The sequence below is a fragment of the Microchirus variegatus genome (assembly GCF_963457635.1).
Source record: "Microchirus variegatus genome assembly, chromosome: 14".
NCBI classification, from domain to species: Eukaryota; Metazoa; Chordata; class Actinopteri; order Pleuronectiformes; family Soleidae; genus Microchirus; species Microchirus variegatus.
The window spans coordinates 11,558,697-11,609,726 of record NC_139815.1 but is presented as its reverse complement, the minus strand read 5'-3'; the positions used below and the strand labels follow the sequence as shown (position 1 = coordinate 11,609,726).

The 51,030-nt window shown below is 41.3% G+C and overlaps 5 protein-coding genes across 7 annotated transcripts; 3 read left to right on the top strand and 2 right to left on the bottom strand.

The window, feature by feature from the left end:
- Positions 1 to 6,137: 6,137 nt before the first annotated feature.
- LOC310936409 (regulator of G-protein signaling 9-binding protein) lies at positions 6,138 to 6,878 on the bottom strand (the record flags this gene model as incomplete). The annotated part of the gene is made up of 1 exon (XM_083900471.1): positions 6,138 to 6,878. The coding sequence occupies one exon, from the start codon at positions 6,876 to 6,878 to the stop codon at positions 6,138 to 6,140; it is 741 nt and encodes a 246-aa protein (XP_083756597.1).
- Positions 6,879 to 22,763: 15,885 nt separating this feature from the next.
- On the top strand, positions 22,764 to 33,558 carry zdhhc7 (zDHHC palmitoyltransferase 7). Its single transcript, XM_083900370.1, has 7 exons — positions 22,764 to 22,864; positions 28,841 to 29,191; positions 30,731 to 30,855; positions 31,363 to 31,459; positions 31,806 to 31,887; positions 32,452 to 32,582; positions 33,217 to 33,558. Exons 2-7 carry the CDS (start codon positions 28,847 to 28,849, stop codon positions 33,397 to 33,399), a joined length of 963 nt encoding a protein of 320 aa, XP_083756496.1. The 5' UTR covers positions 22,764 to 22,864; positions 28,841 to 28,846; the 3' UTR covers positions 33,400 to 33,558.
- Positions 33,559 to 37,851: 4,293 nt separating this feature from the next.
- terfa (telomeric repeat binding factor a) lies at positions 37,852 to 44,383 on the top strand (the record flags this gene model as incomplete). Its single annotated transcript, XM_083900544.1, has 13 exons — positions 37,852 to 38,014; positions 38,861 to 38,953; positions 39,402 to 39,532; positions 39,627 to 39,713; positions 40,275 to 40,415; positions 40,633 to 40,757; positions 41,202 to 41,825; positions 42,916 to 43,020; positions 43,316 to 43,432; positions 43,515 to 43,649; positions 43,803 to 43,885; positions 43,966 to 44,003; positions 44,225 to 44,383. 13 exons carry the CDS (start codon positions 37,852 to 37,854, stop codon positions 44,381 to 44,383), a joined length of 2,001 nt encoding a protein of 666 aa, XP_083756670.1.
- Positions 44,384 to 44,450: 67 nt separating this feature from the next.
- nip7 (NIP7 nucleolar pre-rRNA processing protein) lies at positions 44,451 to 46,486 on the bottom strand. 3 transcript variants are annotated; one of them, XM_083900921.1, is made up of 5 exons: positions 46,349 to 46,486; positions 46,148 to 46,234; positions 45,912 to 46,050; positions 45,232 to 45,381; positions 44,451 to 44,992 (listed from the first exon to the last, which is right to left on the bottom strand). In XM_083900921.1, exons 1-5 carry the CDS (start codon positions 46,402 to 46,404, stop codon positions 44,939 to 44,941), a joined length of 486 nt encoding a protein of 161 aa, XP_083757047.1. In that variant the 5' UTR covers positions 46,405 to 46,486; the 3' UTR covers positions 44,451 to 44,938. The 3 variants fall into 3 exon arrangements, with proteins under 3 accessions (XP_083757047.1, XP_083757045.1, XP_083757046.1); XM_083900919.1 differs by having other exon boundaries at positions 44,451 to 45,002; positions 45,241 to 45,381; XM_083900920.1 differs by having other exon boundaries at positions 44,451 to 45,002; positions 45,241 to 45,375.
- Positions 46,487 to 48,008: 1,522 nt separating this feature from the next.
- LOC310936775 (CDC42 small effector protein 2-like) lies at positions 48,009 to 50,181 on the top strand. The gene is made up of 4 exons (XM_083900917.1): positions 48,009 to 48,083; positions 48,751 to 48,852; positions 48,949 to 49,027; positions 50,097 to 50,181. Exons 1-3 carry the CDS (start codon positions 48,030 to 48,032, stop codon positions 49,021 to 49,023), a joined length of 231 nt encoding a protein of 76 aa, XP_083757043.1. The 5' UTR covers positions 48,009 to 48,029; the 3' UTR covers positions 49,024 to 49,027; positions 50,097 to 50,181.
- Positions 50,182 to 51,030: the final 849 nt, after the last annotated feature.

Genomic DNA, 51,030 nt, shown 5'->3' with positions numbered 1-51,030 from the left:
AGCTTGTGTTAAGAATGTGAACCCTCAGCTCTGATCTGTAATCAATCAGATTTCTGGCTGCAATCTGATATAGAAAATTATGTAGCAGCAGAATAATTTCAGAAAACCTCAATTATTGGTTGCATTTTGAATTTTACCAGGATGTTACTACTAAGAATAATGACAGTGGAGAGATGGGCACATTGTCTGGATATTTGTGCTTTTGTGCCTTAATGTGTAATAATGTTTTTACGGTTTATTTATCTTTGATTTGGTTTGATATGGGTTCTAAAATGATTTCCAATGGTATTATCTGTTGGGTTTTATTTATATAAAGGGTCTCGCATCTAAGAATTAAATGACTGTGATTTGTAGTAATGTGCATTTTGTTAAAGCTGTTCACAATGGTACCCATTTTTTCCCACCGTCCTTCTTTGTGAAATGTTAAGAATCACGTTTTCCATGCTGATAAATATGAACTATTTTTCTTCTTTCTTGTTGTTTTTGCACAACACTATGAAGAAAATGGTCTTATTTTTAATTCAGCTTGTAATCATTCTATTACAAGTTTGTTACTAAACATATCGTGGGGGAGATGAGCGCGACAACACCTTCAGCTGTAGCAGCTGATGTGTTAAATGTGGACCATTTCACGGCACATGTTCCTCTGCGGGGGCTTCAACCCCTTCTCCTTCAGGTGTCGTCGCTGCTTACAGCTGTGACTGTGGCGAATTAATACCTCCAGTTGTATCCTGTATTCCTTTTACAGAGTTTATTTAATACATTTATTATTAAAATGCAATAATTTTTCTGATCCCGTCTCAGACTGCTTTTTGCTGTTTTGTGCTACAGCTTATTATGGAGATTTGATTATCAAGTGAAACGACCGAGGATGGAGATTGTGGAGTCAGTGATGAATGAAGTTGAAAAGTTTTATTGGAAACGTCTAAGATCTGAGCAGAACTGAGACATTGTCAAACGTGAACATGGAGATATTAATCAGGCATCCTCTGTCATTCTGCCTGTGAATCCCAGAGTTGTGGTATATATAAGGTTTTGGAGAGAGGTGGGAGAGGGAGGAGACGTCAGGTCAAGATGTCTGGCGCCTTCCTGTCTGCTGATACCTGAGTTGACCTTGGGGAGGACTGCGTAGTTGTGTTATTGTGGTAAATTATGGTTGCCAGGGTTACACAGAGGCCTTGGTGTATTTGCCAGTTTCAGCTGATCAATACTGAGTTGTTAGGTTTGTGCTTGGGAATATAAGTTGCTAATTTAAAGGAAGCCGAATTATGCGTTTTTTTTCTCTTACAGTGGTGAATTATACTTTTAATTTTTTTGTCCTTCTGCTGCTCCACAGCAGATCATAAGCACATTTATTTTGGCAGAGATTTTTACGCTGATTGCCCTTCCTGACGCAATCAGCCCATATATACAAGCTTGGGACTAGCACTATACGAGTACAGGCCCCTCATGTACTTGGGATCATTGGGGATTGGGTACCTTGCTCAGGGGTACCCCAGCCCGTAAAATCAGGGACAAAAACAGGCAATCCTTTCTTATTATTATTATATTTCTAGAGCGCTTTTCTAGACACCCAACGCGCTTTAAAAATTACCCATTATTAATTAACTCATTCTCACTGGTGGTGGTAAGCTACGTGTAGCCACAGCTGCTATTACACACTATTAGCATCAGTTAAGCATGAATATATATTGAATTCATCATTTATAACGCATGAATACTCATCAGTATGTAGTTTAGAAACACAGTTATAAATCTCCCTTGTAAGTCGATCAAAGAGCTCGTCTGTTGGAGGTGGATGCTGATTGGCTGCTTGAGTACAGCAGCTATTTGGACATTTGAGTAAAACATTTATAATTGTGTTTATAAACTACATACTCATGAATTTTCTTGTAATTTCCATGTATAAATGATGAATTCAATATTTATTCATGCTTAAAGGTGCATTATGTAATAAATCTAAAGCAACTGGCCATAAAATCCTTCTAATATGTCACAGAGACTCAGGAATAATGTTCATATAACAAACTGAACTCACCAACAACAACAGTACAGACAAAATATTTGCATTAAAAAAACATTTTGCAGACTGCAAATCATGTTTATGTTTTGAAATCATGTTTTGGCAGGTGGCCACCTACCGCTGTCTACCAATCATTGCAGTCATTAGAGTCTCAGCTGCCGAGCAACCACGGGTTGCCAGTGATGTCAGAAAACGAAACCTAAAAGACCCCTGTAATTTGAATTTGAATGTAGCTACCGTTTTTGGCCACATTCTTACATATGGCACCTTTAACTAATGCTGATAGTGTGTGTAATTATTATAAAGGGTTACCGCCAAGTTCTCTGTCCGGACACATTTTCTGGTACATCCTCACAACTTCAAAGGGCTTTTCAAAGGGTAGATTTGAACTTTGGTCAGTGATGGGTTAATGGTTAGGGTTATTTATGCAGTTGTGGTGGTTACGGGTGAAGGAATCATATCACGTCTGTGATTGCCCTCACAGAGAATGTTCCACAAAAATGTGAGTGTGTCAGAGAGAGAGAGAGAGATAGCGGCGCCAGAAGGGAGGTGAGTTGAAATATCACTGCTTAATCTGTGCTGTTTACGATGGAGAGTCTGTTGGGAGTTTCTATGGAAACCCACAGCCTGCAAATCACACTCGTCTTCATCCAGATGAGGTGGTGATGCAGCGATCTGCCTCTGCCAAGTGCGTAGGGTGCCCTCCCTCACAGTGGTCCACTTATTTGTTTCCAGGCGACAAGAGTGGGGTTCATTAAAGTTTAAGTCGATTCCGTCAAAAGAACTGATGAGAAAGGCTCACTCACCTGTAAAGGGTTACCCTTTTAGACCCAATCAAGCACACACACTCTAAACTTTGATGCTGTGGCTATTTTGAGAAGCAGCTTGCGTAACAGAGATTGTAAACGAAAATCTTTTCACCGTGACTGAAATGTTGCATGAGCGAATGTGAGGGGTGGATTTGAAAGTGTAGAGACTCTATTTCAGGCTCCCCCATGTTTAATTAATCCATTTTATATATTTTCGGATCTGTGGATGACAATGCAGGTCTGTTGTAAATGCAAGTGGTTCATGACTCAGAGTTGTTAGTGCCTGTGTGATTTGACAACAAGGATAAACAGGATGTCTGAGATTTTTTTTGCCAAAGAATCCTCTTTGTTCAGGGACCTTGGAGCTTGAGTTGGCTCTTAACGACTTTCTATTAATGTTTTTGCCATTGTTTTCGAAACATAAGCGATGTATCTTCTGATAAAAAGATAAAAATGCAATTAAAAACAAGAACCAACCAATCTGCCAGGTGATTGCTATCATAACCTACGACTTGTTTTCTTTTTCTTAGAAAAAATGTAATTGTGCTGCAGAGAATCTATTACTCCCACAAGGAGTGAGGCCTTTGCTTAGAGCAGAAGGACAGCTATAATTAAATTTGATCCCATGAGATGCACTTCCACAGCCAGTAACTAAGGCTGAATGGTTTGTAAATACCAGGGGTGTATTTACCTCATACAATTACAAGAGAACCTTTTGTTGCAAAAAAAAAGAAAGAAATGGGGAGGAGCTCTTTAGTGTCGGCTCAAGTAATCGACGCAACTTAAGTGCAATTACGACCGACTTTACGTTAATGTATATAATTGAGAACAATTTTCAAGAACTGAATCAATGATGTCTGCCACAGCTGTATCGACCATAGCAGACATGGATTTATTCATGAGCTCAGTCTGTTTTATATATAGAGAGAGGAAAGATAAAACAATACATGTTGGTGTAGTGGTTAGCACTCTTGCCTTTGCAGCAAGAAGACCCGGGTTCCTGGGCTCAAGCCCCATTTAGAACAACTTCAGAACAAGGGCCTTTCTGCGAGGAGTTTGCATGTTCTCCCCGTGTGTGTGTGGGTTTTCTCCGGGTTCTCCGGCCTCCTCCCATAGTCCAAAAACATGATTAGCTGAATTGGTCACTCTCAATTGTGTGAGAGTGTGAGTGAATGGTTGTTTGTCTTTATATGAGGCCCTGCGATGGACTGGCAGACTGTCCAGGGTGTACCCCGCCTATCACCCAATGTCAGCTGAGATAGGCACAGCGACCCTCCGGTGCAGGATAAAGCGGTAGATGATGGATGGATGGATGGATGGATGTTTTGAAGATTCACACTCACTTTGAGTCCCGACATAAACGTAAATGAAAATAAAAATATACGCCAAATCCAAGATGGCCAACTTCCTGTTGAGTTGAGGTCATGGTGTCAAGAGGATTTTTTGTTCGTCTCGGGCCGGACAATGTTCCCACCAAATTTGGTGAAATTCGGCGCAACTAAATTTCGGCCCGCTCCATAGGCGCCTGACCTGTGGGGGGGCGCTACTGAGCATTTTGCATTGGTTTTTCGCAAGTCCATTATTTTATACAATTTTTCGCCAGTTCTGATGTGTGTGGCAATTTCCGTCCGTTTTGCGGGTCAAATTTGAGACCAAAGTGGCAAAAGAAAAATAATAATTGTTAGAATTACAATAGGATCCTCGGTCCCTAATTAGGTGAAATCATAAAACAACCTGTATTGAGTGGATCCTGCGATGTTCTGTATAAGTTCTTCTAGTCCGAAGCCTAAATCTATCTATGCAGAGGCTTTTGGTTTTGGCAGCTTTCAGTTCACCTATTTCAGGATTACCTTCAAAGACTCTTACAACTAAAACCATTAAGGAGTTAAAGTATTTCAGTTTCCTTTCCATTTTTAAAACACTACTTTAACCACGTGGTGGTCACATTTAATCTAGTATTGGCCTCACGATAATTAAAACAGCTAGAAACCAAGAGGAGCTTTGACTGCAGAATGATTTTCCTCAAAGTACAAGCATGGTTTCAAGTGTGTTTCAAAGTTTTATTATCATAAATATACCTGACTGTATATGTACATTATCTGACACATACAAACCCTCTGTTCTCATGTTGCAATATATACATTCTGACTGCAAGAAAAACCCTGTAAAGGAACATCAAGATGCTTAGAGTGAACATGTGCATTTTTGAAGAAAAAGACTGTCTTATGTCTCTCATGCAGCACGTTGAGATTTGATGTGATGGGATGTCTGTGTCTAGCCTGAACCACAATCTGCCTGTGCAGGGGTTGTCATGTATTAAAACTGTGGACAATGCTCAAGCCCGTGTGATGTGAAGAGCAAAGGTGAACTGTGACATCAAATCTAAAGTTACATCTCTTGGACTCCTGTTCTTCTGCTCCTTTGATCACAATCACCCTCAGCTGGGATAAAAAAATCATACATTTAGTGCATCAATCAGCACAACATCGAGGGGGAATACTTAACAGGAGGCTGCATTTGTGCTTGAGCTTCGCAACACTAATCCACTTGGATTACGCTTTGTTTATATCATCCTGATGGCCAGACACTGTCACGTAATGTTGTGTCTTCCACCCCCATCCCCGAAAAAAAAAAGTCTGCTCCCTTTTGGCCCCACAGAATACGTTGTTGTGCATTCTCTCAGAACAGTTTTCATGTGTTAAGGGTGCAACACTGTCCAAGAAATTGCATTTTGAGTTGTAATTTCTGCAAGACGGCAGTCAGTCTGTCAGTCTTTAGCAGTCTGAAACATCTGCATGAACCCAGGTCATCGAGCCTGTTCCCTTCTGTCTACCCCACAGCCCTAATCCCACACCCCACACCCCCTAATCTGGCCCAGTAACCTCACTTCACATCACACAGGTTTAGTATGACATACTTTTTGCACACTGCATACCCAAGATGCTGCAGGACATGTTAATAAAAATAAGATGTGCCTTTTTTTCAATGAATAATAATAAGAGGGTGCCCCTTTTTTTAACTTGAGCCCCTGCCCTGTGAAATATCTGTGCACGCCACTGTCTAAGAGTGAAACACTAAGTTGTTGTTCTACCCTTAATCTAATGCAACTCCTCGATTGCTTTGTTACATTCACAAATCCGAGAAAGATGAATTCAATAACGTGTCCATAAAAAGCTCCTTTCTCTCTCTCTCTCTCTCTCTCTCTCGTGTGGAGCTGCAGGCATCTCTTACCCACGGTGATGCTCCCCAGTACCGTGGGCAGCGTCCTCGCAGGGATGTCTGTCTTCACTTGGTCACAGTGTGGTTCAGGACATGTTGATGACCAGATATCCTAGAACCACAGCGACAGTAACGATGATAAAGAATCCGAGCACGGCGCAGATGGACGCAAAGCCGGTGTCCCTGCTGCCTCCACCGTCTTCTTCCTTGGGCTCCTCCTCGCAGATGGAGATGACACCCACGGAGGAGTTGCCCACACTCATGTTGGACTTGAGCTCGGCGCCCGCCTCCTGCTTCGCCTCCACGGCCCACGGCGCCACCTGCACCTTCATCTCCATCTCCTCCATCATCTGGCTCACCTGGCAGATCTCGGACTGCAGGTCGCGGAGGTCGGCCGTGTCGATGTTGCTGTCCACCTCGTACTTCATGTTCTGCACGCTCATGGCCCGGGCCGCCACTGCGGTGGTGCCGCCGGTCATACCCGTCTGGATGAGGTGCCTCGTCGGCACCTTGAGGGGGAAATCCTGCCCTATCTCCAGGGACCTTTTCATGTCCACCTCCAGCAGCTCCATGCTGCTAGAGAAAAGCACCCACAGGCGCTCGTACTCGACCCGGTCATCTTTGCTGATAGTCTTGTCTTTAAGCAGAGAGGTCAGCTTAGTCCTGTTGGCCACGGCCAGCTCCTGGGCCTTTTTGCGGGTCCTCTTTAGCTCCTCCCGTAGGTTCTGCGAGTCCGAGGTGCTTCCTAGGGCGATGACTAAATGCCTATAGCAGGCGGTCACTTTGTTCAAGGCGTCCAGCATTGTTTTACACTCCTCTTTCCCCATTGCTGATTAAAAAAAAATATCTTAACAGAAATAAGAACTAAATCGGCTTGAAGAGAAATATCGAGCTTGTTAGTGGGTAAACGGTGCTTCAGACGTTGTCCTTAGTTTAGTTTCCACAGCTCTACATTCCCAGCAATACGAACACCCTCGGCGCACCAGTCAGAGCAAATTCCTCTCTATCCATGCTCTTCCCTGTGTGCAGGCGCACACCCGAGAGCGGCTTAGAAATTAATGCGTTCGTAAATGGCTTTAGGCTACCTTTGCGCCTCTCCACTCCACACAGATCAAACAGCGCCAGCGCACATCTCTCCTGCAGGACGCACGCGAAAGGACGAGAGAACGCGCTAGAGAGAGAGAGATTCAGCTACAGGTGTCAAAACATCCGCCGAACTGGTGTTTGTGCGGAGCAAGCAATTCCCTCTCTCGTGAGCAGCTCAAAAATAAGTCCCGAAATGTTGGATGAAAACGTTCAGAGTTGGAAAAAAAAATAATGGGTGAGATTTGAAGCTCCAGAGCCTCCACGAGGAGCCCCGTGTTTTGGTTTGGATCTGCGTGAGGAGCTGTCCACTTCAGCACCCAACGGACGATGCGGCGTTAAAGCGCCTTCTGTGATCACATGCGCGCAAAAACACAGAGGCATTCAGCGGCAGGCGGAGGAGAGCAGACAGAAGGGGAAAACACAACAGCTTCACTTTCATTGGTTTGATCGCAGAGTTAACGCTTCCTGTCATTGGCTGATCTGCGCTTAATGCGGGCAGGGCTGTGATGCCTATCACGAAACCATAACCTCCTATAACTGCAACTACAATCTGACATTTGTCAGCACGAAATGGGTGTTTTTACATTTGAAGCCAAGATATTATGAACTAAAGGCTGGTGTGATTTTGAGATTCAGGTCAGCAGAATCAAGTTTGGAGTTTAAAATGCAGCAGCAACTGTTAATGCTCACCTCATGATCACATTTGACTTAAATAAAATAAATAATAAACAGTATTGCATTCAAATGTATATTTGAACAGTGGCAGTGAATTTGACTTCTGCCTTTAACCCATCCTTATTGCACACCAGTAATAAACACACAAACCAGGCACATGTGCAGTGGGCAGCACATCTGCACCAAGGGAGAAATGGGGGATCTCAGCCCTTGACCTGTCCCAGTATTCGAACTGGCAATCTTCTGGTAACAGGCCCAATTTCTGCTCCACCGTGTTTTAGCAATATACAAAAAATATATAAATACAAAACTTTAAATACAAATAAATAAAGAAAATACCAACTCTTAAGAAGAGATTTAAATGATGATATTGAGTTTACAGCTGATCGACCTAAACAGCAAAAGATTGGTCACCTTTAGTAATATGGCAGACATGACATCACCTGAGAATCTGAACTCCCAATTTGAAGCCTGAGATATTTGATGCCATAGTGAGGTTTTGCAACTGGAAATTTACATACTCCTCCTGCAACCAGGCTCCTATTGGATGATACCACCTGTCAATCACGCTGGTGTCCACTCAGATATCCCATGCCTTTAACATCTATGTTTGTCTCATTGGGAACTTTGTTGTCCACTTTTAATATACGTATGTATAATGTAAAGTAAGGCCCTTCTGGAGGATCTCTGGCAGATAAAGAAATATGAATATAGTCAAGATCTTCACCATTCAAAGCTTGAAAAAACAAGCATTCAAAATCATAAAATAATTTCTAAAACTGACAACTGTCCAGTGAAGGGCAGCGAGAATCGGTGGTAATGATGTCATTTCATTTGTCAGTACCTGTTAAAATGTGTCGTGAAATGTGTCGGGCAAGTGCATGAGTGGCAACTCTCACATTGATTTCATCTGTGTTTTGCATATATATGCATGTCAATTAGATAAACACCTGCCTGCGCACAGGATGTCACTTTCTGCAAACACTCACGGGCACACACACACACACACACACACACACACACACACACATAGAGCACTGGTAGGATAATGTGTTGTTTACTCAGTTGACTCCTGCTGTGTTAAGGTGACAGTAAAGCTGTGCGGTGTTTGCCTGCGTGGTTTGCTCTTTTTGCATTATTGAAGCAAAGAGGCCTAATGATCTGCAGGATAAAGCTAATGTACTGAATGGTCTGGTCTCCCAAGGAACTGAGGCACAAAGCTGACCACGTTGTGTTTCATCTGCTCTAACATCAGGATTTATTTATACACACTTGAGCTATAATTCCACAGTGTTTTAACCCTAATGCCTCTGCTCTTCCATCTACCATAAACTTCATATGTGATGTCAGCGTTCAAGCAAATATTGGGGCTGAGTCAGATGCCTTGTTAAGATCTGGCTTCCGTTTTGATGTTTCCACGGCAACTGCTCACCTCTTGGCAAGCAGTCTTCAGTTATTTCTTCACAAGGTATTCAGTTACTGATGTGTAATGAATCATCACCAAGTCAGGCTCATTATTTCTCATGTTGTATTTAATCCTGTACAGCGTCACCGATATTTGTTAACAGACAAATTTGTGAAAGGAAATTGGTTTAATTGCAAAAAAAAATGTGACTGATTAGATGAAGCCTGGTTGTCTTTTGAAAGTAAGTCTTTTTTATTTGAGCAAACATGACAATAAAGTGGAAACCAAAGGAAAGGAAAAAATAACTTCAAGTGGGAGTTGACATTTGATGCTGTTAAATGATCTGCATACCGTAATCTGGATTAGCAGGTTCCTAAAGGTCCTGGGATTAGGAGTGTAGTGCCCACTAATGTGGCTTTAAACGGAGGTCTCAGCCATTTCCATCGTGTGGACTCAATGGTTTTAAGCAGGAAATGGATCACACTAAAACTCACATGCATCTGATGTGACATAATGGTCAAAGGGGCAGGCAGACTTTCATGTTTTCATTAGGAAACGCTTATCACCCCCATCAGTTCTCTTTAGATAACCCCAGTTAAAGCAGAACTATGCAGTATTTTCTCCCCCTAATTTAACAGTTTCAGAGTCAGTGTGATGTTGCAGGGAGATTGTGAGCTGAAAACCAGCCTTGCAAGATCAGGGCCGCTGTTTCGAAGTCCTCAGTATCGGACGGTTTCGCAAAGTCTTGGATCTAGTGAGAAACATGATTGCTTTACGGTACTGTACACATTTACATGCCCTAACCAGGTACCGCCTATTATACCAAGGCAGTGAAAGCATTATTTTAGCCATTCATCATGGCAGAGCCAGAGAGAAAGGAGCAGAGAAAACCATTGTTGGAGGTAGTTGTTACGGAGATTTTTGATGATCAGCTGAGATGACCAATGATAGAACCTCTGGAGTCAGTGATGAATTAAGTTGAAAAGGTTTTATTGTCGACAGCTCAGATCCGAGGAGAACTGAGACAATGGTCAGGTCTGATACATATAGTTAGTAAGCCTTGTAAATGGTAAATACAATTTCTCTGTCTCAGAGCTACAACTGCCCATCACCCTATACTTGTCCAACACAGAATACCAGGTCCCTTTGCGTATTGTGTATTGTGTATTGTGTATTGTATATCGTGCATTGTGTCTAGTCTGAAATGACACCTTCCTACAACATCCGCAGGGAGTCGGCTCCCCCGATACCTACAGTAGACAAAGAGGTGTGAAAACACTGCCTGGAAAGGAAGACTCTTTGACTAGGATCACTCCTGTGAAGATTGACCTTTTTCCTTACAACGAACATAAAAAAAAAATTGTCGGCCGGCAGAAGTTCTCTATTTCATTCTTTACCAGCAGCAGATAATTTCCACAACAGCCTGGAGATGGTGTGCCCAGTCCAGATGCCTGGCGCTTTGGTATCTGAGGGAACCTTTAAAGGCGCCTAGTTTGTGTCTTATGTTATGGATTTTAATATTGAATAGAATATGTTAGTAATTAAATTTAAAGTCGACTGAGGATTAGAATTTTCTCTCACAGTAGTGAGTAAGGGGTAATGACTGTCTGACCGAGCGAGAGGCCTTTTTCCCAATGGCGAAAATTGAAAAATACAGATGCATCCAAAATGGACACCAACTGGCATAGACATGGCTGCATGGCTTGTGTTTATTGGCTCTGTTGAAAACAAATGCACATGGCCATGAGAGGCGAAAGGAGGGGGGAGTGTCAGCCGTGAGTTTTTACAACAGTGCGGATAAAGCGTTGACAAGCGATGGATGGATGTTGATGGTGTCAAAATCTGTATGAAACTGTAGGGGGAGCTCCACAGAGAAAAAGGGAAAAATCCACCAGACTTGCAACATTCTGCTTTAAGAGCTCCTTCAATGACTGCACTTTACGCTTACATTGCCTCTTCCCTTCTAGATAAGGCCCACACTGTTTGGTTCTGGGTTTGGTGCTGATACCAAATGCCTGCACAGAAATTGATCTTGTTTTATAACATTCACTAAAAAGGACTGGGAAAAAAAACTCACAAAAGCTGACTTGATGTCTTGTTACAGGTATAGAGAAATAATAAATAAATGAAAAGCCAAATATTACTTGACTGGGCCCCAGATTTAGATTTAAAAGTTATTTTTTTTTAGCTTGTTTAAAGTGGTTTTTGGAGGGGTGGTACAGGGAGAACAGAGGGAGCGACGGTGTTTGCAGGAGTATGAGAAAGATTCAGTCATTTAGAAAGAGAAGCAGAGCACTGGGGAAAGAGGGGGGGGGGGGGGGGGAGAACCAGAGAAAGAGGAAGTCTGTCTTTGTTGAATTATTGATGGACCTCATCCACTGTGTGGTCTCTTACACAGCACAGCATGCAGCAGTGGGGTGAGTCATGCCGCAACTTCATGAAGGTCCAAACTAAAGAGGAGCGCGCCATTCAACCTTAACTTGCACATACACACATACATACACACACGTTCTCATCAAAATGTCTTTGTGGGAACTTGTCAGTGACATAATGCATTTCTGGTATGGCCCCCCTTTATCCTTATCGTAACACAAACCTAATGCTATACCACCTACCACCTCCCTCACCGGGTGCTGCATCACATTTTCCACAATCAATACAAAGTTTATGTAAGGGCTTTTAAGGTAAGCTAAGCTCGCCTTTTAATAGAGAGTTGAGAGAGGAGCATTAGTGTACAGTAGTGTGTGTGTATATATCTGCACCTTTTGCCATCTTACAGATGCAGTTAAAAAAAAAATCCACATTTGTCCCTTTTTGCAGGCACACAGCTACATGCAAATCAAACTACACCAAATCAAAAACACTTTTGTGAGTTGCTGGTACACAGTTTTATTAGTGTCTGTCTAGTTAACTGGCAGGATTAATAGACTAAATAAAACATAATGTAAGCATAGTACTGAGTTTAACTGTGGTCGATTAGCCATGTGTTAACAAGGTCCCTGAACTAATTGTGTTTTTGTACCTTGAAACACATGAATCGAGGAGGTCAATGTGCTGTACTACTCCTGTACTACAATGTGTGTCCAGCCGACTTCCACAAATGTTTTTGTCTGATTCGTTCCAGCGTCGAGCTTGGTCTTGAAGGTCAACCGCACAGTAGGATACGATCAGGGTAACACATCTGTTGCTACAATACCACTTCACAATGGTCGTGCATTTATCTTTCTACACCCTGGCATCAAAAGATCCTTTTTCTCTCTTGGCACAAGGGGTTTCTAATCTTCAAGCTGACACCCAGCTAAGCCAGGGCCTTCTAGGTCTTCATCTGAGCTACCTTCACAGCGGATCACCTACAGTACCTCCATCTTGCCATATCCCTTGTGTCCTCTTCTGTATAAAGATGCTTATTTTATTACTGATAGACATTCCTAAGGTATTTTATTTATGATTATTATATTTGCCTTTATGATTTGAATGAAACAAAACAATATCCATCCACCCATCTTCTACCGCTTATCCAAGGTCAATATAATAGAATCACTAAGGTTCGTCACATTAGGTTTTTTGTGACAATTTTAAGGATTGATGTTGCCTTTATTATGTCACAACAATATTAAACTGATTTGTTTCATATCAGGCGGTTACATCATGTAACGAGGAACATGTTATGTATGACAATTTGGTAACACTTTGGATTATGGAACACATAATCAGCATTAACTAGGTGCTTACTAACATGCATATAAGTAGCATACTAGCCCTTTATTAGTAAATATTAAGCACTTATTAACACCTTATGTAGGAAAAATCTTAATTCATGTAATAGAGTTAGAATAAGGTGTTAATACATGCTTAATGATTACTAATAAACAGCTAGTATGCTACTTACATATATTAGTAAGCACCTGGTGAATTTTTTATTTATTTTTTTTAAATGGCATGAATCTTATATTTAGTCCCAAAAGGCAAAATACTCTTAAATGTACCGAATTGTGTCACATAAAAATGTTGTTATGGAAACCCTAAATCACATGACCAGTCACCTGGATGCTCAGGTAGTGTCACTTAGGGACTTCATGAGTTAAAATCAAGGTGTATAAATAACCTCTCTGAACATTTAAAGATCTCGTCACACCTGTGTGGGTTCTTATGAGTGGACCTGCATTTACTCAGCCAAGAGTCAGAGAGAGAATGGACTACAAACTGAAATCCGAATGGCATTTAAAGCCTCTTTGGTGTGTTGCAGTATATAGTACACTTAAACTGAGATGAGCCAAAATGATCGGTGGCATCTGTTAGGTCACGGCTTACCTCTTACTGTCACATCAAGATAAACTCCAGAGAGCCAACAAGTGTAGTGAATAGGCTATATTTAGGTGGAAATGTAACATACATAGATATATATACTTTAGCCGCCATAATCTGGATGTAATCTAATTTTGGTAAAGGTCATCGTTCACCAGTTAGGAGTTTTGTTAGGTGCACTCTGTTACCAAACATACACAGGAGGAGGGGAGAGGTCCTGGTCCTTGTCTGTTTCCCTCTTGCAGGTTTAGCACAGCCAACAGATTGTCCTTCTGAGAAAATCCGCTGTAAAAGGCTTCTAGGTTGGATTTGCATATGCGAGGCGTAGGATAAGCCTGTGCAAGGTTAGAGGCCATTCCATCATGGCTTGGGTCTCTGTCACTCTTCATACCGCTGACGGCGAGAGTCCCAAAGGTCAAAACGGTAAAATGTCAGCTCCGATTTTCTGTCACGTTTGTGGTTGAGGGACAGTTTGGGATTTTTTTTTCTCTTTCTTTTGTTTACAGAGCAGACAGATGGTTGTGTACAACCACCACAGCGTGGTTAGTGTGTGCGAGTGTGCATTAACAGAATTAGACCTTAAAGAGCATGGGGTCATGTGATGGTTGGACTCAATGGCTACATTCATAATTACATTTCTATTTCTATCCTTTTTCTAATAACAAAGATAAAAAAAATAGTCATATCTATAGGGATGTCTAGATATCATGTGTTAACCTTATGATGCCAAACGTATCATATGTGATACATGAGTTTTTGAGCCCTCCACATGAGCAGTGTGACAATTGTTTCCCTGAAAAACCTGATTATAAAACCAGAGTATAAATGTACGGGAAACCCGACAGAGATGCAAGCACTGTGTAGGCCACTTTGCCCATGTGTACTGTGAGAAATGCAGGGTGCATCTTTGTCATAACAACTGTTTTCAAGTCAACCATCACTCAAAGTAAAAAGGTTGTGAACCGCAAATTGAGTAAAAATAACTGAAATGTTATGTCTTCCAGACGTCCACCCTGCCCGTTCCATTGCTGCATTGTTTTTGTTGGATTTGTTTGTGTATTTTTTGTAGAAGAAAAAAAGAATCTTTGAGCATTGTGACACACTGTATCAAATATGAATCAAATTAAAACTCCTGTATGGAAATTGGTATTTTAATTTTTTGTTTGTTTGTTTGTTCAGAAGGACCAATAAAGGTTTCAGGTCCAGATTTTTCTGACAATTCTTTAATGGTTTGGGCTTTATATGGTTAAGTATTCAGTGGTATAATCTTCAAGATTGACAAAATCACATTCCATGTGTAATTATCCCATATAATTCCAACCATTGCATCCTTATGACCTATGCTATCACACAAATCAATCAGAGTAGTTCAGGCCGGGTTCTGTTACGTTTCCTTTATGGGAAATTACTAGAGATTTAAAGGGAGGACTCGAATGCAGAACAGGACAACAGAAGGTAAGTAAAATGAGTTTATTAGCCTGAGTGTACAGGAAGCTAACACCGGACGTAGGGAAGTAAGTACGAGTGAATACACGGACTGCAGCTGGGCGACGAAGGAGTGGCAAACAGTTCACGCAGGTGTCCCCAGAGGAACGGACTCACTCGGCATGGTGAAGTTGGTGCAGAGTTTCCAAGCGAAGTTGGAGAACGTCAGACAGAGGCAGCGCCTAGGCAGGAGAGACAAGGCGAACGCTGGAGCGCAGCAGGTGCAGACTCTCAGGAGAAGTTGGAGAATGTCAGGAGGAAGCAGCGCCTTTGACAGGAGAAGACGAGGTGAATGAGGGAGAGTAGCGGCAGCTCCGCTGGAGATGATGAAACCAGACGAGTCAGGCGGAAGTGATCCCTGGGGAAGGCAGAATCCACTGGAGCCTCCGTGTCTCTCGAGTGGCAGGAGACGTGGTAAACTGAAGACGCGTATCGTGAGTATTCTACAGGAGTCAAAGAGTTTCTAGTAGTGAGGTAAGTTAGGACTTTACCGGCTGAGGTGAAACAACAGACTGACGCTGGTGAGTGGGACGACTCCGCCTTAAGAGTCCTCCTGATCGCTGATCAGGAGCAGGTGAGGGTGGAGCCGCCAGGTGGAGTCAATCACCAGCGTCCTCTGGAGATTGGCATGGATCGATGGCACGGACCGATGGCACCGCCACCTCCACCTCCTTCTCCTGGAAGTTGAATAACAGAGGTTAATAACCCAGGGAGGCCATGAAAGGGGATACTCCGGTGGAAGCATATGTGAGGGAGTTGTGGGCGTACTCAATCCAAGGGAGGAATGAGCTCCAGGCAGAAGGGAGGCGGGCGGTGACGCAACGCAGAGCGACCTCCATACTCTGGTTGGATCTTTCTGTCTGGCCGTTGGACTGAGGGTGGTACCCCGAGGAGAGACTGGCTGTGGCCCCCAGAGCCGAGTAGAACGCTTTCCAAACTTGGGAAGAAAACTGGCGGTCCTCGGTCGGAGACGATGTCTGCCGGAAAGCCGTGGAGGCGGAAGACCTGTTGGACGAGCAGCTCACCAGTCTCCGTGGCGGAGGGCAGTTTGGAGAGGGGGACGTAATGGACCGCCTTGGAGAACCTGTTGACAACCGTGAGAACCGTGGTGTTGCCATCAGAAGGAGGGAGGCTAGTGACGAAGTCGACTGCGATGTGGGACCAAGGCAGATGGGGTATGGAGAGGGGGTTCAGGAGTCCCGCCGGTCGGCGGTTAGACGATTTCCCGCGGGTGCAGATGGGACAAGCAGAGACGAAGGTCGCAGAGTCCTGAAGCATGGTGGGCCACCAAAACCGCTGCCTGAGGAACTTGAGGGTGCGAGTGGCTCCCAGGTGACAGGCGACCTTCGAGGAGTGACCCCACTGTAGCACCTCAGAGTACATGGCCTCGGGAACAAACAGGCGATTATTCACCTTGACTCGGGGGGTCAGGTGAATAGAGCCGAGAGAGGGCGTCGGGCTTGACGTTCCGCGTGCCAGGGTGGAAAGTCAGGGAGAAGTTGAATTGCCCGAGGAACAGGGCCCACCGAGCCGGCCTGGAGTTGAGTCTCTTCGCATCTTGTAGGTACGCCAGGTTCTTATGATCCGTCCAGACTATGAAGGGTTGGGCGGTTCCCTCCAACCAGTGACGCCCCCTCGGATTCCTCGGACCAAAGGAAAGTCTGTTTGGGAGAGGGAAGTTTCGTCAGTGGTTCAGCAATTCGACTGTAATTTTTGATGAAGCGGCGATAGAAGTTATCGAAACCAAGGAAGCATTGGGGTTGCTTCTGGGTCGTCGGCGTTGGCCACTCCTTCACTGCTGAAATCTTGGAAGGATCGGGGGAGAGGCTGCCTTGCTCCACGATGAAGCCCAGGAATGGGACCGACTGGGCGTGGAAGGCACACTTCTCTGCCATAACGAACAGTCTATTCTCCAGTAAACGCTGGAGCACCAGGCGGACATGCTGGACATGTTCCGGGAAGGCGGAATCCACTGGAGCCTCCGTTGATCGCTGATCAGGAGCAGGTGAGGGTGGAGCCACCAGGTGGAGTCAATCACCAGCGTCCTCTGGAAGTAGGTCAACCCCGCCTCCTGCAGAGAAAGAGAAAACACGGAGCAGAAGGAAAACTACAGAAGATCTTGTGGAAATGTGAATGATGAATGAATCATGACAGGTTCAACACAACTGAGCTTTAGAGGGAAAATACCCCCCAAGAAATTGTATAGTTGGATTCTTCCATCCATCCATCCATCTTCTACCATGTTATCCTCCAGATGAGGGTCTCAGGGGTACACCCTGGACAGATCATCAGTCCATACTGTAATTTACTATACCACTTGCATGGCAGTTTAGCTTCTTTTTTAACAAGGTAGCTAATAGGAGTAGCCACTAGCCAGGCTATGTTTGAAGATGCAGAGCTTACTAATTGAGAAGCAAAGCCCTCATAGCCAAGCTATAAATCACTGTTGTTTCATTGTAAGTCTAAATCAATTAAATGAGATGTTATTAAGTCCAACACCTGGGTTTTATAACCTTGTTATCTATGTTCCCTTTGGACAGAGCTCCAACTTTTTCTGCACAAAGTCCATAAAACTGCTGTTTGTTTGTGCTTTCCTGCACAAATTGGCCGAACACCATAATGCTAATACCTTCTTGGCTGCACCTACCTTTGTTCTTCAGCTTATCTTCTTTAAATCTATCTTTCTAATCATAGCTTCATTGTGTAATGTGTCTTTATAACATTAGGCAAATGAGGCTACACCTTCTTGCCAGTAATATTACTGCACCATTTGCATGTTGTATTTATATATTCATAGCAAATATCAAATAATGCTACATCACACCAGGATAAGGACGTGTTTTGCTCAGGTTTTAATGAGTGAGGCAATACTAAAACAGTTTTAAACACCCATAAAATCTTATAAAACACATTATTTAGATCTACTTGGGAAATTGCCAACAAGTGGGATGGCCCAGCTGTGGCTTTGTTCCCAGGCCGGTGGGAAATAATACAGCCTCAATCCACAGACAGATTTCTGTATTTTTCTCTCTCCTTTTATTCCACTTAACACAAATACAAACCAACCACAGTTGCGTCACACAGTGTCTCTGAAACACTCTCTTTTCCTCTTTGCTTCATTTCACTGCAAACCTCAGCACGTCCACAAAGTGTGATTGGGGAATGCTTGAAAAATAATAATACGCTTGAGAATCCAAGGCCCCCAGCGGGAGATTTATTTTTTATTTTTTTACATGAGCACTTAGCATTCATTATTTAATTGGACGCAAGTGTCCTGATTACATCAAGCTATCAAATTAAATAACTCGGCTTGTCTCAGATGGTATTTGCAGTCTCTAATGCTTTTTCGTGTTTGGGGGTTGAGGCTACATCAGGTATGGATGGGCTGAAGAAAGATGCAGACAGACAGTTTACATGTTGTTGCTCCTTTGGCAGTCAGATGCTCATCCAGCCATAATGGAGAGAAAGAGAGTGTGTGAGTTCTGGAAATGGCTTCAGTCCCCCTGATTCAGCCTTTAAGCTGCTTTAGAGGATTGCAGGGTGTGTTTTTTTTCCCTCTCTCTCTCTCCCTGGCTTTCAAACAGACAGCTGATACTGTCTCTGAACTAGAGCAGGAGAGGCCAGAGTCCCTGAGCTTTCACTGCGCAGCTGCAGACACAGGGCAGGGAAGGGCCAAGCTGCTTTGTCTTGACTCTGTAATCCTCTCTTGAGAAACACGTGATAGTCAAAAGTGCTGCCAGGTCCTGCTGCTCTCTGCTGGAGACAAGGTGCTACAGGAAGGAACCTTCAACTCAAGTGACCACTAAAAATTCAGGTCCACTTAAAGGTGCATTATGTAATAAATCTAAAGCAACTGGCCATAAAATCCTCCTAATATGTCACAGAGACTCAGGAATAATGTTCATATAACAAACTGAACTCACCAACAACAACAGTATGGCCAAAATATTTGCATTAAAAAAAAAATATTTTGCAGACTGCAAATCATGTTTATGTTTTGAAATCATGTTTTGGCATGTGGCGCCACCTACCGCCGTCTACCAATCATTGCAGTCAGTAGAGTCTCAGCTGCCGAGCAACCACAAGTTGCCAGTTACATCAGAAAACGAAACCTAAAAGACCTCGGTAGTAACCGTTTTTGGCCACATTCTTACATTTGGCACCTTTACATATTTGGGCTTAGGGCATTGTCCAAATTCATGTTTGCTTTAGTTTAACAGTGATGCATGGTGGACTTCCAGACATAAAACAGTGTATGCTGTTTAAAAGGTGTATTTATGTAACCGCAAGTGCACTATAAATTGTAGTTATTATTTGCATACACAGGAAGAAACAGTTTAGATTTAAATTATTGGAAGCTAACATACACACAGGGCCGGCAGATTGCTGTAGTTTATTTAGAATTTTTCTCCCCATTTTTACCAAAGCCTTTTCACAGTTTTTACGTATTTGTCAGATGTGATTATTTAACTTTATATTTTATTTATAAACCATTTTTATTACCTTGTTCCGGGTGCCTTTGTTGATTTACGTTATTATTTAAAGGTACAATGTGTGGTATTTATGGGTTTATATAACCCAAAATCCACTTTTTTATACATATTATGTGCTCCTGCATTGTCTAGTCGCTGTATAATAGTTTTTGTTTCATTTTCGTAGTGTTTCAAAAAGTCATGTAAAATAACATGACCGCGGACCGCGGTTGCATAGCCACTGTTAGCAGCAAGACGCCATGTTTCTACCGGAGCCTGTAAGGACAAACCCGAGAGAACAAAACAAGCGTCTCTTTACTTGTAGCGGAAGTCCCGCCTCCACTCTCTCCGCTTTGTCTTCTACGGCCGCGGTAGCTCGCCCTCTCCCTCGCCTCACGAACCTCATCTGCTGACAAATGACGAGGACGACATTTGACCGGCTGCGGATACCGTAGCGCTCAGGGAAGGGAGGGGGTGAGCAGAGCAGCAGGTCTTTGTTGTAAATTTCAGCCTCTCCTCAAGATGGCACTATAAACTACTTATTTCCCCTTTCAGTATGTGTTTGATATTTATTTGTTTATTTTATTTAATGCTGGGTTTTTTGCAAATAAAAGTCAAATCCTTGTATTACAGGAGTGTATTTTGAATCCCCCCCAAAGATAGTGCACATATTTAGATTTTCAGTCCCTAATATCTTAAAATTTTATTTATAAATCTTTTGGCTTTATGTATTGATTCTCTGTGTCGCCAGCATGGGGAGTTGCTGATTTTGCCAAATATTAATTGAAAGTTTTTTCTGTAAATCTGCAAATCTGATGTCTGCTTCCATGCAACAAAAAGTTCTCACATTTAGTTTTACGAGTGTATTTGTATTTGTGCCCGAGTAGAATAAGTAGAATACCTTAAGTATAGTAGGTGTGTGAATGATCAATAATCATTATTATTGGCAGTAACAGAGGGCCCCCAAATCAAATTTTGCTAAGGGCCCCATGGAGGCTTGGGCCGGCCCTGCATACATACATCATACATCCAGACATAGCTATATGCATTTTGTAGGCCCAATACAATATAGAGCTATACATTAACTATTAATGCTGGACCTTTCTGACCAGTGGAAATCATTCTGCTAATAATTCTATTATATTACATTCTCGCATTTCTTTGTGAGTGTAAGTGGGGGATTGTCCAAGAGGTGGCAGTGTTTCACAAAACATTATTTTTCCCGAACAGTCACGAACACTACCGGAGAAACCCGAAACCAACCCCGGAAGCGCCCTCGTTAGTGGCCGCTGTCCATTAGAGCGATGTGTTGCCGTTGCTGCTGCGGTAACGGAGCTGAGGTTTTTTGCCGAAACTTGACATCATAATGTTGAACAAAGAAGACCGCAACACAATAAATAAAGAACACTAAGGTATGTAGTTCGTCTGTCACGGGCTTATCTTTTTTTATTTACTCTCCATTCGTCGCTCGCGTGCAGTGCTAGCATGTGAGCAGACCTGTTAGCTTCCGTAAAGGGCTAGTGAGAAAGCGAGATTTATCATCGTCCAGATCGACTGAAAGTGTTGCGTTGGGCTGACAGGCTGCTCTGTGTCTGTGCGTGCGTACGTGTGCGTGTGTGCGTGTCCGTTTGTTTGTGTGTGTGTGTATGTGTGTGTGTGTGTGTGTGTGTGTGTGTGTGTGTGTGTCCAGCGTCAGTCACGACCTTAACAGTTATCATTGCAGCGGGGAGGAAGACCCAGGTCTGGTTCTCACCCACTTGCTGTGGGTCGGTGAGGTCAGGGAACGAGCCTCACATGGAGACAGATGGCAATTTAGGAACGAGAGGGCGTTCGTGATTCATGGGGTCATTGTTAGTGAAAGCTCTAATCTTAATTTTACTAATCTGTTGGGGTGGTTTCTTTTGATTGGGTGTAAGGTTTAGACTATTTAAATTGACTGTATTATCTGCTGCTGCTATTTCATAATAATACAAATATAGCACACTTACAATGCAATTACTGTATTATTATAATAATGTGTGCTGTATTAGGAGCATTTGCAATATGCAATAACGTTGATGAATATTGTGATGACGATATGACCTGCGATATATTTCGATATGCTTAGTGTTAAATAAATGTAAACATACATTGTCTCTCATTACACCTGTCCTACCAGTTATTTTCTCATTTCTCTGCCCATCAAGTCATGACATGAGACATGAGTGCATTTCATTAAGAGAAATTAAGAAAAAACTGCAAAAACAACAATTGGTCAAACAAAACCACAGCAAAGGAACAATCTACATTTATCTCAGTTCAGTCTTTGTATATTGCGTAGAGCTACAACTAACGATTGTTTTCATAATCAAGTAATCTGTCGAGTATTGTCTCGATTAATCAAGTAATCATTTGGTCCATAATGTGTCAACAAAATTTTGATCAGTGTTTTTCCAAACCTGGAAATGATGATGTTCTCAAATGGCTTGTTTTGTCCACAAACCTAGTTTGTTTTATGGAGCAAAGAAACCAGAAAATAAAGCTGAAACAATCCGGGAAGTTGTTGTAATAATGAAAGAACCCTCAAACAGATTAATCAAATTTAACAATTAATTTAGTAGTCAATTAATCATCAATTAATTACAATATTGTGCACATATATTATAGGGAGGGCGATATTCCTTCCCTGCTGCAGCCGACGGCATCAGTGCAGTTAGTTTGGCTTCATAAAGGGAAAAAAGCAATCACAATCAATAGATAGTGTATTTGTCACTTACCTCCGTAGATGCAGAACATCAGTGTCACTACTCTATTTCAGTGGCCTGCATAGTCACTAAAAAAGACAAAATTAATTAGAGTAGAGAGACTATTTGTAGACGATTCTTGCAGGATCATCACATTTCTATTAGCAGCCAGCATGATGGCGCGTTTTCTTGGAGTGAAATGAGGAACATTTGCAACACAACACGCAGTCTTATTCAGCCTGAGGGGAACACCATTATACACAATGTGGTAATGTGCGGTAATTGAACGACTGTCCATTCTTATGCTTATTTTCCGGGTTTGTAAGTAAAAAAAACCTGACTGTCGAATGCAATATTGCTGCTGTACCCTCTTTTTGTTTAATATTTATAATGGTCGTTCAATCAACTGTATTTTCCAATGCTATTTATTAGTTTCAGAGGGTTTAGCTATAGAGGTGTATTAGACTGCATTTGAGTAATTTTTAATTTTTAATTAAATTACCTGGCGTCTTGAGTTTATGTGTAGTAATCTAAAGTTGTTGAAACCCATGTGTCTTTTTCAGGTGATAACCTACATGTCAGTCTGCATTAGTATTCCATCCTCAGTGCTGGTCCAGGAGGTTTACAAAACATCATGCTATTGTGAAGAGCAAAGCTATTAGGTAGGTCATAACTCAACTCGAACAGTAAACTTGGTGTCATTTGCTCTTCTGAGCGAAAGCTTGAAGAGTGACATTCCAACTGGTTTCAGCTGAGTAGTAAGGCACGAACGCAGGGCATTTACTTTAGTAGTCAACCCGGCTGCATGTTTTGTAGTTTATCCGTATATGTACAGTACATATATTATGTGAGTTTCCCACGTTCTGGAAAGGTTTTGAAATTACAAAATCTGTTTTCCAGACCTGGAAAAGGTTTGTTGTTTTGTGAATGTTTTGGAAATGTTTTTAAATTATGGATGCCCTGATCTAATATCAAATATATGGATCCACTCCACTCAGTCACTCAGTTGTGTCTAGAAATGGGTACAAAAACCTGGTACTTAATGGGCCCTGGGGCTGAAGGCACTTTCGCACCAGAGCTGTTTTGTCTTTGACTTTAAACGGACCAGAGTTAATTTCCTCAGACAGTCCAAGCTCATCTGAACTCTTTTGCAGACCAAACAAGCACACTCTGGTCCGCTTGAAAACGTTGGTCTCGGGTTCACTTGCAAGGGAACCCTGGTGTGTGAAATGCAAATCCAGTGTTCCAAAGAGAGGAAGTGAGGATAGCACGCTGCTTCGCCTGCTGCTTCGCCTGCTGCTCATACTGGGCAGCTTCTTGTGAAAAACAATTAGGTTTGAACACCAAAGTAAAAACAGAAACCAAAAGACTCCATGAATTTGGTGTTGCTCCATTGTTTGTTTTTGTGGTGAACATGGCGACTGAAGGGTATTTCTGTTTTCGGTCAATGAGCCCAAACCAGCAGTTGTCTTAACTGTGTGACATTGTCCAGGCAGTTTGGTCCACTTACAAAAGTGCAGTGAAACAAACCCAATAAAGGTGTCCAATTGTCCAATCATTCTCCACCCAATTGAACCGAGTCCCTCAGGGCTTTCCTGGTCTTAATGCCCTAAATTATGAAATACTGGGGCTCACAGTACTGGGCACATTCATCGGTTTGTCTATGAAGAATTTTCACTTTTTCCAAACCTGAGATCTGTGTTTCTCAACTGTCAAATATACACACACAAAGGCAGCAGGAGCCTCACACAGAGACACAATGGAGACTATCCAGGGCAGAGGAGCTGTAGCTACCTCGAGCTAACACTCTTAAGGCCACATTATACTTCTCCGACTGCGTAATGCGTTATCCAACTGCGTAACCACGGAGACCCCTCGAGCCTTCTCCGTCGTGGTGACGGATACGCACTGCAATTTCCCACCCGAATAGTAGGGGTCGCCACGCAAGGTTGTTGTGCTTTTAGCTACAGTGAGCAATGGCGTCCGAGAGAGAAAGACTGTTGTTGTTGTCGCAGCGGAATAACATTGAACCAGTAGCCGTTTCTCATTTTTCTGTGTCCCAGAACGCAGTTTTAAGATCATTTGAGGCGAGAAATTAGCCATTTAGAGTCTAAACATGTGGTGTGTGTATTAAGATATGATGTATTTATAGTTTGGCAGTGACGTTGTCGGCTGTGATCAGCTCCGCCTCTGTGGATGCGCAGTGCGCACTGTGGCCGGCACAGAGCAGCGTTAGCTCAGCCTGTCCTGAGGACCAATCGCAGCCCTTGCCGTCTACGTTGTCCCTTGACGGAGTGATGGACACTTAAAAATATTTTGTGCAGCCGGAAAAGACGCAGAGGCTCTCCGTCGACATAGAGGGCTCTGCGTAACCTTAAGCACTTAACGCAGGAGTATAAATTGGGCATTACTTTTACAAGCGTCTATTGAACATACGAACACTCCTACACACTTAATCAGGAGGACTCTGGGCATTTATTTCTTCCAGCAGGCATAGAACATTTCACGTTAGTGTTGTTTTGTTTTGTGTAGCTTCTTATTGTTAACACAACACACAACTGACGCTCCCTCTCTCGCCACACACACACAACACCCATTTGTAAAGTTGGTAATACAACAATCAGCTAAAGTGCATCACATTCAGTTGGAAGAATACATGGTGTTTGACTGTCTAGCTCGTAGCACGTTTCCCATGTCCACCTCAGCCGTGTTATGCTAGCAGGAACCCACAATGAGTCAGTTAATAGTGAGTTAATAGTGACCATTAGTTGGTCAACTATCTACACATGAATTCTCTCGAAAATGGTTATATCAGCTGTTATTCAGAATAAAGATAAATATGTAAATAATTCAGTTATTGATTGAGTCCGAGTATAGACCTCCTTAAAATATATATGTTGAATTTTTACAAATCAAATCACTGGACAACATTTTTGGTGGTAGCTGCACGAAACAGAAGTTCTGTAAATGAACGTTTTTATTTTATTTCAAACTGAACTGAACTTTGAAATTGTGCTGTTTTAGTACTCCAAACTTTTCATGTTGGCAATGTTAGCAATTACAATTTCTGACCTTTACATTGTATTTTAGTACTTGTTTGAAAATAAATGATATGAATGAGATGAAAGTATAGAGCTGTCATTTGTCTACAGAAATGAAAAAAAAAAAAAGCCTTCAAGGACAGATGATGAAAGGGGAATAAATAACTACATCATTGGTGGAAAAAAAATGTTTCATTGAATTTGGAGAGAGGTGAGTGAGTTTACCTTTTGATATTATATTGGTACACTTAGACTCTTTTGTCATTGATTCGGTTTCCTCAGTATGACTTTGACTTTGACTTTATGACTTTATTCCTAAAGTCAAAGTCATACTGAGGTATTCTGAGTCATACTGAGTATTCATACTCAAGTTTGTTTTGTTAGTATTTTCTGAATGAAATACACAATGTTGGCCATTGGCAATGTGACTGTGAAACATTAAATCACCTCATAAATAGAAATCTGTTTCCTTCAGAGTGATTCACTGATGTGAACGTGTTTAATCGGCATTCACAACTCTGCAACACAAACAGGTTTTTATCAGAAGGCTCCATTAATGGCAAGATGCAGGTGAATGAAAATGTCTTTCTTTTCTTTCTTATCTGCATCATTTCTGGCAGGGATACAAATTCCTGTGTCAAGCTATGTCGCACATTTGTCTCTTAGCTGTTAGCCATGAATGTGTGTGGCGATCTTTTGTTTGGACATTGCTCGCTGAAGATGTAAAAGATGCTAAATCATAACCGTCGTAATATTGTTGTGGATTCGTTTTGTTTCCAGCGTGCTCGTGATGTCACAGTCAGGGTGAAACAAAAACACCATAGGGCAGAACACCCACTGGCAATGGGTATGATGTTGACTGCCATTTTTAAGTGGGTTCACCTGAGCTTATGAATCATGGGTATAGCTGCTAATTTCACTGTGAAGGAGGCTAGTAAGTGGTGACTCTGCAGTGGAGTCACCCAGCACAGTGAATTGAGCAGAATAAATGACTGTGTGTGTGTGTGTGTGTGTGTGTGTGTGTGTGTGTGTGTGTGTGTGTGTGTGTGTGTGTGTGTGTGTGTGTGTTAGAGGAGAGAGAGGAGAAGAAGGGAGGTGTGGGTGGATGTTGTGTTGTGCCCTCTGACACTTCAGCGCAGACAGCTGGAGAAGCAGCTGCCGTGGCTTTAATGGACCTGCCTTTATTGACCTCAGAGAAATTGATCTCTTAAATTAGCTGAGAGCAGTTTTCTGCCCTCTTAAGAAACAATGGTAATCATTTATTTATTTTATTGAAATGAAATAAAATGTTAAAGGCGACCATATGAAAGACTGTGGCCAACAACAGTTACTACACTCAAATTCAAAATACCGAGGTCTTTTAGGTTTCGTTTTCTCCGCCATTGTAGCTCAGACGTAACTTACAACCTGTGGTTGCTGGGCAGCTGAGACTCTACCGACTGCAATGACTGGTAGATGGCGGTAGGTGGCGCCACATGCCAAAACATGATTTCAAAACATAAACATGATTTGCAGTCTGCAAAAAAAAATTTTAATGAGAATATTTTGGCTGTACTGTTTGTTGGTGAGTTCAGTATGTTATATGAACATTATTCCTGAGCATCTGTGACTTATTTGGAGGATTTTACGGCCAGTTGCTTTAGATTTATTACATAATGCAACTTTAAAAAGAAAATCCACCGTGCTTCCATCTAGGACTTAAATCAGAATTGCAATGTGGCCCTCTCGCAGGAGGTTCAGTATTTCTGAAATTTTAGATGAAATATTGTCCTGACCGATGCATGTCTTCTTCTACAGACTGAAGAAAACAGATTTGTTTCATGCAGATCTGCACAAATATCGCACAGTTAACGTTTTTAACATGTTATTCAAATGAAAATTAGAATAATTATGTAAACATTACCATTCCCTTTCATATCGCAAATCCACATCGCAATTGGATATTTCTATAAAATTGCTCAGCCCTACTTCCATCTTTCAATTGAGACCTCGACTTATTGTCATTATCATTCTCAATAAATCATTCCATTATTTTATTGACTGATACCATTGATATTTTTTTGATCAATTATCTGTTTGGTCCATAAAGGGAATGGGTGAAAATCTCTTTGCCAAATCTCAAAATGACAACTTCTTAAAATAGGAATTGCATCCCTGCATTCATTGAAATACTTCCTGCTCCATCGTGTTATTAACTAAAATTGTGATGTCTCTCTTTCTCGCTCTCCTTTGACAGTTGAGCTCTCAACTCTATCTTTATGGCTGCGCCACAGTCTCAGACACAAGAGTAGTGGTGGGTGTTATTCTTGTGTAGGCGGTCAAAGAGGTTAGTGGTGTTGGCGACTGTTGTGGGAATTGTTAGAATTAGAAGCAAGGTTCTGTTTCAGATTTTCATACTTAACATTCGTCAACAAAATAGTCCCTCTGTTAGGTTTGAGAATCTTGTTTTGTGTTGGGTTGTTTTTTCCAGTGTAATTTCACTGTGATGGGTGTATGAGGCGGCGGTGGGGGGGATCCCTGACAGGCATACACCATACACAAAGCATGAAAGGATGTTGGAAACGTGGATCTTAATATAGATCCGCTTGCTAAGTTTATAGTGAGAAAATACACTTGTTCTCACCAAATTAAGGGGAGATGTATCACATGATTCATGTCCTTAAAAGTGTGAATATTGTTTTATATTTGTGTTGCTTTGTCTCACTGAGTCACAGTGAAGCCTGCCAGCAGCAGATAACTGGGTCTACAGATTATTATTAGCCTGTATCCCTCATGCAGCTGCAGGATCAGTTTCCTGAAGAGAGCGCTGGCTGGGGTGGCCATTGATTTATCCCGAACCGTGGACATAGTTTTCTTGTGACCTTGACTTGAATACAAAAGGCTAAACCTCAAATGACACTTTCTGTAAAAACAACTGCATGGTTCAATGGGGAATTGGATGTTAGATCCCGTCACAAGATCATAGTTGGTTTTGAGACATTTCTTCATCCATTTGATACGTTTTTGCGTAATTGTTGAACTCTTATTTCATATTACAGCAGTGTGACAAAAGCTTGCATCACTCTGGCTCCTCTTGATAGTTTTCTCTCTCTACCTGTCACTCCCAAAGATAAATGGACTGCAGACACATCTGTACAGTCAGTCAGTCAGTCTAAAATCACAATTTCATCCCAACAAACGGACAATGGCGTGCAAGTGGTCGCAAGAGATGGCACATTTTAATGCTGTTCACGTCCAGGTGTGAATGAGGACCATGTTTGTCGAATCACATTTGCTTGTACATGTTCTACCCCTCCAGAGTAACACGAGGATGCTAATGTTAGTTGAATTATTGGTTGTCTGTTCAAGGCTTTGAGACATTAATTGTCATGTTCATCATTGTGTCCTTTTTTAATTATATGTCATTAAGATCCTCTCTAACTTTGTCTTTCTGCACTCAGTTCCCCTCTGTAGACATTATTCTGCAGGCTTATATGTCTTTCCAAATTTAGATAATAACAAAAGTATGGGTATTATGGAAATAATTATCTGTATATCTTGTCCTTTTTTTATTCTTGGGAGATGGACTAATTTTCCCTTCATTTCTCCTGTCTCTAGAGCAGGATGCAGTCTTCGAATCACCGACTGCGAGACATGGAGCAGCACCACCCACTGCTGCCGCCAGGTGCAGATGTGGAGACGGGAAGCCTGGCGGCCGGCGTGATGGTTGGCAGTCCCCACGCGGGGCACACGGCGGGCAATCGCACCCTGTGGTTCATCCAGGACAGCTGCGGTATGGTGTGTGCCGGCATGACCTGGTTCCTGGTGCTATACGCTGAGTTTGTGGTCAACTTTGTCATGCTGCTTCCCGCCAAGAACTTCTGGTACTCCCTGCTGAACGGGGCCACCTTCAACTCCCTGGCTGTGCTCGCATTGGCCTCACATATGCGCACTATGTTGAGCGACCCGGTAAGGACGTTTAAGAAAACAAAGCAGCCTTTTCACTGTAAATGCTATTGCGCCCATTGCATATATGTCTCACAATAAGCATTTTGAGTGTTCAGAGTAGGGCTGTAAAGTCAAAGTCGACTGGTCGACTAATTGGTCTACATGCTCGGGCTCCACCAAAATTGTGATTGGTCTTCTACATTTTTTTAATTTTTTTTTTTTTTATAGTGAATTTCATTAGGAGGAAAGTACCACATGCTAATAGGGGGGTTTTACAGCAACCGTGCTTCACAGGTAACAGCCTGTCTTCAGAGAACACCCCCCTTGTTTTCCACTACTTTGGTTTAGTCCAGCCCAGTGGGTTGTTGTCGCCCAGTGGCTTATGAGAGACAGACAGATTAGCGTTGCCATTAATTAGATGTGAATTTTGAGCTTTTCATTTTAGGCTACAGTCAGTCCTCCTGTCACATCCATGTCAAAGACATCAGCAGTGTGGCAGCATTTTTCAAAAGTAGATGACGGTAAAAAAGTGGAACACAAACTTAGCAAGCAACAGTTTACTTTTCACAGCTCTACTACAAACATGACATATCATTTAAAAACGCTAAGCTAAGGTTGCTCCGTCCGTTTTGAGTATGAACATATCAGAATTATTAGCATATTTCAATGTTTTAGTCTAATAATGGTTGATTGGTTTTATAATTGCAGGCGCACCCGCTCGTAACAGCGGCAGCGTCCAGCGGTCTGTTTGTGTCTCAGCCGCAAAGCTGCGCTGCGCTGTTCAGTCTCGCTCTGTATTCCTCAACAGTTATTGTGCTGATATTACTAGTTATTTTCTGATATCACGGGCTATGGTATTGCGCAGATGAACGTAATGCAAAACGCTGTCAGAGCCGTCAGACTCTGTTGAACTTCAGCCGCAGCTGCGGGTCTTTTCAAAATAAAAGAGCCGCACCCTCAAAGTACCTTTTATTTTCAAAATAAAAGAGCCGCACCCGCAAAGTACCCCCCGTCGATTAGTCGATCTTTGGTCGAAATTTCAGGGCTTTAGTCGACCAAGAGTTTCTTTGGTTGATTACAGCCCTAGTTCAGAGGTTATTTTTTTCTAAGTTTTCAGTTTCTTCCACCAGGAGCTTGATATGACCCCGTATGATTTTTCCAGGCAGTCAGTAATTGAGTCCCAGAGAGATTATTCTGCATTGTTACTTTCTGAACAATGTTGTTGGTGATGCAGCTGCAGCGATAACTCACACTCGCTGTTCAAACTCAAACTACTGTACATGTCTGCACATCTCCACATGGTGCTGTCTCACCCAACAGCCCAGCATTAACTGTTGCTCCACGTCAAAGCCCATAATAGTACACAGAAGGGTGGTGCACATGTCTGTGATCATTACGGGTTTAACTGAATCCTTAAAGGTCTTAATTTTATTTGTCCATTTAATGTTGAGCAGTCGTCTTGCTGTGTTGGTGGTTGCCAGGCTACAGTGCTTTAGTTCAAAACAGTTTTTTCCACAAACATAGAAAAGTAAAAAACGGTTTCTAAATTGCTTGTCTCAGGGGGCAGTTCCGAAGGGAAACGCAACCAAGGAGTACATGGAGAGCTTGCAGCTGAAGCCTGGTGAGGTCATCTACAAGTGCCCAAAGTGCTGCAGTATCAAGCCGGAGAGGGCACATCATTGCAGGTCTGTAAAGCCCCGTTTCCACCGAGTTCATGTCGTTATGTCTTGTATTTATTTGAGTTTTCTATAGTACAGTACCAAAGGGACTTATCCATACCGTCCCAGTTTTTGGCAACCTTGTGTTGGGGTTGTCTCTGTGGAACCTGCAGCCTTATCTGAAACAAAGTTGTTTTCTTCTCGTTATAAACAGACATAACACGGAATGCTGGATGTCCTCCCTTATTGCACTTTATTTTCCTGTGTTGTGTTCGTTGTGCTATTTACGAGAGTGAAGCTACGTAATTTATCTATACAGCCCACACACCCTGCGGTGGGAAACAGACGCGAGGCTTATATTATAGCTGTTGTCGCCAAGTTTACTGGCAAATAAATTACAAAATGTAATCAAGCATACCATACCTTTTAGCAGCCCAAATGTGTTTGAATAAAAAAACCAGAATGTGTTTGCGTAAATGTCAGTACAGTGAGCCAGTGTGTTATGCACTAACGTGTTCTCTCTCCTGCCTGCAGTATTTGTAAAAGATGCATCCGGAAGATGGATCATCACTGTCCCTGGGTCAATAACTGTGTGGGAGAAAAGAATCAGAGATTCTTTGTTCTTTTCACTGTGAGTACACGGATGTCAATGGACTTTATTTGTTTAAAGGATTAAAAATATACATGTTTCACTTGTATTTCAAGTTTAAAATACCCAGGTGCAGTTTATACACTGGTCTAAATTAAATAGCTTCCTCTACTCTTATGAAAATAATAGCACTGTTTATAACTTAATGTACATCCACAGGAACCTTTTGTGCAAATATTAAGCTATTGCACACAGCTGAGCTGTACAAGGCATACATAGAAAGGTAGTTTAAAAAATACAATGACTGAAGTCTGTGCTACCACAGTACTTTTCTCTGTCACTGCTGTATTTCTCAGTATCTCCTCTTTTTCCGTTTGTCTCTCCACAGATGTACATAGCCATGATTTCTGCCCATGCCCTGGGCCTTAGTGCAATGCATTTCTTCAGCTGTGTTAAAGTACAGTGGAACGGTAAGGCCTAGCTAACTGCAAGAGTTTGGGAATGTGTGATAGAAATGTAGTTGTTGTAGTTGTTAGAAATAAGTTTACTCATGAAAGTGACTGATTCCCATCCTCCTGTAAGAAAAGCTGCTCCGCACAGGTCAGGTTAGGTTTGTGCAGCACGAGCATCACAGAGCTGCAATTGATCTTTCCCTGTTTCCTTTGTGGATCTCTCTGTAGAAGTCCAGATGATATTTAATTCTTGGTACTCTTCTCTGACTGAACATGGAAATAGTTCCCAATCAAGTAATCCAGGCTATACAGAGTTTATTTTTATTTTTTCTTATGGGTAGATGCAGTTCTCCATTTAAATTAAATCTAATTGCATTAGAATTACATCTTATTCTTAGGCGATGTGCAGGATTATAGCATGAGCCAGACAGAAATGAGGGCCCATACAACTCAATTGGACTTCATTTTCATTGTGTTTCTGTGTGGCCTATTACCAAAAAAATGTCCTCTTTTAAAATGAAGTTCATATTTCAGTTGTTCAGCATAAAATAAAAGCTGTTCTTGCACTTTTTCTGTCAACAGAGTGCAGTGAATTCTCTCCAGGAGTGTCTGTGCTGCTCCTGATCTTCCTCTGTCTTGAAGCCATCCTTTTCCTCACTTTCACGGCCGTAATGTTTGGTACGCAAATCCACTCCATCTGCAATGACGAGACGGTCAGTATCAACAGTGCCTTACCGGCCTTTCTTTTTTCAGCAAAGTGTGTGTGTGCGCGTGTGCGGTGATGAGAGTGAATGAATGCATGCATCGGTTTCATTTCATATTTTATCAAACAATATTGCAGTCATTCACATACACTATACACTACCGTTCAAAAGTTTGGGGTCACCGATACAATTTGTTTGTATTTTCCATTAAAACTCCCACTTTTATTCATCAAAACAGTTGCAAAAGAAATAGAAACACATTGGCAAGATTAGAAATAATGATTTTTATTCAAAATAATAACTTTGCTTTTGTCAAAGAACATCATTGCACAAGGTTTTTCTAATCATCCAACAGCCTTCTAACGCGATTAGCAAACACAATGTATCATTAGAACACTGGAGAGATGGTTGCTGGAAATGGGCCTCTATACACCTATGTACGTATTCCATTAAAAAACAGACGTGTACAGCTAGAATAGCCGTTTACCACATTAACAATGTATAGATGGTATTTCTGATTCATTTAATGGTATATTCATTATATTGATTCAAAAATAAGGACATTTCTAAGTGACCCCAAACTTTTGAACAGTATTGTATCAGTATGAGACATCTTTTATTCACAGTTTTCAATGTTTTGCAGGAGATTGAACGTCTTAAAAACGAGAAGCCCACATGGGAGCGCCACGTGAGATGGGACGGAATGAAAGCCGTGTTCGGGGGGCCGCCCTCTTTGCTATGGTGCAACCCGTTCACGGGCCTGCGTCTGCGGCGCGTGTTGCTGCTGAGCCACGGTCGCCGCAGCGGATCCGAGTTTGCCGTCTGAGCACGCCGGTGAGCGATCCAGCTCATCAACACTTGACTTGTGCCACCTAAGCAAGATTTGTTGTACGGCCTCCTTGGCTGTGGCTAAGATGAACCTCTGCTTCCTGAGACTATGGGGTGACGAGGAGACGGTGGAACCCCAGTGAACCAATCAGCCACCACTGAGGTTTTTGTATGTTCAGACTTACATGCTGATGTAGACCCAACACCTTTGGTCTGCAGGAACATGCTGAACAACTGGGATATTGTTTTTTAAAACAAGGAGCTTTTTTGGTTTGTATGTGGTTTTAGGTAAAGCATGTCGTACGTAATGCAGGGGAGTGTTTTATTCCTTGTCAGACCATCCAAGGTGCTGTTTGAACTCAAACGATGCACCTTCAAATAGACAACTTCATCTGTTTTTTTTTTTTTCTACAACGCACATTAGATTTAATACCAGTGTTTGATTTTTTTTGAGAGCTGAGCGACATATCCTTCATCATCACTGGACCCAGACAAGTGAATGGGAAAAGGCTTGAAACTAGTGTTGGAATCAGACAATGGAATCACAAATGAAGGAAACACACTCCTCTCATAGCACTTGAGAAAAACTCTGGATACAAAGCAACACAGACAACAGGAATTGAACTGTGCTGCCTTGATTTGCATGAATGACAGCTCAATCAGTCTGCTCCTCTGCCAGAAAATTAGACTTTTTCTTCAAATGGATGAACAGGCTACTGTGAACACAAGCCTCATTCTTATTCAAGAGGGCTGAGTGGTTTTTCCTATCTGTTTATCTGCTTTGTCACGGTGTTTTCCTGCCTTGGGCTGAAATTTCTCCGTTTCTGTTACTCAAGCCAGTATAAATGAATCCCGATTTTGACAACCTGCTGAATATTGTGTCATTTTTATCACTGTGACCACTCATTAGTTGACAGTAGTGGGGAGAGAATCAGAGTTTTGTATTATATATATCATGTATGTGTGGTCAATTTGCCATCCCACCGCTCTTACATGCTGCTCCACACCTCACTATTTATATAAGTGATCGATGACCCCCACAACAATTGTAAGCCTCCCAATTTTGCCCAACCCCTGTTTTTTTTTAATAACTAAATGATTCTGGTTTAACAACTTGGTTGCTAGGAAGACCGAATCGAATCAACTCCTCCACAGTTCTCCTTTATGTGAAAACTGAAGGCTACTTCTTTGTATAGTAGGAATCCATATGCAACAACAATCTGATTACACTCCATAGCATTTAAACCCCGAAAAAAACAACCTTACAAACCTCCCAAGAGCGAGCCAAATCACAGGCACTGTGGCTTTGTATGTTCCTTGGTCACTGAGAGGTGCAACATTTTTTGAAAAAGAGATTTTATAATACACGTAAAAACCTCCTCTGGGCATCGTCATGAGCTCATTCTGTGTGTACAGAGCCAAGCTCCATTGTGCAGCTGGCCTGTAGAATTATAAAGGGACTGCTTTGCTGAATGAGGCTGCAGCACCAGGGTAATTATACAGACGTTAGCACTAAACAAAGTCTATGGGCACCCAGCAGATGCTTGCGAGGCCTTTCAGGACAGTAGCACATACTTCCCCAGTGTTACGAGAACACTCATTCAAGCCTTCAAAATCATTTGGATAAGTGAATTTATTAGATCATCGTCGTTCTTGCCATATTTCTGAAAGTGTTTTTCTTTCCCTCTGCGTTTGTCAGGGACCTGTTTGCACTGTGTGTGAATGTGGCTTTTTGAATGAGGAGTATTACATTTAAAGCCGACCTCTTGACATTGTCGATGTTTCATTTTTACGGTGTGCTGGACAATATACTACTGTGTGTTCTCGCCTGTGGTCGTCGGGAGAAGAGATTCTCTGCTGTTTACACTAAATAATGATATCTGACGCTCTATGGCAATGATGCTGTCATTAGAATGTAAAACTTCTCTAGTAAGTGACTAAGGGACACATCACTGAAAGCTAGTCGATGTCATGGGTTTTTAATCATGTTGGTCTTTTATATTATTTTTTTCCTTTTATTCTGTAAGAAACTCCATGACTTCAGTAACTATTATATTGTTTAATTTGAGAATATGAATTTCCTCTTCTAGTAATGTACTTACTGTCTGGTTCATTTAGCAAGTCCAACCCCCCTAACATGCTTAGTGTACTTTGTGTAATGTATGAGTAGTCAAACATAAAGATAAAAAGCATAGGCATAAGACCAATTGTATTATACTGCAAGGCTTCTCATAAATCAGAACAAATGCATACTGTTGTGTTTTTGCACCAATATCTTGCTAAACAGGCTACATCTGTTATAAAATAATAGTTGCAGGTATTAATGATAACATTACATTTAGAGCCAGTCAGAGGCCTGATCCAAACAGTCAACATCTGAAGTCTGAGGTAACGGTGCTGATATTTCACTTGTATTTGTAGGAAAAGCAGCACAACAAATACTTCCATCAAGCTTAGTTGTGTACAACTACTTCACAAAAGGATGGTTCTGTATTATGATCCAAACTGTGAAGAACAATCTTAAATATTAAAATGGGGATTCCGTTACAGGACATTTAGATTCAGCAGCATTAATGAATGGTCGTTTCTGAATAGTAAATACCACTAAATGTATTCAGAGTCTTTCTCCACTCATCAGTATGACCAAGAAAAACAACAATCAACCTGGAGAGAAAAATGTACACGGTGCAAAACACGATTCTGTCAAAGGCTTTTGTCATATTAGTTACAGATTGTGCAGAAAATGTTGGTGGTCTTGTGATGTTTAGGAGTGTTCCTGAACAGGCTGGGTGTTAAATCACAGATTACACATAAACTTTGCCTTGAAAAGTTGAGAAAAAGTTTAATTTCATAGAGCGTTTCTTCAAGAACAAAAAGCCCTTCAGCTTTATAAACAATCTATAGAGGTTAATATAAACAGTATATAAATGGAATGTTTTAATTCAAGCTTTTTTAATTAATGTCATAATCTTATGTCTTCTTTTGATGTCATTCTTTTGCATAATAAACTTGAATAAAGCTTCAAATTGTGAGTCAATGTCCTTTTCTATTGTGCTTTGTTTCTGATATGGTTGTGGGTTTCGCATTGATACAACATGCTGCCAATCTATTTTGGGGGGTAATTTCCATCCATCCATCCATCCATTATCTACCGCTTTATCCAATTACTTGAAATTGTGATATCAAGATGTAGTAACAATGACCTAAAATTGGGGAACTGGAGGAAACGGTGTGGGATTGTGTGCCCCCTTCATCGTTTGAAGCACATAATGGGGAACATTTGGGACAACTTTTTTCTTCCAATGGAGGACCTCTGATAAATTGCAGCAATCAATTCAAATTTACCATCATAATAGTCGACATTGCCCTGAACAAGTATTCCTTGAAAATATTTGGAACCCTCTTAAGGAATAATTTTAATGAATTTTTGAAATTCAGAAAATGATCCATTTGCCCTGATGCACTTTGACAGTGAGCTGACTTTCTTCAAACTCCGCATTAGGTTGCACAGTGTTTGTATTATGTTAGCCTTTACCTTCCTTATCATGCATGACCATAACTGAAAAATCTTCTTCAGCTCCTCCCATTATAGGAATACATACTTCCTAGGGCAGGGGTCTGCAACCTGCGGCTCTAGAGCCTCATGTGGCTCTTCAGCCTCTCTGTAGCGGCTCCTTCTAGCGTTGAAGAAAAAAACAATTCATGTTTTTCACACTTTATTGTCAAGATGAAGTAAATAAAAAAGTTTTCATGTTTTATCCATCACATCCAGTTGAAAAAACCTCCCCCAAAAGCTAATAAAATACTATAAAAAATAGTTTTATTCGTCGTTTTTCTACACTTTAAAGGTTGGGTATCTTGCGACAGACTGTGGTTCTTTAAATAGAGTATATATGTGTAAAAAAAACAACAAAAAAAACTTTACATGTGATTTTATCTTCATTTTTAGGATCAAATAGGTTTTGCGGCTCCAGATTAGTTTGATTTGGGTGAAGAGGGGACAAAAATGGCTCTTTTCATTCTAACGGTTGCAGACCCCTGTCCTAGGGGCACTGCACACAAATAAGAAATCTTCAAAAACAGTGCTATCCACAATATGTCCAGTAAGTGGCAGTATAATATTTTGTTCTGGTAGAATCTGCAAGTTATTTGAAAAACACCAGTTGCGCTGGGCAGATTTATTCCCTGTGCGAAGACTTGCAGGCAGCGGCATCCGTGTTTCCATTGCTGCTGATCGTATCCCGCGTCCTTCCAATTTCACAATACACATACTGACAAATACTGACAACACAAATCATTTACTGTTGTGTTTGTGTGGCGCAACATCGCTGTGCTTTCAGTTCTCTCTGGAAGACAACACTCAGGAGGCAAAAAAGCGCGCCTCAGCTCAGAACACCAAAACCCTTCAGCTCCCTCCCTCCTCTCCCGCTTCCGCTGACACGGTGTGAATATGGCGGCAATGGAAACTACAGTCCACAGAGCAGAGTGTCATCTAACTGCTGTTCAAACTATCGTTAACCGCTGGATAGTGGATTATTATGCGTTTCTAGCGCTAGAGTCGCTGCAGAAGGAGCGGTATGGAGACTTCTGCAGTATCAAAAATGTACTCGACGGTAAGTTAACTGCCACACGTTCGCTCGTTGCTACAGCTTTGTTTGTTAGCTTATGGGACTTTGGCTTCTGGACTGTTTTGGTGTGTGTGTGTGTGTGTGTGTGTTGTTCTCTGCTTCAATGTCTTTAAACGGTGAAAGAAAATGTTCTTATTGTCACTTGCTGTTGAAATTAACAGGCGTTAGCTTTAAATAATAACTGACCGAGTTATTTAGTTGCCAGGCAGTCCGTTAAAATAATGTTTTTATGCATTAATTCACATTTTATCGTGCACGTTAATGGTGGAGGTGACTTATATGACGCACTTTCATTGTAACCGCTGCTGTGATTACAGATCATAACACACAGGAAAGCGACAACCATGTGTAGCTAACACTTTAAAATACTGTCTGTGCACTGTATTTGTAATACTGTCTGTACTGTGTACTGTGCACTGTATTTGGTCTGCACTATATAAGGAGGAAACATACCAGAAATGCCACATTTTGGGAAATAAATACACTTGTAGTGTAGTTGTTTTTATGAATTGGGTATTGGTAATTGATACAGTGTCTTTGAAAACACCAAACTTAATTTTGTGCCAACTATCCTTATACCTTACTACCTTGGTTGTTGAATAAAATAAATATTATTATGTCTCTGTGTGCGAAAACTACAGCTACAGCTTCTATCACAGTTTTTGCAAATAATTAATGGATGTATTGTGCAGCCCTAGTGTGTGTGTACTGTTGCTTCGTATACTCTTCTCATATTGTCAACAAATACATTGATTGAAATTAACTCTGAGTGTGTATGCTTAATTTCTTTACAGATATGCTACTTATGTTTTTTTTCTTGTCTTGTTACAGGGGTCCTGGACCATGCGTTGTCGTGCCCTCCTACCATGCCAAAGATTCAAGTACTGCGCTTCCTCTCCTGCATATATGAGGGTGAACAATTTGGTGAGTGCCATACTAATGTGTTACCATTGGCATATAATCTCAGTAACTTTTTTCCAATCTCTTTTGTACCAGGGGTAGGTCAAAATAGGAATTTGGTGATATATTGTCATCCTTCCTCTTGCAATATGATAATCGATACGCTAAGACAGATATTGATATTTTAATTAATAAATGAAGGCGCTTTAGAGTAAACTATCCCTGCCAGTTTCACTCTGTTTTGTTTTCTTCAGTTAAACAGATATCATGATATATTGATTATCACAGAATGGGTGTATTGTGATATTATTGGTATAATGGATCATGTATCGTAGCTTATCGTGAGGTACCCTGTGATTCCCACCAGTATAGTACTCAAATCACACAGAGATATACTTTCTCTAAATCATTAGTTCAGCTAACACACTGTATCTTTTAAGTTATGGTTCAATGAGCTCTACTTTGTCTACAGATGTGTCATCTGTGTCTGACCAGTCGACAACTCCTCTGGAGACAGCCTTAATGTTGCTGGAAGGCATCAGGCAGGACTACAGTGTCCCACCGCAGGATTTTGAGAATGCATGCAGTTCAATTAGAGAGATGGTAAACATTTTTATTTTCCAAAAGTTATGTTTTTGTTCATGGAGACAGAGATTTGACTTAACTCATTGTTTTTTGTTTGGTTTTTTACCTTTAGCTCGTGGTGATTTTCCTTCAGAACAACAAATTTGACAAAGCAAAGAAAATGCTGATCAAACACTTTCCCAAACCAATGGTTGGCAAGGTGAGTTTGGTGACATCATTTATCTTTAATAGTATTTATCATGACACAACAGGTATGATGTTGGCTCAACTTATAATCATCAGATAATGAGGGGTCAGTTGTTCATTTTGTGTCTAGAGAAACAAAACTATAGTGGCCTTTTTTTAATGGGGATGCATATAACTGCAGCAAAGCAGCTTTTATTTTTTGGGGGTGTAACAGGCATCTAGTTCTCTTCTGGGTAGATAGTTCTGTCTAAATATTCTATAAAGGTTTTGTTGAAGACCTTGTTTGTAGATTCTGACACTGCAAATAGTGAAGCTGCTTCCAGTTTACAACAGAATGCACATCAATCAAAACCCATCTGGCTTTGAGCAACTTTAAAGTAAATAATGTATTTGAATAACATTTTCTGGGGATGTAGGTTAAGGCACATGGAAAATAACATTTTGATTTTGTTGGCAATACAGATGTAAACCTTAGGAGATAGAAGAGCTGGGGATGGAGATTGTCTTATTTTTTAATTTGTTTGTGTGCTTGCTACATGTCACAGAAATGACTCTCTCTTTCTTTGTGTCCCAGAAAGCTATATTCATGTGTCTCATCAATCAGAGGAGTAAAACACATGAAGTCATCAAACAGATCAACTTCCCCCAGTTCAAGAAAGAGATGCTGTCCTTTTGCCAGAGGCTCTGCCCGTTTGGATTTCCTTTTCTGTACACGGTGTGTTACGTGTTCGATAGATAGATCATTGTTGTGATTGAGCTTGAATGGTATTTTAAAGCTAATAAGATTAGGGTTAGGTGATTTTTTATTAATTTAGTTTGTTGTAACATTGTCTGTAAACATTTTTCAACTAATCCACAGATATAACATTTACACAGATTTATTGGTTTAATTCATGTTTTTGTACTAATTTTAATTTGTTAATGTCTACTAGGCTGCAGAAAAACTAATTGATGAGAGACTTCGGAGAGAGAATGACAAAGCAGCTGGACCTGATGAGCAAGAAGAACCTGGCCCATCCTCTAGATTACAAACAGACACTTCCCTGTTTTTACCCTGGTAGGCATTCTCTCTCTCTCTCTCTCTCTCTCTCTCTCTCTCTCTCTCTCTCTCTCTCTCTCTCTCTCTCTCTCTCTCTCTCTCTCTCTCTCTTCTCTCACTCGTTTAACTTCTTTTTTTTTTCTTTTTTTGAAGATGCGCTATGTTATTGTTATAATCCAAATTTGCTAAAGCAGACTTGGTCTAATATCAAATTGACTCAAGTCTGTCCGTCGCAGGGATACAATGAGTATCAATAGTCAATATCTGTCAATAGTAAAAAGGCCACTTTTGTTTGAAAATCTGGCAGAAATATGTTTGAAGTTCTGAACAAGGCATCACTGTGATGTCACATCATTAAATAACCAATCATCAAATTGCCTGCCTACTGTTGTTAGGGAAAAAATTATAGAGCAAGCAATAACTCTGTTCAAGCTCTTTTTCTGCGTCTGTCATTTCTTTCAGCAAACATAAAATTATCCAGAGAATTCGACTTGAATCAGCCTTCAATGTTCTGAGTGTAAAATCAGATGCAAGCACATTTGCTCAGCTGGAGGAAGAGTTGGAGAGAGAGGAGCAGACAAGAGAAGACATTTCCCTACGCTTATCACCTAGTCCTAATGGAGACATCGGTGAGGACTCGGAGCAGAACACGTTGTTTCAGAGAGGCTCGGCGAGCCCGATGGAGGCGTCCCCAGCCGAGCAACCAGCACAGACAGACGCTGCTCCTCACACACAGGCAGGTTCATTCTCTGAGTCACCTGCAGTTCTGAGGAACAGGCGACGTTTCACTGTGGCAGAACTGGTGGTTGAGCCAGACAGCCTGGTGAACTCACAGTGCACAACAGCTTCTCTGGAGCAAGAGAATGAAGTGGAAGAAGAGTCACCACAGTCGCCTCAATCACCGAAGTCACCACATTCGCCTCAGTCACCCAAGTCACCACAGTCACCCAAGTCACCACAGTCACCTCAGTCACCCAAGTCACCGACTGTATCAAATAACCAAGTCCCGCAGAGCCCACTAACAGACAATGAGATTCCCAAACCCTCACGAAAACTCCAAAGACGAGTGAAGCAACGTTGCCGCAGGTAAATGATAAAACTATGTAACCTTCAGCAAACATGTTGGAATAAAAGTAGATTTTATATATCTAAATCAGGGTTTCCCCCAGAAAAGCTGCTAAGCCCAGTGGTAGGATCCCTCGGGCAGCCCACGGCATTTTTGTAAAAAATAATTCAAAGTTAGCAGGAAATTATGACTATTATGTGTTATTGTAAGACATTTATTAACAATACTTTTACACCACCTATAAAGTCTTACAAAAAGACACACTCTTGAAATTAAATAAATAATATCTTTTTGTTTTCACTTAAATAATAATTAAGTTATCAGCCAGTGAATCTTAAAACAAGCCATGCAATGGTCACATTTGAAAGTAAAATAAAGCACTGCGTCTCCAAGTGGTCTCTTCCAAAGCAGCCTGGATCATTTTTCTACTTGTTTTATCCCCACATAAGAATAATGATCTTTATGACGAGGATGGAGTACAGTAGCGATAAAGTGCAGGTGATCCGAGTAGATCTGAGTAAAACGTGGTGACAGACTCTGAAGAGCAGAACGCACTTTTCATCGTTTTTACTCCGTGGTTTCGATATGTAGAAGACACTTTAGCGCTGTAATTAAGGGAATAACAGATGCATCAGATGAGCTGATATCTTTAGTTACCTGCTCAAAGAGAGAGAATGTTCTCTGGTATGAAGTGAATGTCGAGGAGAGACTTTCTAGCGTTTAATAGGTGCTGTTCCACAGTTTACTCGCTGTGTTTCGACCGCGAAATTATCGGTGCATCCCTAAATATAACATCTTTATTGACAAGAACAATGTAACAGTAATAATGATGTATTATAAGCCCACCATGCTTATAATACACTGGGGGAAACCCTGCTGAATTATTTTTCAACTGGCACTGATTCTGACCATTTGCATCTCTAGCAAACAATTTATCTCAAACCTATACAGTGTGATTCAGAGTGGGATTGAGCACCACTCTCACTGTTACAAGTCACTGAACCATTAATATAACTGTGTGCTGTTGTTTTAAGGTTTAACAAGTCACATGGTTGTTTTTTATTGTTTGTTTTTATATTGATTGATAGGTTTTATAATGTCTATTTCCAGAGCCACACCTAGTTTGGAGTCCTCAACAAACAGTGAGGAGGATCTTCCTACAGCAAACAAGCAAGTTTGTGTGAGGAATCACAATGACCACAGTTCACTCGAAGGGTAAATCATAATGTATACTTTCACCTCGTTGTACAGTTTATTATCCTTGTGTAATGTTGAGCCATGTCAATGAGAACACATGCACAAGCAATGTTTGTTGTCAAAACTATGTAGGTAAACTGGGATCACTAGTCGCGTGTCAGTTTATTTGACTTCATTAACAGTAGATTGTTCTCTTTTGATCATAACATCAATACATTGACTATTACCTTTGAAAGCATGGCTATTGAATTTGACTTCTTTCAGAGAAGGTTGTAATTTTAGCAGAAATGATGACTCAACTCTCATTATACAGCAACTCCTCCAAGTCGCATGGTGTAGTCACTTCATCAGATAGCAAGGAAAACCCACAGGACTCCTCTTCCCACATCAAAACCCCAGAACAGAAACAGCCCAGCAATCCTCTCAGCGAGTAAGTCCAAATAAATGTTTTATTCATTATGTTGGTTTAAGATTTGAAGATTGATAACAGTTGTCCATTTTCATGTATGCAGCAATCCAGATGACGTGTTTAACTTTGACTCGTCATTGGAGGGCACTCACGGTGCAATTCGTGACCCCATCCCTCAGACGAGCTCCACACCACACAAGGAATCCACTCGAGACAAAGACTCCACTCATTCAAAATGGTAGTCAAGTTAAAACCAGGATATTATTTTAACTAATAGCTTGACTCACAGGATGTAAATGATTCCTAGTACACTGTAAAAAACTGTTGTGATTTAAGTATTTGTATCGCGGTCATATTTGCTCATCACTGACAAGAATTTTTTTTTTTTTAGGAAACAGCTTTTCAATAATGCAAAGGAAAGTAAGGAAACGTGGAGCGAAGGCGAGTCAACGGTCGCCTCCATAAAGAAGAACGGTACCCCCCCCCCTCACATAACTGCTTCAAATTATTCTTTTTTAACCTCATGTAGTAATATATTTTGCTTTTCCCCAAAGGATCACATGACAGCACCTTTTCAAATGCAGGCAGGAAGGTAAGCAAACATGCCAATATTTTGTATTTCTGGCAGAAAGACATCAAATCTAGCATTGTGCACAATCTGCATAAGAGTGAATGGACTTAATTAACCTTTGTGTTCAAATTGTCTGCTTGGTTACTTAATTATAAGAGCATGTACTGTATACTTGTGTTGGACTTCGGTGTCACGGCAGCAAAATAACATGGGAAACCACATCATTTTCTGTTGTGTTGCAGATGTGGAGCGACCAGGAGACGGAGATGTTGATAGAAGGCGTCAGAAAATTTGGAGAGGGGAACTGGAGTAGGATCAAGGGATATTACAGCTTTAATGGTCGAACAAATGTCAACCTGAAGGACAGATGGAGAACGCTGAAGAAGGCAAAGCGGGTGTAGGACATACGTGGAATCTTATTTTTCAGTTGTTTTACTTTTACTGTGTTGTCTGTATAGTTAAGTTGAAATTACCTCATTAAATAGACTGAGGATTTGGTTTAAGAGGAGTTCAGTTTGTAACGGTATCATGTTTCTGATACATGCATTTCCACTGCAACCCTGTTTTTAGAGGCAAGCTCACAAAGACTAAAATAATTATAAAGACATGAGTTTATTTGGCATTTAAAGACAAAACAAAAGCATTTATCCTTTTGATAAATTCACTCAAAATCAGGGTGGTCTTGTGGTCTTGCTTAAGATGGTGTACTAGCAGTATCCTGTCATGTATAGGTTTTCCCTCGCTTGAATTCAAAGCACGAGGGGCCAATGAAACCAGACTTTTAATACAGCGATTCAAATGTGAAAAGCTCCTCATCTGGTTGTAAATATGAATTACTTGGTTATTTTGAAAGTTGGAAATAAAACAGAGAGATCTGATCGTCCAGTTGTTGATGCATCTTTATGTTAGTGTGTCTTCATTCCTAATGAACTCTCCTACATCAGCCTGGTGGAAGACTACAATGGACAGGGGGTCCACTCGCCGGCACTCCTGTGTAGTTTTGGCTGCAACTCCAAAACCCTGAGAAAAGGCAAAACTGGTTTAGACGTGCAGCAGTGGAATCAAAATGGGTTTCATCAATTCAGGGACGAGATTATTGAAATAAATAACTTCTAACAAAGGCAGAGTATGTGCTTATGTGGAAGGGTGTTGGCCACCCATTTGTGCAAATGTTACAGAACCTGTGGCCTCAGCGAGGAGGACTTAAGTGCTATATCCAAGCATGTGAGCCACACAATATTGAAATTACAGGACTCACCAGAGGCACGTCCGCCATGGAGTAGACAACAACTCCCTGGTACTGGTCAGTGTTCTCAGTGATTCTCCCAAGCCCAGATTTCAGCACATGGTTCCCATAGAGAAAAGACTGTTCTGTTCCAGGCTTCACCCACACCTTAAACTGACATAACCAGCAGTTTCAAATTATTCATACGTTTATGATTATGTTTGCACAAGTGCCAATGGTGAACATCACACCAAAGTCAGTCTGTTTAAACTTCAGCAGGTAATTTTGTCTGCATGCATGTTTGTTGCTGCTATGCAATCGGCTGGTTAGACTTTTCCATTGACAAGCAGTTGAGCATCTACATGAAAACACTTCAATAGGAACATCGGTGGCATCACAATAATGTATCTGCCCCATTGGAAAAATAACAGGATACACAGATGGAGAGCAGCTGAAATTATTAATCAGTCATCAGCAGCAAGTTCTGTTCCATTGCTTGACAAAACATCTGTGGGCACCAGGAAACTGAAGGACACTTAATTTGGGTTTTTATTTAATTATAACTACCATCATACCATCAAAACATGTGTAGCAAATTATGAAGTGGTGCAGCTGTCATGTTTTTCTTTTGCCTCCAAATGTAAAATGGTTTCCAAATAATGGGAGCAAAGTTTGATAAAAAAAAATAAAAATCACAGACTCACCTTTGCATAAGGTGCCAGAAAATCCAGAGCTGTGATGTGCAGGCGGAACTTGTTAGTCTTTGTAAACTTTCCAAAACACGTTCCCACCGACACGAGCTTGTCACGAGAGATGTTTGTGGCCAACTTAAGAATTTTCTCACTGTGCAAAAACGGGAAAACGATGACATGTGAACAGTTTCAATAAGAGTAAGGACAAACTACACATATATAAATACATTTTATTCAATATAATTTACCTCATGTAGTACACACGGTCATTGTGCAGTCTGAAACAGTAGGTTCCGTCAGGTCTGTCCACAAGTAGTTTTATGTTTTCACCTATGCTGTTGTGGAGAGAAGACAAGGTTCACACACACGCTAACATACAAGCATGCTAATCATTTTCGTAACAATTTCTGTCTCAGTCTAAAAACAAAAATGTACACCAGCTCACTCACTATTTCGATAGCTTCTCAAACATCGTTTTTGTCTCTTCGTCGGTTAATGGTCTCATCTTGTTTCTTTTTTAAAGCACTTTGTAACTGAGAATAGCTGTATCCTGCTTGCTAAAAAAAAAACGTGGGTCCATACGGAAGTTATCACGCTGTGGAACCGGAAGCCAACTGACGTAATCAGCCAGCGTAGTTCCGGGTTTTTTTGACATCCTTTAGCTCTCAATCGGTCGTACGTTTTTTTTCTTCTCAGACAAACCGGCCACAATCTGGTGAGTTCGTTTACTTGAATGTTCAATAAATATCTGAAATGTGTTTATTGTGTCGCTGTTAAACAAAAACCGGGCTTGTTTGTTTGTTTTACATTCAGTTTTTGATGAGCATTTCAGTCGGGCTTTCGGAAATAGGGCTTGGTTAGCCTGGTTTGTTAGCTGTCAGTGAAAAAACAACGAGCTGCTCCCAGTAGCGCGCTAGTGAACGTTAGCATGAGAGCTAACTCTGCTAACAGCCGACACTGTTAATGCTACATCGGTGGCGTTTTATTATAAAGTCATTCATCGTAAATCACGTCTTAAACACCTGGGCGTTTCCCGCAGCTACGCCGATGTGCATCCAGCTGTGATTTCGGGTCAGGCGCCCTGTGTGAGGAGGACGGCAGCGTTTGCCGCAGCGGTGTTAAGTTACATAACGTCACTTGTTTGTAAATACCGATTACCGTCGTTTAATCCGAGTTTAGAGTCCTATATTCTTTCAAGATTTCAACAGTCGCTAGGATCGACACGAAGCGCCTCTGCTGTTTCTCTGCCACCTGGTAACTTAATTCACCTGGATGCAAAGTGGCCGCTTCTGTGTCAACTCAGCTGTATGCGCCGTCAGCTCCACAGCCAGACTTTCTACTTTGTCAGCGAGCACTTTGCATTTGGCAGTGCATTTGATCTCCCTGTCACCTCCATCAACAATCTTTCTTTTACCCCCTTCTGCTGCTGCCAATGTCATATTCCCTGAAATTATACACTCAAAATGTCTTGCCACACTTGCTGTGTCATGTACTCACAGCTTCATATGAGTCATATAACTGCATCATCACCTGGAGTCTCCCCTTGATCAGGGTGTGAAACTGTGTAATCAATGCCATTCCTATCCTGTTATATTATAAGAACAATAAGTTTCTTGGGAACTTGGGCGGAGTTACTCATTAAAAGTGAAGCCTTGCAGTGTTTTATTATGGACTGCATGCTAACAAGTGAAACTTTGGCTCATCACTGGTTAGGAAAACAAGTCCCACATTATACATTATCAAATACACACACACTTCCTTGACTTTAAAGTGGGTCTTGAGACTGAAATCAGTCACATGATGATGATGATGTATGCATCTTACACAATGTATATGTCTACAAAAGAGCAGATGGTTACTGACCGCGACCGTAACGGCTGACAACAGTCAGTGTTTAATTAAGATTTTGTTGTCCTTCCAGCCACAACTTCCACATTTTGACTTGGAGTGCGTTGTTCTGCAGTGCAGTTCCAGTGCAGCGTTTACCCCCCAGAGGAACCAGTGGCGTGCGTCTGTCATCAGTTTCCTGCGTGTGTTTTGGGGCTCTGATAACGCTGAACAGGAAGACGCACGCAACCAGACGTCTGGACTGAGAGAGGAAACTGCTGCGGCTTCTTCGTCGGCCTCAGAATGACTGAGTTCTGGGTTTGTTTCAGCTGCTGCATTGCAGAGCAGCCACAACCGGTGAGTTTGAAATTAATTTGAATCAATGTGGGAGACACAAACTGATTCTCGCACTTTGTTTCAATGCTGCACACATGGTTCTATAAACTTTGGGTTTGAAAATTGTTTTGATTAGCAACATTTCGACACAAAGTCATGTTATTCTCCAGGACACAAGTAAAGAGACTCATGTGGACCAGTCAACTCACACTACAGATTGATATCGGTTTAGTCACAACTACATTCTGACGCTAAGGGCCCACAACACAACAAGAAAGCATTGTATAAATAGAGGGGACAAGAATGACTGAGTGAGTGTTGTCAGTCTGTAGTGCAACTTGATTGGTCCTTATGACTCAGCCCAACTATTTTAGATAATCTCTTCTTGTGTTATGTGAGATAATCTGATCTGATGGAAGGTCTGCACACATTAACCTCATTTTGCTGATATGTAAAGATGAATACATTAGGTTGGTCCAAGATGTGAATATATTTATTTATTTATTTATTCTTAGACAATTTTTCATGAAAAAACAGTTCCCTTTTTGAATACATATTCTGTATGGAAGTGGATGGGCCACCAGTTAACAGATAAGATAATTTAAGAGGAACACTGAACTTTGTCTCAGTTTAGCCCCCCCCCCCCCCCTCCTCCAATGAGCTCATGTCGATGACCACTCATTTTCAGAAACGACGGCGACGAATCGATCGCTCCATGATCGGAGAACCAACAAATTTTGTTCACACGACACATGTAGGTTCCGGAGACATGGGCATAGGATTGGCATCAGTAAGTTTCATTTTTGGTCCCGTCTTGAAAATATTTAACCAACGGCGCGAATGTTCTCCCATTAAACTAACACTTCTGCCGTGCCGTGGCGTGCAGGTGGACCTCGTTCAGGCCCAGATGAAATCTAAAGGGGGCTACTCACACGGAGGCTCGGAAGGTTCTCAATTGTAACAAGGTAAGAGACGCCGATTCATCTTATTGTTTTGGATTTTCTGTGCCTATTTGAAAATAGTCGGGAGTCCATTTCCAACTTGTAAAGTTGGTTTACAAGGGGTACAGTTGCCACCAGATTTATATGTGTATATATATTAATTATATATTATTATGTAGCTGGGGTATGAACGTATAAAAAATGAGAGCAGCGCAACATGGCTGGAAAACATTGGTAAATAAGCAGCAGTATGTCCAGGCTGATCAAGAAAACAAGTAGTGTTTCGTTCTCATTTGGTTAATGTGGGTCATAAGAAATGATCTGTGGCTTCAACCCTGCAGTTGTGATACGGAACACGTTGTTGTTTGTTGACTTTCAAGCATGTGACTTTACACCCATGCGGTCATTTTGATGTTATTTTTTTAATTGGGATTTTTACTTCTTTTGCAGTACTTGATCTGATTTGAGTAGTGCTAGGGATTTCATTAGCCTTGAGTGACTTACTAATGGTCCATGTCACTCTATATGCCTTGATATTTCTCTTTTTTGTTGCCATAGTTACTTTCTGTTTTCAGTTTAGGTTTCTGTCACTCTACAGCACATGTGTCAAACTCAAGGCCCGGGGCCCAGATGTGGCCGCCACGTCATTTTATGTGGCCCACGAGTGATTAATTGGTCTTAAAAATCTGTGTTAAAATACGTCTATGCTGCTTTGAGGCGTGCATTGACCATAAACTACATTTCCCACAATGCAAGGCGATTGCGTTACCCGCAAAGTGACGCCATCACCGTCGCGGACCGGGTTGCATCTGTAATGCATCATATTTGTAACTTGAATAAGTAATAAATACAGAAAGTTATTTAGCAATATGTTTACGGAGTAGTTACCTTTATTTGACATTATATTTGTTTACATTTATTATGTATGACAGTTACACCTGGCCCTTTGAGGGAAGCCATTATGCTGATGTGGCCCTTAGAGAAAATGAGTTTGACACCCCTGCTCTACAGGTTCAGGCCAACTGTATCAAAGATGAGAAACAAAGAGGAAAGTGACAAAGTTAACACGTGTTCCCCTTCTGTCCCCTCACAGCCCTTCACAGTCTTGTGGAAACTACTGTTGTTGATATGAGGAAGCATTTTCCAAAAGCAGTTTTGTCTATGATGGATGCAGGACCAAAAGATGAAACAACTGCTTTTCCATAATGTTGTATATATTCTTATTTTTTATTTTCCATTCCTTTTTTTTTTTTTAATGAAAGCACTGCTGTCCATTTGCTGCCATGCTGTTGCACTGTAAAGAGTAACTGTTAATAGTGGATAAGAGGGTTTAGAAAGCTCATAAATCTCAGTCAGATGTATGCTTGTGTGTATGCATGAGGAAAATATTTTCAAAAATATTTGCTGTCGTAGCTCATTTGGATGCCTGTATTTATTATTTGATTTGTAAAAACGGACCTCATGGTGGCTGGGCCACGCTGGAGATTTGGAACACTTCAGTTTCTGTCTTTATTCTCAGAGGTTTATCAAAGAACAGGTAGCAAAGCGAAAGCGACATGTTCATTGTTTTAATCTGAAAAAAAAAAAAAACACTCATGATTGTCCGAGTCGCTTTCAGGGTTGAAGATCGCTGTTTTGTAATAAACTTGAAACGCGTAGAGTACACTGGACCATACGTTGTACACTCACACTTGCTTAGGAATTTTGCATTGATTTCAACTGTTTGTTTTTTTTTTGTTTTTTTTAAATATTCATTTAGACCAAACCTTATAGAATTTTAATAAACAATGAACTTTCTAATCTGCCTTCTGACGTCATTTCCATTATTTGTTTTTACGACTTTTTGATTTGTAGCTTAGTGCTTTAAGAGCATATTCATATTTTTATATGTATTTCTGTCTTCTTTTTTTTAATGCTTGAAGATTAAGAAGTAAACTTGAGAGTATCTACATTTCCACTGGGGTCAGGTTTTGAAACAGTTAGTCGACATTCCGTGTTTCCATTAGATCCCTTTTGAATACATTTAA

Coding starts and splice junctions, on each gene's coding strand:
- zdhhc7 (XM_083900370.1), top strand. CDS start 28,847: ATGCAGTCTTCGAATCACCGACTGCGAGACATGGAGCAGCACCACCCA. Junction 29,192..30,730: donor GCACTATGTTGAGCGACCCG/GTAAGGACGTTT, acceptor TGCTTGTCTCAG/GGGGCAGTTCCGAAGGGAAA. Junction 31,460..31,805: donor GATTCTTTGTTCTTTTCACT/GTGAGTACACGG, acceptor GTCTCTCCACAG/ATGTACATAGCCATGATTTC.
- nip7 (XM_083900919.1), bottom strand. CDS start 46,404: ATGAGACCATTAACCGACGAAGAGACAAAAACGATGTTTGAGAAGCTA. Junction 46,235..46,348: donor TTTGAGAAGCTATCGAAATA/GTGAGTGAGCTG, acceptor TCTCCACAACAG/CATAGGTGAAAACATAAAAC. Junction 46,051..46,147: donor GACCGTGTGTACTACATGAG/GTAAATTATATT, acceptor GTTTTTGCACAG/TGAGAAAATTCTTAAGTTGG.
- LOC310936775 (XM_083900917.1), top strand. CDS start 48,030: ATGACTGAGTTCTGGGTTTGTTTCAGCTGCTGCATTGCAGAGCAGCCA. Junction 48,084..48,750: donor TTGCAGAGCAGCCACAACCG/GTGAGTTTGAAA, acceptor ACTCATTTTCAG/AAACGACGGCGACGAATCGA. Junction 48,853..48,948: donor TGGGCATAGGATTGGCATCA/GTAAGTTTCATT, acceptor CGTGGCGTGCAG/GTGGACCTCGTTCAGGCCCA.